At 33.2% G+C, this 72,089-nt stretch overlaps 1 long non-coding RNA gene across 1 annotated transcript in view; it reads left to right on the forward strand.

Moving 5' to 3' along the window:
• The window catches only part of LOC124896251, a 1,972-nt gene extending 1,096 nt beyond the window's left edge, over positions 1-876 (forward strand). Inside the window, exon 2 of the long non-coding RNA XR_007052658.1 lies at positions 147-876. This is a non-coding gene — a long non-coding RNA (uncharacterized LOC124896251). The remainder of the gene's footprint in view (positions 1-146) is intronic.
• Positions 877-72,089: the final 71,213 nt, after the last annotated feature.

Below are 72,089 nucleotides of genomic sequence, written 5' to 3' on the forward strand. Positions count from 1 at the left end.
TCTATTAATGGCACATTTTTCTGTTCTGGAAAAACATTAAAGTGGGCACAATTGGTACCTATCCATAATTCTCAACACTTATCAAAAAGAGAATTTGAAATTTAATTTGGCAATTTCATCACCAATTGCACAAGCCTGTTTTGCAGTATCTGGCAAGCATACCAGAGGCATTGAATTACAAAATCATGAATTCCTTCAGGGCATTCCTGTTTGCCCCAAAACAACTCCTTTTCGGAGTCCTATGACCAACTGGGAATTTGTCATTTCTGGAGTGTTGGATTCACAGGATCCCCCTGATGCAATATCTGGCAACATGACTACAGTATTATGTGTGTATTCAATATTGTGTATGAAATTTGCATGGATAGTGCATCCTCGCAATCATCTTCTTCTGGCATGCCATGCTTCAAATGAGTCAGTGCAACTCTATCAGCTCTCACGTTGGCTAAAGCATCAGCGGTACTTGTCTCAGAAAGAAGAAAATGTTTCTTCATGACTTAAAGTTCCTTGAATAACGTATATGCAAGGTCCCAAATCGTTGCTTGTTTGCTTATTTTTTGACAATAGAGTTGGTTATCATTGTGGCATTGATTGTACAAGTCTGTGCAAGAGTACCTAATGGCTGAAACGACGCAAAATGTTTGACTGATAGCGGAGCACCAGTATATGGAGTGGTGAAGGAGAATCACATGATATTCTTGAATTAACAATTCACTTATGATTAGCTTGAGATATACTTAGTTTTATAATTTGCTATCATTATACATGCATGTTTTCTGGATTACTTACGCTTCAGTTTAGTTCTGCTGCTAAAAAAATGTATTTGAAAGAGAACATCTTTTCCCCCCTTGAACTTATTCTCCCAACTCAGTTTAACTATTAAACTTAACTTTTGTTTATTTATCCCCTTAATAACTTTAAAGTGAATTTTTTTCCACCCTTAAAAAAATTATACCACACTCACTACGGAGAGTGAAGTACACATGCCCCACGTCATTGTCAAATCAGTGTCACATCAGTGTCATGTCATTTCTACGTAAGAAATTATAATTTTATTTTAAAAAGTAAACTCACACACATATTATTTTTATATATTTATTAAAAAAATAAAAAATATATATTTACTATTTATATTTTAATATATATATATATATATAGTAAAAAGAAAAAAGAAAATCTCTTTCTTCTTCACACCCCCACCCCACCCCATCCCTCCTTCTTCAGATCAGATTCCTCCCTCCCTCGCTCTTCTAGCCTCTTCCCTCCCCTCCCTCCCTCCCTCCCTCCCTCCCTCCCTCCTCCTCCTCCTTATTCTTCTCTTCACATAAAAGCACCCCTCTTTCTCTTTCTTTCACCATTGTTGCAAACTTTTCAATGAATTTTTTTCTTCATCAAATGAAAAATTAACTTGAGTAAATTCAACAATGGACTAAATATAAGTTATCTCGAGTATTGCCAACCAAATTATACATTAAAAAATTTATCTCGGGATTATTTGCTTTAATACCTCACACCAAACGACCCCTTAAAGGATAATTTAGTTTAATATTTTCTCCATAACACTTCTAACAATATAATCCAAAAAGTGAAGAAAATAAGAATTTATCGAAAAATATATCTATAAAAAAAATTAATAAAATTGAGTTACTAATGCAAACACGAAGAATAATATATTGTATCAATTTGATAATTAACTCTTAAAGAATATTATTAAAATACAATTTTGTCTGCAAGATTCACTTCCAAGCATCCAATCTCCGTAAATGCAACTCCTAACAGTAGCATATTTTCTTTTGTTAATTAATTTTCTAAAAAAAAAAAAAAATTAAGACTTAATTATGTCAATAAAGCTCAAGAAAAAGAGATTTCGACAATGTCAAAGAGATTCCGACGATATCATGCCTACAAATACCTTGATTAAAAAAGTTCATAAGGGAAATGAAAAATTCAATCTTCATTAATGGAGGTTAAAGAAGATGGGTTGGATGAGAAAGATGATTTTTTAAAAAGAAAAAAATAATTATTATGTGTATATAATGATGTGGCAATTTAAAATGAGTTAGCACAAATCATGAATTGACATTTTAATTCACGTCGAAGTGAATGCACTTCACGCATCAGATTTGATGCAAAAAGTTGTCAAAATGACACAGTTTATAGCTGATTTAGATTCTTAAAATGAATGTTATCCATTTTAAATATCAAAATAAAAATTTGTGCCAAATTAAGGGATCTAACAATGTGTTTGGTGAATAACCTATTAGTAAATGCACGTGCACTTGATCTAGTGTAATACTACCCAATTCCAATTTCTACTAGTTAGCATGGATTTAAAAAATAAAAAATAAAAAATTATTAATGTTTGTGTGACTACAAAATTAAAATATTATTGAATTATTATTAAATATAAAAACATGTCACTTATTTTGGGATTGATTAAATAAAGTAAGATAAATACTAATTTCTTTTTTCTTATATGATATCTTTTAAGAAAAAATAAAAAAATATTCTTTACTAATTCATAGAGTCATATGACTAATTCAATTGTTTACTTACTTAATGTAATTTGCTAGTTAAATTAGTTATAATTATCCTACGTGTCTGAACACTTATAGCACTTTTTAAAACATAATATATTTTCCAAAATTCATTGGGCGGAGGACAAAATCAATTGTAACATTCAATGTAATTTTCTAATAAATTATAAGGAAAGGGGTCAAAAATATCCTTGTATTATGGGAAAAGGTTCATTTATACCCTCCATTATACTTTGAACTCAAAGTATAACCAAAGTATAACAGAGGGTATAAATGAACCTTTTCCCATAGTACAGGGGTATTTTTAGTTAAAAGAAGGAAGAAAACTGGAACAATATAGATGAAAGAATTATTCAATCTTATTATGTACATAACAATGAACCTACACTGTATTTATACAGATAAAGGAGTCCTAATTGTATCCTAATTACTAGCCTAATAACAGGGGAGATCCCTGATTTAAGGATTGCAGATTTAAGGGGATCAGATTTATGATTTTGTGATAATCATTATCTGATTTTGTGATACCAAATAAGGTAACATCCAAACAAGGTAACATTTAAATAAAGTAACGTCAATACCCTCCCTCAAACTTATGTTCTGTATCACAAAACATGAGTTTGGACAAAAGATAATTGTGTCGACTTCTTGACACGGCCTTAGTGAACAAATCAGCTAATTGATCTTTAGAGGATATATATCTAAGATTAATGCTCCGATCTTCAACTAGTTCTCTGATGTAGTGACAATCTACGTCTATGTGCTTGGTATTTTCATGATGCACGGGGTTGGTTGCTATTCTGATTGCACTGGTGTTATCTCCATACAATATGGTTAATCCTTCCATTTTGATGCCAAGTTCTAATAATAGCCTCCATAGCCAAATAATTTCAGAGCACGCAGCTGACATACTTTTATACTCTGCTTTTGTGGATGACTTTGATGTTTGAGATTATTTCTTGCACTTCCAAGAGATCATACACGATCCAAGCATCATGCACCAGCCTGTAGTGGATCATCTTGAATCAAGGCATCCTGTCCAATCCGCATCAGCGTATCCTACTATGTCCAACGATGAAGATGATGGAAATAAAAGACTTCGATTCACTGTGCCTTTTATATATCAAATAACCCTAAGAAAAGCTGAGTAGTGAATCTTGTAGGGCTTCGTAACAAACTAGCTTAACACCTGTACTGCATAAGAGATATCAGGACGACTCATAGCAAGGTATATAAGTGATCCAACTAGGCGTCTATACAGATTTTGATCTCCAAAAAGCTCTCCTTCCTTTTTTTTTTATTTAGTATTCGTTTCCATTAGAGTATGAACCTTCTTATGATCAGTTAGATTAACTAACTTAACAAGATCTTCTGCATATTTTTGCTGACTCAATTTTATGCCTTCTACACCATAACTTACCTCCAAACCTAAAAAATATATTAGCTTTTCAAGGTCCTTTATCTTGAACGAGGAGTGTAATAGGTTTTTCAAATGAGAGATTCCAACCTCATCGTTCTTTGTAATAATCATGTCATCTACATAAATAAGGAGAATAGTAATACCTGAGCTAGACTGACGTAGGAATAAGGAATAATCTGAGCTACTCTGAGAAAACCCAACACTAAGGATTGTAGTTCAAAATTTTTCAAACCATGAGCGAGAAGCCTTCTTTAATCCATAAAGATATTTCTTAAGACAACACAACTGATTTGGACTAGAATGTTTGTAACCTGGTGGTAGATTCATGTAGATCACTTCTTGCAAATCTCCATGTAGGAACGCATTCTTGACATCTAGTTGGTGTAACTTCCAACTTCTTATTAATGCTAAAGCAAGCAATATACGTACTGTCGTCATCTTGGCTACTGGATCAAAGGTTTCTGCATAGTCGATTCCATACTCCTGCTTGTACCCTTGAGCTACCAACCTTGCCTTATATCGATCTAGAGATCCATCAGCTTTCATCTTGACTGAGTACACCCATCTACTTCCAGTAATTGTTGCGTTTGTTAGTCTATCCACCATATCCCATGTATCATTCTCCTCAAGGGCTGCTAGTTCTTCATTCATTGCATCTTCCCAACACTTCTGACCACTAGCTGTTATATAAGCCTTTGGTACAACTATAGAATTCAAGGTTGTTAGTAAGGCATATAATTGACCATATTCGCCTGTAGAATATCCATATCGGCTTGGAGGAGGAGCATGATGAGATGAGCGTCTAATAGGGTTAATGATATTTTGAGGAGCTGGAGTTTGATTATTACTATTTAAAGAAACATTATGACAGTCATCTTGGTGAAGTGAAGAATTAGTGTTCATCGAAGTAATATCATTATCAAAAAAAGGAACTAAGTCATAAGTAGTACCTGTTATAGCAGAAGACAAGTTTAGCGATGGACCAACGGCTAGGTTGTTATGGCAAGCAGAATCATGAGTCGTGAATTCTTTCAAAAAGGATATAGTAGACAATTGTGAGTCTTTACTAGTATAAGTAAAAGAATTTTCAAAGAAGATAACATGTCGAGATATTCTTAATAAGCAAAGAGATGAATCATAACACAAGTACCCTTTTTGGATATCATTGTACCCCAAAAAAGTACATTTAACAGCTTCTGAGGATAATTTATGGCGCTCATGGTCTGAAAGAAGAACGAAACATACACAACCAAATACTTTAAGGTGCGAATAGTCGGGCAATTTTTTAAAAAGGACAAAATAAGGGCAATTTTTCTTTGATAACAAACGATGATTGTCTATTTATAAGATAAATGGACATTTGGATTGCTTCAACCCAAAATGTTTTTGGAACATTTGATGTATCAAGAAGAGCTAAGGCAGTTTCAACAACATGTCTATTCTTACGTTCCACCACACCATTTTGTTCTGGTGTATAGGGGCAAGAACATTGGTGAATAATGCCTTTTTCTTGAAAAAAAACTTGTGAGGTTTGAGTTTACATACTCTCCTCCCAAATCTGAACGAAAAATCTTAATTTTTTTTTTTATCAAATTGAGTTTCGATAAGGTTATAAAACTTTTTGACAATGTTTGGTACCTCAGATTTGTGTTTCAAAAAGAAAACCCATGTATAACGAGATGCTTGATCGCTGAACAAGATAAAATACTTGTAACCCATATGAGATATAATTGGAGAAGGTACCCAAACATCACTATGAATTAAATCAAATGGAGTAGAATAAGTAGTATTGCTTAATTGAAAAGGGAGTTTATGACTCTTTGATTTTGCATAGCTCTCACAAGGTAATTTAGCGAGAAAAATTAGCGAGTCTTTACCCAACAAATTACAGGATTTCAACATGAAATTTAAACGCGAAGTATGTGGATGGCCTAAATAAAGATGCCATAAAGTCCATATTTTATTTGAAAACTCAATATCTTTATTTAAAGTTGAAAAAGAGCAATGATAAAATTTTGTGTCCAGAGATTGAAGAAGAAACAGCCTGCCAACCTTACGCTCCCTGGCCATCGTTTTCCCTGTCAACATGTTCTGACTAATACAACCATTAGGGGAAAAATAATCAAACAATTTTGTTCTACAAGTTGTCCAACGGATAAAAGATTTGTAGTAAGTTTTGGTACACAACGAACTTCTGAAAATGGTTTAATGGAACCCATACTTGATGCAGATAAAACATGGCCATTTGCAATAACAATTTCATGTGTGAAAGGTGTTTTAGATAGATTAGAAAAAAGTTTTTGGTTTCCTATCATGTGGTTAGATGCAGCAGAATCAATATACCATACCATTGAATTCGAAATCTTATTCTTACCGGGATATGTAGCGGTCAGAGCTGTAGAGATTGCATTAGGGAAAGAAGCCGCCAATGAATCTTGTATCATCTTATAAATGTCGTTGCGATCAAATAATTGTGGTGCATTTTGTGTTTCTGGAGTGTGTTGTGTACCTACATCCCTTGTCATCGCGTGAAAGGCTTTATAAGGAGTTGAGCGTTTTACTGAACCAGATTTCTTATGGCATTCCAGAATAATCTAACCATCCTTCTTACAATAGTTACAATAATTTCGCTTCTTGCAATGGGAAATGACATGCCCTGTTTCTTTGCAATGATAGAATTGAACTGGTTTGTTAGAGTTTCCTGAGGAAGAACTTCTATATGCAGCCATGGCAGTGTCCACAAAAAGGGAATTTCCCATAGAGTCTTGAGAATCTAACCGAGTTTCTTCTCAAAGTACTTTAGAAACCACCACATCTAAAGCTGGTAGTTTTTCTCTGTTGAGAATGTATGCACGTAAAGGCTCGAACTCAGACCTGAGTTTTATAAGGAATTGGACAGTCCTTGTCCTCTTCGTAGTAGTCATGAAGTCCTTTAGTCCAGCAGCACTAATTGAGGCAGCAAAATATTGATCTTGCTCTACCCATAATCTGAGTAGTCCCGAATAGAAGCACCGAACACTTTTCTCACCTTGTGTCGATTCTTCAAGTAGCCTTTCTAATTTAAATTCTCTAGCCAAATTTTGTTGGTTACCGAGAGTATGTAGATGACTCCATATTTCAGATGTTTTCTCAAAATATGTCAGTTCCATAGCTATATCAGTAGAAACGGAATTGACAAGCCATATTATGATTTTGCCGTTATTAGCTTCCCAAACTTCTTTTTCTTTGTCTTCTGTAGGTATAGCCTTTGAGTCATCTAGAATATCAAGGAGGCCTTTACCTCTAATGAAAGCCCTGAAATGGAATTTTCAGATTGGAAAGTTATGTCCATCGAATTTGGTTGACAAGATATCTCGTCAATCCATTCCGATTGAAGAAAAAAATGGAAGTCAGAGGGAATCAACAAACAAATCCAAAGATTACAAACAGAGTAACAGATGTGGATAAAGAATCCAAGCCCAAGATGAATCAAACTGATCTTTTGAAAAAAAAACTGAATATTCAGATCTCAGAGAGAGGAAAAAAAATAAGGCTCTTGATACCAAGTTAAAAGAAGGAAGAAAACTGGAACAATATAGATGAAAGAATTATTCAATCTTATTATGTACATAACAATGAACCTACACTGTATTTATACAGATAAGAAGTCCTAATTATCTCCTAATTACTAGCCTAATAACAGGGGAGATCCCAGATTTAAGAATTGCAGATTTATCTGATTTTGTGATACTAAATAAGGTAACATCCAAACAAGGTAACGTTTAAATAAGGTAACGTCAATATTTTTGACCATTTTCCCTACATTATAATAATTAGTTAGGCAACTAGCACTTATAGCATTTACAAAATTTAGTAATTTTTGATATTTAAATGCTTATACCATATATATTTATATCTATAATTTATAATCTATATCTATAATATCTTAAAAGTGTTCAAACCTTTAAAAAAGTGTTTTGAGCTTTTTGCCCTTCATTAAAAGTTCATGTTTTAGACAAAATCGTCTTTTCACTTTTTTTTTTTCAAATTATCATTTAATTATATTTGTGATACTGAATCCTAAACTATATGGAATTAAAACTTTAACAAATATAGTAAGACTTTTTCTAAACTTAGGAGTCCTAAAATATAGGGTAAGTATTACACTGAATCTTTTTAAATAAAAAAAAAAAAGTTTTACACTTCTTTTGCAAACTTTATGGGAAATAAATTTTTACATAAAATATGTTCGTATAGAATATAATTACTATTCAACTCCTTTCTAATCTTTTTAGGAAAAATGGAATAGAAAGTGTGATATTAATCCTTTTCCACCAAAAATATGTTCCAACTTCATGTAGTTATCACAAAAGCAGCTGATAGGACTATGCCAATGATGGTAAGAAATTTCATTATATTGACATAAAATTTTCATAACATAATATAGGCTATTATTTAGGTATTGTTCATATAAAAAATAATATTTATTTTTAAAAAATTAGAATGAAGTTGAGATAATATTTTTAAAAAACAGTCATACTATTAAAGTTATTGGACGCAGATGTTACCCCTATTTCATGGAAATAAAGAGATTGTTTCTAAAATATTTCAACGTAGATAAACTTGAATTGTATCTTAAAATTGTGTAGAAAACTTGAATTTAATTACTACGTTCATTTTTATTATTTAAACAGATATCGTAATAAGTATAACATTTGCATTCATTAAAATAAGGTATACGCGCGAGGCGCGTACACCTAAACTAGTATATATATGTGTGCGCGCTTTATGTTATGTTAAAAGGAAGGATTTACTTCAACTTAGTTAGCCTGCCTTATTATATCAAATATAACTTTTCCAACATAATTTATTACTAAAATTATTTAATAAATTTAGAGGGGATTAGAGTTTTAACCTATTGACATAGTTGGCTCAAGAATAAGGCCATTAAAGCATATACTTTAGCCACTAAGAGTTAACGAAAAAGTTTTTTTGTTAATATTATTACTAATCATTTCTCTGTGTTTATATAATTTATCGTTATGTATGCAATTTCACTATATAACCCGGAAAGAGTTGTTTGAAGTTGATAAAATGTTATCCATTTATTGCATTGTTATACATTGGTTTTTATTATAAAAATATTATTGATAGATAATAAGTTTTTAGTGGTCTAATTATATTCCTCGTTAAACTATCAAACAATGTTTTATTGTTGTTTAGGAACATCGGACACCATTTCTGTGTTTTAGGGTGATCTAGGGAAGAACTTCGCTTCCCTAAATTTTAATTAATCGAACATGGAATTTATTTTTCTACTTTCACTATAAAAAAGTCACTTTCTTCCTTTTAAAAACTTAGTTTTCCTCAATTTTAACTAAACCAATATGAAAAAATTTAGATGTATTTTCCTATACGCCAAACCACCCCTATAATTTACTTATTTCGAAGATATAAAGTTAGTCGTAAAATAGTAAAAGTTATTATAAATCTTAGTTAAATTTGCACCTTTTAGAACTTAGGGGAAAGCATGATCAGAGCATGGGAAGAAAAAGATTTGCATGGCAAGCTCTACCTAACTTCTACTTTATAAAATTGAAGGAAAGGTTTCTTTTAAGTCTTGAATAAAGGATTGGTGATATTGGCCAATTGAAAGGGTCAAACATCATTAGAAAACTTGATTAAGTTAATTGTGGACTTGATTAATATTTTTAAAACTTTCTAATCTTTTAAAAAATACAAATCAACCCAACTCACGCTCCTCTTCAATCCAAATCAACTACTCTCTCTCTCGAGACAGCTTCTCTCAACTCTCCCTAACCAACAGTTCTGCAAAAGTTCTCCTTTCAACTTCCGGCGACAAATAGTCGGGCGAGTTCCTCTTCGACTTTCAACCGCCAATTGATGTGAAACTTCTCCGGCGACAACAATTTCGAGTTCTTTGTCGTCCCATTTCCTTTTTCACAGGTTAAAAATTATGAAGAAACAGAGGAACTTGAGCCAACTACTCTTCTAGTATTGAAATGTGGGCCGAATAAAACCCTAATTTCTGTCATTTCTTCTTCTTGTTGTCGTACTATTGATTCGAATTTGTTGGTGACTTTTGGTCACAATTGATGTTCTTAGTATGTGTGTGTGTGATGTGTTGGTGTTGCTGGGTTGATTTGTTGTTTGTCTTGGTAAAAATGGCATTGTAACAGATGAAACATCTGATGTAACAGATGAAACATTTGATGCAACAGATGAAAATTTAATGCAACTATGAAAATCTGATGCAATAGGTGAATAATCTAACAGATCATTCATCTGTTGCGATGGACGACTCTTCTGTTTGGAAGAAATCTAAACAATATTGATCCAACAGATAACTGATTAGTGATCTGTTTTTATTCTTTTCAATGGTTTACACTTCATTTTGCAACAGATTAGTGACTATTTTTATTCTTTCCAATGATTTACCCATCTGTTGCAACAGGTCGATTTTATATTGCAACAGATAACGTACCTGGTGCAACAGATTAGTGATCTATTTTTATGGTTTCCAATAGATTACTCATCCGTTTCAACAGGTTAGTTATATGTTGCTACCGATAAACTATCTGGTGCAATAAATTAGTGATATATTTTTATTCTTTCCAACGGTTTACTCATCCGTTACAACAGGTCGATTATATGTTGCAACAGATAACATACCTGCTGCAATAGATTAGTGATCTATTTTTATGGTTTTCAATGAATTACTCATTCGTTGCAATAGATCGGTTATATGTTGCATCAGATAAAATACCAGGTGCAACATATTAGTGATCTGTTTTTATGGTTTCCACAGATTACTCATCCATTACAACAGGTCAGTTATATGTTGCAACAGATAACATACCTGGTGTAACAGATTAGTTGTCTATTGGAAATGTTATATTGCAGTTATGAATTAATCAATTATAATCTATGTTATGTTCCTATTAATTCAAGATAATATGGCTCCCAAAAGAAATGAAATCGAATTAAGTCCAAGTAAAGGAACAGGTGCAGCAGCTCGGCTACATCCACCACTCTATGAGCTTACTTTACGAGTGTTATCTCAATCAGGAGCAGAAAATAATGAACATGGGGAGGAGAAATCTTTCAAAAGAGATGATCCAAATGCTAATAGCCCTTCAGCCGAAGACTTGGTCAAAACCTTCAGCATTGATCGTTGTCCTATGAGAATGCAGTGCGATGGTGCCACAGATTTAACGGGTGATATCATGGTTAAGTCAGTCATGGGAAAATCTTTAGACGCCTTCAAAAAAATATTTCGAGAACAAAAATTAGATTCTTATTTTAGGGAAAACTGCTTTGGACAATATCTTGATTTGTCGGAGGACAACAATGCTCGTTTCCAAATGAAAATGGTATATGATCTTCTCAAGCGTAGGTTTATATATGAAAACAAAGATAAGATGGATGAGGTGTGGATAAATTACTGTGGCATACCTATTTGTTTTGGTTAGAAGGAGTTTGCCATAGTTACCGGACTAAAATACTATCCTTCTTCTCCTTCTCAAGTTATACCTACTCTGACTTAATAAAAGCACCACGCACACCCCAAAAAGGCAAAGAAAAGTTGAGTGATCATGATGACCTGGTGTCCATTGTTGGTGCAAGCTTCAAAAACAAAAATCTGATAGAAGCGTTGAAAGGTAAAGAACTTTCAAAGAAGCACAAGCAATCATTGTGCTTGGTTTGGATTGTACATAATGTTCTTTGGGCGAAAGACATTAACAACAACATAAGCCTCGGTTTAATAAATATCTTCGAGGATCTTGAGGCATTTAACAACTATCCTTGGGGTTATGAAAGCTTCAAAATGACTGTCGAATATTTGTTGACTTTGTTAACACCAAAAATAGTCAACTTATATGGCTTTTCATGGGCCTTCATGGTAAATATTTTTTTGTCATGATATGATTCATCATTTTTTTTATTCAATAATACTTTTGATTTGTTGGCGTTATGTTATAGGCTTGGGCATTTGAAGCCATTCCTTATTTGAGACAACAAGTGAACTACTAGGAAGAAGTTTTCTGTCCAAGAATTCTGAGATGGTTGTTGGCCAAAACCGATAAAAATGTTAAATTTCTTGATCTTTCCAATCTCCCAAGGAAGCAGTAAGTCCAATTCTAATCAAGTTTTTATTTTAATTAATGATTAAATAATTTCATCATCATTCTTAATATATGTACCAATTTATTTTATATTGTTCATCCGTGGCTTGTTCTGACCAACCGAGAGTTGAAGATGTCATTTTTTCTTACTTTACCGCCTGTGCAAACTTTATCAGACCCTAAGGTCATTGATGGAATAAAAATGAAATTGTTTGGAGCAATAGCCATCACAAGAAAAATAATTTTGGAGGGTGGGGCTAATTATGCTCCTCTTACAGTTTTTGAAACAACAAGCCATTATGATTATGATCATAATGGTTGTAATAGATTTTTCTCCAGATTTTGCCGCATCTAGCGAATGTTCTGCATGCAAATGTCAAGACTTCTAGGTGAAACACGATGGAGTGATTAATGCTATTAATGTACTAACTGCTTCTGTAAAGGAAATGACATCTAAGAGGGGTGTCATTCCATCAAAGAGGATTTCATATCCAGACACTCCACTAGAGATGAAGGCGGCTAAGAGGAGAAGGAAAGACACTTTTAAGGCATCATCAAGCATAAAAAAAGCAAGATTGCAACGCCTCTATCTTTTTCTTGCATCGATGTTCAGTGTGCAAGGGCCACAGGAGAGCAGCATGACCTGAAAAGGGTGAATATACATCATCTGTTCCAAAAAACAAACAGGTACATATCTTTTTCAACATGTTGCAACTGTTGTCTAACATGTTGCATTAGATTCGTTATCTATTTCAACAGATGAGTCTTATGTTGCAAAAGATGAGTCATCTGTTTGAAATTATCGTACTAATCTGATTTACCTAGTTGAATTTGTCCAAACAGATAATCTATCTGATGCAACATAAGACTCATCTGTTATAATAGATGGACAATCTGTTGTATATCTCTACTTAGCATTGACAATTCTGGCTTTCCAGGTGGATGTCACAGTAGAAGCTATTGTTGAAGAGCATAATATCATAGTTGATAATCCATCTACTGCTTTCAAAGAAGAAGAAAAAGTGGAGCCTGTCAGTTTAAGAGAATGGAAGAATTACCCATTTAAAGAGTTCAACATCTAGATCGAGGCTCCAAAAAACTAACTCAATTGATCAACGACTATTCAGAATGGATTGCCGATGGGCTGTTAAAGCATCATGCTGGCAGGTACATAAATCAATTTTATAGATATTGGTTTATACAATTCTTGTTGTAAGAACCTGACATTAACACATATAAATCATCATGTAGAAAACAAAATGATGAGCACTACAAAGTGAACGAATCGAGTCTTAGTTTTGATATGTTCAACTTTGTTGTTGCACATCCTAGAATGAAGAATTGGTTTTATTTGATGTCACTGCCCTAAACTTGCTGGAATGATGAGGTATAAATGTCATACATATTATTATTAATTAATACTTTATTTAATTACATCTGTGTATTAATTTTTTCATCACGTAATCTAAAATGTTTGATAATATGTGAAACACATCGATGTCATTTTTTACTACCTTCGAAAGAAGGACAAGTTACAAATAGAAGAATAATACAGAAACACGACAGGTAATTATTTGTACAAATTTTACATCAATAATGTCTACTATAGGTATTATCAACAACTGCCGAAAGTTTTCCGAAATGAGGAATGATTAATCAACATCATCAAAGGTTTTAGTATTTCGGCTGGCTTACCTTGGCATTTGATCGATGAAGTGTACATCACAATAAATTGTGGTGATGAATTCCATTGGGTGTTGGATGTCGTCGTTCTAAAAGAGAGGTGCATCCAAGTTTAGGACTTGATATCGCGAAGGAGACGTTTTGGGCCGTCGTCTGAGATACAAAAACTGGCCAAAATATTTTCTACTTACCTTAATATGAGTGGATATTTGGATCAAAAGGTTCGTACTGATTGGTCAACGATTGAAGCATACCAGAATAAAATGGCTAATCCATTTGATGTACAATATATTGAAGGAATTTCTCAACAAACCATTGGTAGCCTGTAAGTTTAAGTGTCATGATTTAGTTTTATTTCACAAATTTCACAACACTTGCATAAACTGCAAGATATGGATTATCTATTTTTTATAATGCAAGGATTGCAGTTCTTTTTTTGCCACCTACGTCGAGTATTTGAGCGATGGATTACAAGTTCTAAATGATGGACTTGATGTAGGATTACTCCGCAAAAGATATGATTTTCTTTTATGAAAATACGGGAAGCAAAAGCTTAGAAGCCGTACGCAACCGAAGTTAATGATCCAAGATGACCAAAGCCAAATTCCGTAGCACCAGATGAAGAACACCTTGTCCATATTGATTAGATCTTTATAGCTTAAGTCTTTCAATGTAATAACCTATCCTCCTTGGTTTAACTTATTGATTTATTTGTATAGTAGATCGTTTGTACCCATAATAATTTTTTTTACATTTCATTTATTTGTTGAGTTATTTCATGTATTTTTGAAGGCTTTGATTTATTTTATCCTGTCTATGAATATAATTTAATCCTTAGTTTTTAACATGTTAATTGAAATGGAGTACTAGATTCAAATATCACAACAGATAATACATCTGTTGTAACAGACGGTATATCTTATCAGACAGATTTAGACACATGTTGCAACATGAGATGCAACATATAGGTCATCTACTGGAAATTATATAACAGGTCTTCCTAATTTTTTGATTTTCTCAAACAGATTATCGATCAGTTGCAACAGATAGATTATATGTTGCAACAGATCATATATCTGTTGCGATAGACTGACTGGAAACATCTGTATAACACAACAGATGACCAACCTATTCCAACAGATAATCAATCTTTCATAATAGGTACTATATCTGTTACGACAGATATAAAATCTGTTGCATTATAAAAATTCAACTTGGCCAGACATAAAAATTATTGCCACTACATGTAAAGTGAACTGGCTTGAAATGAAAGTTTGTTATCGTGTTTGTCTCTGTCTTTGTAAATATTCCTTTTTATACACGAGCTTTAACCATTTAGTTAGTACCCCATATGCCCAGACCCATTGCATCTTTCCCACAATGGTGTCACACACCTGGTTATTTGTGTGCCGGTCAGCAAACACTTGATGTATGCAAGCTAGTACGGCCCGCACGCTACACCAGTTGTATTTCTTGGGAGATGGATGTTCTTATTTCGACCTTCAAAATCCTATGATTCCTTCGCCAAGACTTCAGCTGACAAATGATCCATTAGCTTACTCTGCGTCAACAACTTGGGCAACAACTTCAAGAATGGCTGCATGTGGGTTAAAAATGTCTTCTCGCTGAAGACAAGTAAGTTGTAGTCATAAACTTTAATCTTTCCCTCGTATAGTATTATCTCAACAGTGAGAAAATGTGTGACATCCACGTTCATAACTGCAAGAATTCTCTTTGCCTTGGTCCAGCTCTTGCCATGTGGATATGACCTTTTCTCTCTAACATATTTAATCACTTCTCCATCCCATTGGAACATAGAAACTAACTGATCAAATATCGAGCCACCAGAATCAGCTATCTTACAGAGTTTAGCATACCTGTCCTTGAAATTATTGTAGAAGTTGAGGTACATTATCCTATTGGCAGCATCATTAGCATCCAGGTACACTAATTACCTGCCCCTCATAAGGCAGAGAATTTCATCAACAAATTATGGTATAAGAAGACAATTTTTAAATAGGTTAGCAATTGTAAAGAATAAAAACACAGTGGAAAGAATTTGATGCAGAGGGTTCTCTGAATCAGTTCATAGATTACCTAGCCAACACAACTTATGCAACAGATGTGTATTATGTTACAACAGAATACCAAGTTATTGCAATAGATTACACATCTGCTGCATAGATTCTTCTTCATTGAGTAGATTGGAAGGTTAGGTTCGTAAAATTAAACTTACCTTGTCCTTGTACCACACGCACATATTTTTCATATTCGAGAAGTCTTTGGCGGCAAATGAATGCATGGTGTATTTTTTTTGAACCTTCATCTTGATGAATTCTTTCAGTTCCTTTTCTTCTCCTTGCCAGGCGCCGCGAATATGTCCACCTTCTTCGGCGGCCCCTGAACTTCAACAACTCTTAGAGCAGAGGGGGGTTACAATTTTTATTGATTTCAAAATGGAGAGAATTTATCTAATTTTTCTTCTTTTCCTCCTAACCTCCACTGTAGGAGTACATGGCTCTCTCACCTCATTGGATGGTATAACAGTCGTCCTAGATTTCAACTCCTCGATAGCTTTAACAATATCCTCTAGCTTTTTAAGAAGTTTATCTTCTCTATCCTTTCACACTTTACATTTGCAATAAGAACAAAAGGGTGAGGAGGGGTGAGAAGGACCACTGTAAGGGTGGGAGGGACCGGTGTAGGGGTGAGATGAAGGACCTGTGCAAGGGGTGTTTTCAAATATATTTATTTTTTGATGAGCACCAACATGCTCATAATTATGACTGGCAGCAGTAGCAGTAGGATAACTGCCACCATCACAAACAGCTCCACCAGCAACACCCCCAGAAGAAGCACCCGGATCAGTTGCAGTTTGAGGTTGGTCGTGAAGAACTTCAACATTAGGCTGACCTTGCCTAAATGCTCTTCTTATGGATGTTGCTCTAACCGATTCCTTCTTTATTAACTCTACCGTTGGGTCTTCTTTTGTATCAACAAGACCCAGAGTAAGAAAAAAAGTCATCCCTATCTCATCAATGGTAGGCACGATCTAAAGATGCACAACCTATAAAAAAAAACAGGAGGAATTTAAATCATATAATAATAATTTGCAGTCAGTTGGGTTACATGGGGTTTGGGTTATATAGATGTTAACACAACCAACTTATGCAACAGAAAATCTAGCTACCGCAACAGCTAATCTGTATGTTGAAACAGATTGATAATATGTTGCATTGGATTACCCATCTGTTGCATAATTTACAGTAGATGGGTAATATGTTGAGTAGGGTTCAGAGAACCAGAGCAACAGATGGTTAATCTGTTATGAAATATGGATCATCTGTCACAATAGATTACCAATCTATTGCAGCAGTTGCAGTTGACGAGTAATCTATTACAACAGACGACCCGTCTGTTATAACAGATGGAACATCTGTTTCAATATCTTTCTTTGAGGCAAATTATTTTAGTTGAAAGAAGACGTACTGCATCATCCAGAGAGTTAAAGAGATCAGCCTCATTAATATTTTTTTTTGCTGCTCTCTGCTATAGCCAACCACCTAAGGATCCTTGGATGAGAAACCTTATCCGGGTAATCCTTAAAATTCTTTCGGAGGGGAGGAATGACTTCACATGCCCAAGCCTAACAATTGTAAACAGGAAGCAAACAAAAAAAAGTCATAACTATATTCAATATAAATTAATGAATAAGTAAAAATAGTGATCAATTTTACCATGAAAGCCCAAAGAAAGCCGTATAATGTGGCCATCTTTGACTTTAGCTTTTTCAGTAAATATTTGACAGTCAAGTAGTAGCTATCGTATCCCTAGGAATAATCATTGAATTTCCCATAATCATCAGCAAGCGCCAACAAATTATGTTTATGACTTTCCTGACTTCTCTTTCCAATAAAACGGAATGGACAAATCAAACTAAGCACAATTTCTCCCTGTAGTGCTTTGGTATGACTATATTCTTGAGATCTGCCATCAAATCCTCCACTCGGTAGCTAGGTCCAACAATGCCCAACAACCCATCTTTTTTTACCTTGCATTTGTTGGACTCTTTGTGGAGTGTTTTCTTGATGAGATGTTTTTCTGGACGATCGCATCTCAAGCTCGTCACTATGGCAAATTTTTTCAATCCAAAATAAACTGGCATGCCATAGTAGTTGATCCAGACTTCATCCATATTTTTTCTGCCCTCCTTCAAACCTCCATCATCTCCCACATACTTAATCCTGCTCTTGAGGAGGCCATATACCATGATCATTGGGAAATAGAGAGAGCGGGCCCCAGATATCTCAAGAAAGTATGCAAAGCAGCTCTTCTTAAAAAGTCCATCTATGTTTTCCTTCTTCATAATACTCTTAAGTTCGTTAAAAGATTTCCCCAACTGACATTTAATTACAATATCACGAAATACTGCGTTAGGGTTACTCATCGGCATCACAACTCAAAACCCAATGATACTAATAATTTTGACAAAACCATGCTGGAATTTCGATGTTATTTCATGCTCCATTGGTGAGAAGGAATTATCACTTTCCTCACTTTATTTTGCCCTGACTGAGATTGTTCTAGAAGTTTATCTGAATCTATCTGTAGTCTAGCCTTTTTTGTTGGGTGGTCAGAAGTTGATCCACTTTTAGTTTCTTTTCTTTTGGGAAACATCTTTTTACTACAAACAATAGAAAAATAAAAATACATTGCATTTGATGTTTGCATAATTTTTTAAAAAAAGGTGAGACAAATTTCAATAAATTATTCTACACCACATAACAAAAAAAATACTTCAACGGACAACCCATCAGTTAAAACAGATGGGGAACCCAAATCCGTTTGAAGACCTATTTAATATCTCCCAACAGATATTTCACCTGTTGCAATAGATGGACAAATTTTAATAAATTATTCTATGCCATATTACAAAAAAAATACTCCAACGGATAACCCATCAGTTGGAATAGATGGGGAATATGTTTCAAGACCTATTTAATATCTCCCAATAGATTTTCCACCCGTTGCAAAGAATGGACCACCACCACCACAACCAATGCCACCACCAATGCCGGCAAGACCACCACCAATGTCACTAATACCAACACCAAGACCACCGACATCACCGCCAAAAATTACAAATACCACCACCACCACCAACAGTCACCAACAACACCACAAACACCATCCAATAATACCACGATAGTCAACAAAACACTGAGAGGAAAACTAGAATTTTCTCGAGTGCTTCCTATTTTTTTAGATTCAAAACATAAAATTTTTAACCCATTCTCGAAGATAATAAACTAAAAGTCTTCTTTTTCATCATTAACTAAAAAGCCCCATTTTTTTATAATAAAGAACAAATGTAGAACTCTTCTCGAACTCTGTTACTTGCGAAGACAGAGAAAATGATGGATACAAGCGGGAATGAAGTCGAAAAAACAACTATATGTGGTCGTAAATGGGAAAATAATCGACCTATTTTGAATGGTTGAGCAATATATTGAGTAGTTATTGTTTGTATTATTGAGAGAAAGAGGAGATCCTGAGAGAGAGAGAGAGAAGAGCGAGAACTTCAGATTTGAAATGAAAAGTTTTTCACGCAAATGGATGATTTGTATGGGTTGATTTGTAATTTTGAAAAAGAATGACAAGTTTTGAAATTGCTAATTTGGTCCGAATTGATCTTAATTAATTTTAAAAATAGTTTTGAAATTGCTAATTTGGTCCAAATTGATCTTAATTAATTTTAAAAATTTTAAAAGATATAGTTTTTAAAACATTGAGTTGATGAGAACTCATTTCAACTCAGAGTGATCGATCGACGACTCAGATTGAGATAAACGCAATACCAACGCCATGCAATTACAAAGAGTTGATTAGATTTGTAGTTGACCTTGTGAGCTCATTCATTCATCTCTAGTTCCACCTAAATCAACTTAGGTATTATCACTATCCTAACATTGAGTTGATGAGAACTCATTTCAACTCAAAGTGATCGATCGACGACTCGGGTCGGGATGAACGCAATAGCAACGCCATGCAATTGTAAAGACTTGATTAGATTTATAGTTGACCCTGTGAGCTCATTCATTTATCCTTAGTTCCACCTAAATCAACTTAGGTACTATAATTATCCTAACATTGAGTTGATGAAAAATCATTTCAGCTCAGAGTGATCGATCGATGACTCATGTCGGGATAAATGTAATACCAATGCCATGCAATTGCAAAGACTCAATTAGATCGGTAGTTGACCCTATGAGATTATTTATTCATCCCTATTTCCACCTAAATCAACTTAGTTACTATCATTATCCTAATATTGAGTTGATGAGAACTCATTTCAACTCAGAGTGATCGATCGATGACTCAGGTTGGGATAAATGCAATACCAATGCCATGCAATTGCAAAGAATCGATTGGATTTGTAGTTGACCCTGTGAGCTCATTCATTATCCCTAGTTTCATCTAAATCAACTTAGGTACTATCACTTTCCTGACATAGAGTTGATGAGAACTCATCAACTCAGAGTGATCGATCGACGACTTGGGTTGAGATAAATGCAATACCAACGCCATATAATTGGAAAGACTCAATTGAATTTGTAGTTGACCCTGTGAGCTCATTCATTCATCCCTAGTTCCACCTAAATCAACTTATTTACTATCACTATCCTAACATTAAGTTGATGAGAACTTATTTCAACTTAAAATGATCGATCGGCGACTCGGGTTGGGATAAACGCAGAACCAATGCCATGCAATTACAAAGACTCGATTGAATTTGTAGTTGACCCTGTGAGCTCATTCATTCATCCCTAGTTCCACCTAAATCAACTTAGTTACTATCACTATCCTAACATTGAGTTGATGAGAATTCATTTCAACTTAGAGTGATCGATCGATGACTCGGGTCGGGATGAACACAATACCAATGCCATGCAATTGCAAAGACTCGATTAGATTTATAGTTGACCCTGTGAGCTTATTCATTCATCCCTAGTTCCACCTAAATCAGTTGCAAGGAAATTTATTGCAACAAACAACTGATCTGTTGAAAATTTTCAAATAGATATTCATATCTGTTGCAACAGATGACATATCTAATTTAATTATCAAATAGATATTTGCATCTGTTATAACAGATGACTGAGCTGTTGGAAATTTTCAAACAGATATTTATATCTGTTGCAACAGATAACATATCTGATTTAATTATCAAATAGGCATTTGCATGTGTTGTGACAGATGACTGAGCTGTTGGAAATTTTTAAGTTTGATATTTATATCTATTATAACAGATGACATGTCTCATTTAATTAATTATCAAATGGATATTTTCATTTGTTGTCACAGATGACTGAGCTATTGGAATTTTTAAGCAGATGACTGATCTATTTAAATTTATAAACAGATATTTATATATGTTGCAACAGATGACATATCTGTTTGAAAATCTTTTTTTCTCTTTTATTTTTAAAGCAAGCTTCTGTCCGAGTAGATAAATCAAGTAGTACTTACTACTAAAGGCGGTAAAAAATATTTCTTGGATATCTCAAAAGTGAGTTCATTGAGCAGTCTTGTCTTATCTTTTCAATGTCACTAGTCTTAGTCTTCCTCATGCCTCTTAAATTATTAATAAAATTAATGAATATTGAAAAACCCCACGTCTACGTACACAATATATCTATAGAAATTATCTCATCTCTCTTTCTTCAGCTGCAGTTTATTTTATTCAACTCTCATCTTTTTTTTGTTTCCTCTTTAGGGTCATAATCTTTTTTATCTCTTTTATCTTCTCTTCTCATAAAGATCCTTTCGGATCTAAACCGATCCATATCTTTCCTCAACTGAAATTGCTATTTCGATCCCCTTTTTGACATTAAGGTATGGTTTATTATTGCTCTTTCATTCTCATCTTCTTCTTTGCAAGTTATTTACATCTGTTTTTTTATTTAATTACTATTTACCCATATCATATTTATTAAAAAATTTGAAGGAACTTTTAAGTGTTGAATAAAAAAACTGAGAATTTTTATTATAATATGCGAAAAAAGTCATCTGTTGGGAGAAGTTTAAAAGCCTTGTTGGAAGTATCATTTTTTTTGTATGTATTTTGTTTGTTTCCTTATTGTTGATGCATTTATTGATATTGTTGGTGGAGTTTGCGTTGTTGGATCTTGTGGTATGGTGTTGTTGATGGTTTTGGAACAAAGGATGTTGCTTCTTTGTTATTGATGATGTTATTGGAACAAATGTTGTTGTTTCTTTGTTGTTGATGTTTTTTATTTATAGTTTATGCTGTTGTTGATGTTGCAACAGATGGAGAAACTGTTGGAACAAATCAAACCACTAGAAAGGCTGGTTTGATATATTCCATCAGACTCCACATCTGTTACAACAAACTCCACATCTATTGCAACAGACTCCACATCTGTTGCAATATACTCCACATCTAATGCAACAGATGGATAATGTTCTTTCTGTGACATTAATTGTTTTCCTCTTCCTTATATATATAAGAAACTGACAGTTGATCAACTTTTGCCGGATTATCACAAGAGGCTGCAATAAAGATGGGTTTGGAGGAATAAGTTGCATGCAGATAGAACCACCTCATATATGGGAGGTATGTATTACTGATAATGTTATCGTGGAAACACACATAGAGTACACTGATTTTGTGAATGTTGTTTTTACTGATTAGTCATAGATCATTTAAACAAGATGTCTGCAATTTCACAGTTAAGTTTGGCAGGTCCGAACTGATAAGACTGAGGGACCATGAATATGGTTCTATTACGCTATTAAAATTTAATGTCGATTGCTCTTCATGTTTATTTGTCAAGCATTGTGAAGGGATCTAGTTTTGGTGTCATTGTAAAGAGATTCAATAGCGATTGGACTAACTTTAGAGCAAGAATATTCTGCGAGATACGCAGGCTGAGGAGGGCCTTGCTACTTCCAATTAAAGATTGGTCGGCTAGCAATGATGATGATGATGATGACGATGAAGACGATGATGATGATGATGATGATGATGATAATGATAATAATAATAATAATAATTAGATTATTATTTTTCTTTTAGTCTATTATATGTATTTTTCTTTGTTTTTGTTTAATAAAAAAATTATGTTTGATGTTTGACGTTTTAATCCATATATTCGTTGTAAAAAGGAATAATTTAGAATCCAGTAGCAGTAGCAAGGTTTATCTGTTGGGTTTGTGGCAGGGGCTAATGTGTTGTTCAAAACAGATTACTCATGTTGCAACAAATAAGAAGTCTGATGCAACAGATAAATAGTCTGTTTCAACAGATGACTAGTTTGTTACTTGGCTCTGACGTTTTAATTCGTATTCCCTCCGTCTCAAATTATCCATCCCAAATTGAGATGCCACATTGATTAAGAAAAATAATTAATAACATGTCTAGTTTACCATAACCCACTGATCAGTTGGTGGGATAGTAAACATGTTTAAAATAAACATTGTTTGCTATTCAATCGAAATTTCATAAGAGAAGAAAGCTTTTAACGTCGGTCGGAGTATAGTCCCCTATTAAATGATGTTTTCATTTTAAATTGAAGAAAAGTGATTAATGCAAAGGGTAAAACATGAATTTTTTTTAATCTTTTATTGATTAGTGAAAAGACAAGTAAAATGAGAAATTGAATTAGGAAATTTGGGATGGGTAATTGGATGTAAGGAATAATTTTGAATCTGGTAGTAATAGCAAGAGGTGAAACATATTGGTTATCTGTTGGGTTTGTGGTAGGGGCTAATTTGTGTTGTTCTAAATAGATTAATCATTCATTGCAACAGATAATTAGTCTAGTGCAATAGATAAACATCCTGATGCAACAGATAATATGTCTGATGCAACAGATAAATCTTCTGATGCAACAGATAAACAGTCTGATGCAACAAATAAATCTTCTGATACAACAGATTACTCATCTAATGCACAAGATAATTGATCTGTTTAAATTGTGGGCACGTATACTGGATTCATGATCGAGGTTCTATCCATTGTTGGAAAAACAGAAGTGTACCCAGATGACAAATATGAATAAAAATCATAATTTTACTTACCAAAGTCACCTATGAAGTAATGTCAAAGTGGAAAGTGATGTAGTAAACAAAATTTGACCTAAAAAATTGGTCAAATAGCAGCAGTAGCGTTGTACCACCACCACCAACAACAACAACAAATGATCGACAAGAAGAAGATGAAGATGCTAATGAAGTAGTAAATGATGATAATGAAGCAGAAGATGATGAATAAAGTAGCGGAAACAATGAACAACAAAAATCGCTAAGAGAGAGAAAACAATAATGGATGAGAAGAGAGAGAAAGATGTCTTTTTTTCCCTCTGTTTCCCGTTATTTTAGGTAAACATTGAGATCAAAATGTAAATTTAAAAACTTGTAGGTTATTTTCAAACCTTCCCAACTTTCTTAATCCATAATAAAGTAATTGTCACCTCCAACTAATAATTAAGACTGGTGTCACCTACACCTCATTTTAAAACTCTTTTGTCACCTGTGGTCCAAAGCCGCTATTTTTAAGTTTTAATTCGTATAAGTCATGATTTGATAGATTATAGTCAACAAATAATTGAGAGTATCTTTGCTGAATTTAAAAAATATTTAAAGCTGGTATGATATTAATATATATCTAAAAGTTAAATGCAAAATGAAGGAAGGAAATCGAGACACAAAGTATCGTCTTTAATTAAGCAATTTATAAATCTCTGTTAAATTTGCACCTTTTAGAACTTAGGGGAAAGCATGATCAGAGCGTAGGAAGAAAAAGATTTGCATGACAAGCTCTACCCAACTTCTACTTTTTAAGTTTTAAGTTCGTATGTCATGATTTAATAGTTTATAATCAACAAATAATTGAGAATATCTTTGCTGAATTTTAAAAAATATTAAAAGCTGGTATAATATTAATATAATTTATCTAAAAGTTAAATGCTAAATGAAGAAAGGAAATTGAGAGACAGTATCGTCTTTAATTAAGCAATTAAAAACCAAATAAGTTAGGGTCAATGATAGAGTTATACCATCAATTTACACCATATAATATTCATTAGAAAAATATTTTTGTGATGATTCAGCATTGAAATTCAAGAATTTTGACTAAACATAGAAGATCATATCATCCCCACCACAAAATTGAATGGAATAAAAGGACTGGTATAAAAGTAGGTCCATCTTTTTGACTTGTGATGCCTAGAAAAAATGTAGTTTAATTTCCCAAACAAAGTAATGGGCACAACGGAACAAATAAAGTTAAGTTGATTAATATTTCTTTATTCGAAGAATATAGAATAATGTTTTCGATTCCACTAAAATCCTGACGTCTTTACGTCTAAATTCTATTCTTCCAAGTTATATCACTTTCAAATAGTTAAATGAGAATAGCCCTTTAGGTCGACTGAGTTAGTTGGACAGGTGAGTAGTTATTTACATGAAAAAAGTTGGAATTAATTTTCCTTAACAACTTTTCAGCAAGAGCTTATCGCAACAACCTTATTTGTGTAGAAGTTAAATTATTCAGTGCTCATCCAAAGAATGCGGACTATGAATTTTTCTTACAGGTTCCAAAAAATAAAGAAAGAAAAGATCTCCTGGAATGCCTACATTTGGCCACATTTTATGCAAACCTTTGAATTCCACTATTGGTATTTAGTGAATGGCATATTTTGAATTGTCAACTTATTCTTTATTCTGCTTCCCATTCTTTGTCCGAATCTGTGCAACCGCTCATTGTATATATTTTTTCTTGAACTGTTCTTTCATTTAAAAAATAAATTTTAAGTTGTTTGATTGGTAAACAATAAAGTTTGTATTATAATTTAATTTGAAGGTCTTCAATTTTTTTTACCAAAAATTTTATACAATGACCGTCAACAATTTGCATGCAGTAACAAGTCTCTCTTTAGTTAATCGTACTCCCTGATAACGATATTAATAGGGGAAAGTTCTTTTACAAATGTAGTTACATATGCACAGTGCGTATGTTTTAGTAAATCACACTCCCTGATAACTATACTTATAGTGCAAAGTGCATTTACAAATATAGCTACATATGTGCCGTGCATATATAGTTGCTCTCGGGTTAGTAAAATATGTATTTAATGAACTTCAATAATATGTTCAAACAATTAGAGGAGGGTGCAAATAACTTGGGTAACTTAAATAGATCTATTATTAATCTAATGAATCTATTTTTATTTGTGCGTGGATATTTCTTAACTTTTCTAAACACTTAATAGAATATTTGATAAATATTTTATGACTAGAATAAATTACATACCTCACCTACCTACTTATTTTTACTGAAATAAATAAATTAAAAACAAAAATGTTTAGAGAAATTAAGAAATATCCATGCCCAAATAAAAATAGATCCATTAGACTTATAATAGATCTATTTTAGTTACCTAAGTTATCCGCACCCCCTACGATTGCTATCAGAGCCTACGTTATTTAAAAACAAAAAGAACAATGGTACGAATAGTTATTTATGAGTTATTTAACATAATATGCATGTTAGTTACGTTACATGATATAATATTTTAGATAGGCATAATGTCCTACTACGTTGATATATTGACTTTGGAATTTATTTGCCAAGTATTTATTTGCAGATGAATAATTTGGAAAAAATATTTAATAAATATTTTATGACTAGAATAAATTACATACCTCACCTACCTACTTACTCTTACAAATACCTACATACCAAACCTACAGATCAATCATGATAAATTACGTATATTTAGAATATTGAAAAATGGATATGAAAAATATACAATTAATAGAAAAACTAATGAAAACAAATCTAGAAAAATATATGAGAACTAAAGATATAAAATATATAGAATTCCTTAATGAAAATATACAAGAATTGTTAAGATTAAAATAAACAACCAGTAAATATTATGATAAAACATTTAATAAACCATAAATTACTAAAATTCAACTCCAAGTTATCCAAGTTATTCGTAGAAACCTAAGCATCAGATGAATAATATGACAAGCTATATATCTGGTGAAATTAAGATACTTGTTTTATATATCATAAAAGACTTAGAAATAGAAGACATAAAGAAAATAATATGGGAAAAAATATTTCATAAAGAATCGTTAAGTCTAGAATGGTTAGAAGATATGCATGATCTTAGCTTATATTATTCAGATAGTTATTACTCAGATAATAATAGTTATTATTCAGATGGATATTATACAGATTAAAAATGATAAAATATTGACAAGGATGTCTCTCACCGTATTAGGGCAGGTTGGTTGAAATGGCGGCTTGCCTCGGGAATCCTTTGCGATAAGAAGGTGTCTCTCAAGCTTAAAGACAAATTCTACAGAGTTGCAGTCCGGCCGGCAATGTTGTATAGCGCGGAGTGCTGGCCGGTTAAGAACTCTCACATCCAGAAGTTGAAGGTGGCGGAAATAAGGATGTTGCGTTGGATGTGCAGTATCATGAGGGATGACAGGGTTAGGAATGAGGCTATTTGGGACAAGGTGGGAGTGGCGTCGGTGGAGGATAAAATTCGGGAAGGGAGGTTGAGATGGTTTGGGCATGTAATGAGAAGGGGCACGGATGCTCTAGTTTGTAGGTATGAGAGGTTGGCCTTGGATGGTTTCAAGCGGGGTAGGGTAAGACCAAAGAAATACTGGACGGAAGTAATTAGACATGACATGGAGCAATTACGGCTCACTGAGGACATGACCCTTGATAGGAAGGTTTGGAGGAAGAGTATTAGGGTAGAGGGCTAAGGGATGTGGTTAAGTCATAGGCTGGAGTTAGGAGAGTTTCGTGTAGCTTGGTTGGTAGGGCTAGGGTTGGGGGAAGGGGATGTCTTTTGTTGGTTCATGTACTTATTTGAGGTTGTTGTATCGTTGTTATTTTATCATGTTATATACTTGCGATATTTGAACACGGTCTCGGTCCTTTTCTTGAGTCAGGGGTCTATCGAAAACAACCTCTCTACCTCTTCAGATGTAGTGGTATGGACTGCGTACATTTTACCCTCCCCAGCCCCCACTATGTAGGAATATATTGGGTTTGTTATTGTTGTTGTTATTGTTGTACAAATGATAGAATATATTAAAAGAGTTAGAGAAAAACAAAGTTGGCTATACAAAGAAATTAATTATAGAAACCAGCTTCGAAAAGGAAGAGAACAATTAAAAGAAAGATTAATTTGAATAAATAAAACCATGAAACAACTAGAATTAAAAGACAGTTTAGAATATGATTTAGACATAGAATTATTCATAGAAGAAAAAGACAGGATAATTAACGAAATAGATAACCTAAAATTTAATATCAGATATAGTACAATTAGAATAAATTATTACAAAGAAATTTGCAGTATTACAACTACTTTAGGATAAAATGATAAACTAGGAATATTTAAAATATTGGAGACAAGATATGGAAGAAATAAGATCAAAAGAATACTTATGAAAGAGAATTTAATTGAATATCTTAGAACAAAAGATATAGAATATTTAGAATACCTTCAAAATAATATACAAGAATTACAAAGACTAAGAGAAAAAAACTAAAGAATATTATAGTAAAACATTTAATCAAATATCATTTAATCACCCTCCAAGAGATGAACATCAATAAAACTGAAATAAATAAATTAAAAATAAAAATATTTAGAGAAATTAAGAAATATCCATGCACAAATAAAAATAGATCCATTAGACTTATAATAGATCTATTTAGTTACCCAAGTTATCCGCACCCCCTATAATTGGTATCAGAGCCTATGTTATTTAAAAACTAAAAGAACAATGGTACGAATAGTTATTTATGAGTTATTTAATATTTATGAGTTATTTAACATAATATGCATGTTAGTTACGTTACATGATATAATAATTGAGATGAATAATTTACAATTAAAATAAGTAATATCTGAAAAACGAAAAGAATTAAAAATAAGAAGAGAAAGACTACAATATAATGTGATTGTAGGAGTATGTCAAAAATCAATAAATGCACAACAGAAAGAAATATCACATTTAGAATCCTTAATAGATAGTGTAGAATACATATATCAACATGATCTATACACTATCAAATAAATAAAATGAACAAAGAAGAATTTATAATAGACGAAAAATATATGAAAATCATGAAGGATTAAAAAAAATAGTATTCTCTAATTTAGGAAGAAGATATAAGAAAATAGGTGAACATTTATACTTAATGTTAGAAAAAAAAAAGAATTAAAATTAGAAGATAAGTTGGCAGTCATGGTAAGAATAGAAAAAGAAAACGAAGAAATAGACAGAAAAAAGAAAAGAGATAAAATAAAACAACAAACCATAGAAGAAATACGAAAAATAGAAGAAACTAAAAATAGTAGGATTGCTGAATTAGAAAAAGAACTACAAATGCTAAAAGATTTATATGAAAAAAGTAAGAAACAAAAAGAAGAAAAAGATAAAGAACAAAAATTATTAATTGAGATAAATCAATTTAAAGAAAAATTAGAAGGAGAAAATAAAGAATTAGAAACCAGTGAATTAGAAATAAATACAATAGATGCTGAAGAAACAGATAATTATGATTCGGAAGAGAGTGAAACATATACAGAAATTCTAGAAAACATAGGAAAGTTAGAAATTAATGAAGAATAAGAAGTAATTAATAAAGAAAATCTAGAACTAATAAATACAGAAGTAAATAATCTAGATAAAGATATAATATCTAGTACATTAGAAATAAGAAAACCAACTTATAATTACAAAAGTAAGTTTAAAAGATATAATCCAAAGGATGAATATAATAAATGAACACCAAAACAAATAATTAATTACAACTTTTTAGATTTATACTATGTAATAGATGCAAATAAAAAAATACAACTATGGGTAGGATACATGTCAAAACAATTATTAGATAATAAGATAGGTAGAAAAAAATACACCAGAATGTACAGAAAAGACATTAATAGGAACAGTAAAATTTTGGTTTTTAAACCTAGCCGAAGAAGGTAAAAAAGTATTAAGATCTGATAATAAAACAGAAAGAACATCAACAACTACTAAAATATCACCAACAGAAATATTGAAAAAATATGAAATAGCTATAAGAGATGAATTTAGCAGTATGACAACAGAAGAAGCAGAACAAAATAAAGAAAAAGATATAAATAGAAATTTAGTGTTAAAACTAACAATATGTAATATGTGCTATATAGATGAATATACGTGCGCATTTAAAGAATATTATTATAAAGGAATATATAATATAGAAGAAAGTAAAAGAATTAGAAGATTATATTTTAGTAAATTACCTGAACCATTTAGTTCAAAAATAATAAAGAGTTGGGATAAAGCAAAAATAGTAGATACCCTAGGAGCAAGAATAAAATTTTTTATAACAATGGTATAGAAATCTATGTGAAAATTATAGAGAAGAAATAAAAATGAAAAAAAAAACATTAATAAGAAATTTAGCATGTTGCAAAGATAAAATAACACCTCAATTTGGATGTGAAGAAAGATATTATAAGAAAAAAAAAAGACATAAGAAATATAAGAAATACAAGAAATCAAAATATAAGTATAAGAAACCAAGAAAAAGATATTATGTAAAAAATTATAAACATAAAAGACCATATAGGAAAAAGAAATCTATAAAAGAATGTACCTGTTACAATTGTGGAAAATTAGGACATTTAGTTAGAGATTGTAAATTACCTAAAAACCCAAAAAAGAAATAAATATTAGAAATAAAAATAGAAAATACAAAATATATGCAGATAGATTATATAGATTATGAATTAGAAAGTGAAGATAGTATATATGAAATTTCGGAGAATGAAACGGATAATGAAATAGATAGTGAATTAGATGAATCAAAAGACTGAAGAAGATATAAAAATGAATCAAATAACTGAAGAAGATATAAAAATAATAACAAAGGAAGAATATTTAATTGAAGAAGGAACAGATCAAAAAATAATATTTGATAATAATATATTTAACAAAATAAAAGGAAAAGAGTTAGACCTAAGTTTAGAAAAAATATTTAAAATACCAACAATAAAAAATATATTTAATAGAAAAAAAGAAGAATACTACGTAGTAAGCCAAAAGGAACATGTAATAGACCGCAGATATGCAAAAGGAAGAGCTAGTATACCACTAGTAACAAAAAGAATAATTAATAAAGAAATAAACGATATAAAAAGTAAAGACCCAATAAAATATGTACACCTGGGAGGAACAGAGATATTACTAAAAGCATATTTTAGAGAAGGAATAGATACACCAGTAGAATTATATTTAGCAGATGATAGAATTATAAAAGCTATAGAAAAAAGTATAATAACTGTCATAAAAAGAAATTTAATATACCAAAAATTTAAATTTATAATAAGTGCAAATTATTCAGTAACAATAACATATAAAAATATAGATAAATCATTAGTGTTATATTGGAAAATATAAGGAATAAAACTAACCCCAGGAAGTAAAATGTTTACAGCAAGATGTAAAAATCTATATGTATTAACAACAAAACATAAAATAACAGGAAAAAATAAAATTAATAAAATACAACTAGAAAGTCCTTTTGAACAATTCTTAAAAACAATTGATAATAATGATTATAGTTACAAAGATATAGACATAGAAGAATATTTAGAAATAATAAATGATAGAATAAGTACATAAAAAAGAATAGCTCATGAAAACCAGAATCATCAAGCTCATAAAAAATAACAAGTTATGAAACAACTTCAACAGTTAATTTAACTCAATATTACATAACAGGAACAATTAATGAAAAAGAATATTTAATACTCTTAAATACAGGACAAGATGAAAATTATATAGCAAATATCTAGTAAAAAGTGAAGAAATAAAATCTAACAGTAATATATGCCCAGATCTACCAAGGAGTCTAATAAACATTAAAGATACAACTGAAAAGGAAATAATAATAGGAGTTAGAAAAATAAAAATAGAATTTGAAATAAAGGAAGATATGCAAAATGCAGACATAATATTAGGAATAAAATGGTTAGAACAAGTAAAACCATACAATTTAGAACATACAGAATTATCTATAACTTATAATAAAAAAAGATTATTCATAAAAAGAACTTTAACATGATATGAAAATATATATACTTATAAAAATAATAGTAGAATGATATTATAATAGGTACTATACACCTATGATAGATACACGAGCAGAAGCAAACTTATGTAGATACAATTGTTTACCAGAAGGTAAATGGGAGAAGCTAAAAATACCAATAGTAGTCAAAGGATTTAATAATGAAGGAAGTTTAATTACATATAAAGCTAAAAATGTAAAAATATAGATATGAGATAAAATAATAATAATAGAAGAAATCTATAATTATGAACTAACATCAAAAGATATGCTTTTAGGAATGCCATTTTTAGATAAATTATACCCACATATAATAACTAAAATAGATTGGTGGTTTACAATACCATGTAAACAAAAAGTAAGAGCAAAAAGAGTTATTAATAAAATTAGAAAGAAAACTGATTGGATAAAGGAAGTGAAAAAATTACACAAAAGTTAGAAAATATTAAAAATAAAGAAGACACAGTAGAACTAGTTGTATTTTCGATAAATAAAAAAGAAACAACTATATTTTCAATAGATAAGACAGAAATAATAAAGAAAAAATTAAGACAATTATACAGTGAAGATCCATTAAAAGGATGGAAAAAACATAAAACTACTATAGAAATTGAATTAATAGATAAAAATAACATAATAACTCAAAAACCATTAACATATAATTTTGACGATTTAAAAGAATTTAAAATACATATAGATGAATTATTAGAAAAACAATATATACAAAGAAGCAATAGTAAACACAATAGTTCAGCGTTTATAGTAAATAAACATAGTGAGCAAAAAAGAGGAAAAATTAGAATGGATATTGACTATAGAAATTTAAATGAAAAAACCATGACATACAATTATCCAATACCAAATAAGATATTAAAAATAAGACAAATACAAGGATATAACTACTTTAGTAAATTTGACTGTAAATCAGGATTTTACCACTTAAAGTTAGATGAAAATTCTAAGGAATTAACCGCATTTACGATACCACAAGGATTTTATGAATGGAACGTATTACCATTTGGATATAAAAATGCACCAGGTAGATACCAACACTTTATGGATAGTTATTTTAAATAATTACCTAATTATATAGTATACATAGATGATATACTACTATATACAAAAACTAAAGAGGAACATTTAAAATTATTAGAACAATTTACAAATATAATAGAAAAATCGGAAATAAGTTTAAGTGAAAAGAAAGCCGAAATTATGAAAAACCAGATAGAGTTTTTAGGAATACAAATAGATAAAAGTGGAGTAAAAATGCAACAACATGTTGTACAAAAAATAATAAATTCAAAAGAAGATTAGATATAAAAAAGAAATTACAATCATTTTTAGGATTAGTAAACCAAGTAAGAGAATATGTACCAAAATTAGCAGAAAACCTAAAACCATTATAGAAAAAATTTAAAAAGGATATAGAATATAATTACAACGAAGAATATAAAAAACAAGTTCAGAAAATAAAAATACTTTGTAAAGAGTTATCAAAATTATAATTTTCAGACGAAAATAAAAAATTTATATATATAGTAGAAGCAGATGCTAGTGAATATAGTTGTGGAGGAGTACTTAAATATAGATATGAAGACTAAAAATTAGAACATCATTGTAGATACTACTCAGGTATGTTTATTGAAACAGAAATAAAGTGGGAAATAAATAGAAAAGAATTATGTTCATTATATAAATGTTTATTAGCGTTTGAGCCATATATTGTATATAACAAGTTTATTGTACGAACAGATAATACACAGGTACGTTGGTGGTTAACAAAGAAAATACAAAATTCAGTTACAACGAAAGAGATTCGGAGACTAGTATTGAATATATTAAATTTTACATTTACAATTGAAGTAATTAGTACTAACAAAAATGTTATTGCAGATCACATATCAAGACAAAGCTACACAGACTGATATAATAGAAGATAATGCTTTAGAAAAAATACTCAAAACCCTAACTACGCTTTCAATGAAAGTGGACAGTATGGGTAATGAAATAGAAAAGCTAAAGACTAATGAAGTTAAACTGAAGTCTAAAGCTATGAATCAGCTAACTCAGCAATGTGCAGAGCTATGTCGACCGGAAGATATCAAAATTCCAAAGCTAAAAGGAGACGTTGGGACACTTCATAAAACCCATAATTTTTATCAATCTACAATTGCAGGTACAAGCAAAGGAGTTAGTGGAAAAAGATATCAGAATATGAACATGAATAAGATATTTGTAAAATCATTTATACCAAAAACACAAAAAGACCCCTTGTTCATACCCCCACAAATTACCACACATCGAGAAAGTTTGAACCAAGATAAAAAAGCCTATAACCATATAACCCGAGCATACATAGAAAATATCCACAAAATACAGACTTATCTAAACCTTAACCCCAGAGCTACAAATATCCCAGAACCAAACACAAACTATACAACCCAAAAATTGCAAGGTCACAACAAGTTAATCGCATTACCAAAAACCAACCAAAGCTTAGTTAAAACTTATTTCAGTTATGGATTATTAAATACCATATATACCCAAGATGGAGATGAACTAACAGCTATACCAGAATTACATAGAGTATTCGCCATTTATAAAAGAATAACCAAAGGGAATTTATTTTTTATAAGGTTTTATACTGCACCAACAGAGATATTATATGACGAGATCAAACCAGTTATACAAATTGTAAAAATAGGATTAACCAGAGATATGATTATACCGAAAGATATTATTCAGCAGCCAGAGATACCTAAAATCGAGATACCTGATTTTTATGCAAATAAACGACTTATTGGAATATCTATAATTGTTCAAGAATTAGAAAATAATTATATCAGTGGAAACCCAATCTAGAGCTATTATTCAAGAGATCATCAAATGATTTATTCAAATTCAAGAGAACTACGACAAACAGATATGGAAGATGCTAGACAATTGATTCTGACATTACTCAACCCAGAGAAACAACCAACTGCAAGAGTAATTAGGAAGAGATTTATATCAGAAGAATTATTAACAAGATATTGCAAGATAATTGGACACAAATATCCAGACCATCAATGTTCAAGATGTAATGGAGAAGATAAGAAGTTCAACTAGAATAAAAGAAGATAAGAATGCTAGCTGGAAGATAGAAAAAAGATAAGAAGCAACAGAGTAATGAAGGAATAAAGACAAAAGACAAGATAATAAAAGATAGAACGTGACATGTATAGTCTTGAAATTTTGTTACGTAAATTTTTTGTTTTTGACTTTTTGGCTAAAGTTCCATTATTGGTTTTTTGGTTTTTAGTCTTAAGATTTTTTTCTTTTGTAAAGATAGGACCTAGTTTTTACCTTATTATACTAGTCTAGTTTAGTCTAGTCCTTTTCTACTTTTGAAAAGGAAGACTTTTTTTGTAAAAAGTAGGAATAGTATATCTTACATGTAAAACATGAAAGTAGGAATAGTTCTTTTCCTCTTATAAATATGTAAGCCATCCGGCTAAGTTAAAGGCAAGACTTTCATGTGTTGAAAGAAAGCCTTCTCCCTTGTAAACAAAAAACTTTTGAATATTTAATAAAAAATAGATATATTTCTAAGGAAAAAGATATGGATGAACAAAGCCTTGAATTGTCAAATCTACTAGAACAGGTATATCCATTTATGATTATGACTAGCTAAATTCATAAATTCCTAACAATCATAATATGATAAAATAAGTTCATGTTAGTTACTATATAGTAGAATTATTTGAAGAATAATATGTTACAAAGTTTATTAGCAAAGAGGAAAAAAGGAGAAAAATTCCTAAGAACTATGCCATCCTAAAGGTGAAACCGGCGAGGCAAGAAAGCTGTGATAGGGGAGTAGCCAGAGTAGAGGCACTGTTTAAGAAAAAAGTATCCTGATCACTATGCTAATAGTGACAGAGTAACATAATTATTTAAGAATAATCTAGTATATAGTGATCTAAGATGATCATATTTCGTTATGTATATGATTGAAAGGAATATTTTGAAAAAGTATCATATGAAAAGGAATGACTACCTACTTATCCAATGAAATGGTAGATAAATTTAAAATACTTATTTTGTATGTACTTAAGGATATAGAAATTGTAGATATAAGAAAAATCATATTGGAAAAAACATTTGATAAATATTTTATGACTAGAATAAATTACATACCTCACCTACCTACTTACTCTTACAAATACCTACATACCAAACCTACACATCAATCATGATATATTACGTATATTTAGAATATTGAAAAATGGATACGAAAAATATACAATTACTAGAAAAACTAATGAAAAAAAATCTAGAAAAATATATGAGAACTAAAGATATAAAATATGTAGAGTTCCTTAATGAAAATATACAAGAATTATTAAGATTAAAACAAACAACCAGTAAATATTATGATAAAGCATTTAATAAACCATAAATTCCTAAAATCCAATCCAAGTTATTCAAGTTATTCGTAGAAACCTACGCATCATATGAATAATATGACAAGCTATATATCTGATGAAATTAAGATACTTGTTTTATATATCATAAAAGACTTAGAAATAGAAGACATAAAGAAAATAATATGGGAAAAATATTTCATGATGAATCATTAAGTCTAGAATGGTTAGAAGATATGGATGATCTTAGTTTATATTATTTAGATAGTTATTACTCAGATAATAATAGTAATTATTCAGATGGATATTATACAGATTAAAAATGTTAGAATATATTAAAAGAGTTAGAGAAAACCAAAGTTGGCTATACGAAGAAATTAATTATAGAAACCAGCTTAGAAAAGGAAGAGAACAATTAAAAGAAAGATTAATTTGATTAAATAAAACCATGAAACAACTAGAATTAAAAGATAGTTTAGAATATGATTTAGACATAGAATTATTCACAGAATAAAAAGATAGGATAATTAACGAAATAGATAACCTTGAATTTAATATCAGATATAATACAATTAGAATAAATTATTACAAAGAAATTTGCAGTATTACAACTACTTTAGGATAAAATGATAAACTATGAATATTTAAAATATTGAAGACAAGATATGGAAGAAAGAAGATCAACAGAAATACTTATGAAAGAGAATTTAATTGAATATTTTAGAACAAAAGATATAGAATATTTAAAATATTAATATACAAGAATTACAAAGACTAAGAGAAAAAACTTAATAATATTATAGTAAAGCATTTAATCAAATACCATTTAATCACCCCCCAAGATATGAACATCAATAAAACTAAAATAAATAAATTAAAAATAAAAATATTTAGAGAAGTTAAGAAATATCCATGCACAAATAAAAATAGATCCATTAGACTAATAATAGATCTATTTAAGTTACCCAAGTTATCTGCACCCCCTCCAATTGGTACAACTATGAACTTCAACAAATGAGTTATAACTAACTCAACACATACTCTATATAAAGCACCATATCAAGCATTGTAAAGTGAGATCATTAATTCAATATCATATATTCCTCTCTGCTTTCTTCCTTTAATTCTCAAGTTTCATGGTTTACTTCCATCTTGATTACCTTCACGACATCAGAGCTTTGATCGTTGAACTCAAATTCTGAGAATTTTGAGTTATTGTTGTTGCTAGTACTTGCAAAAATTCAACCCTGAGAATGGATTTGGTTGTTGTTTCTGCTTTACTAATTGAGTTGATTTATGAAAAATCAATATTCGAATTTCATAGTTGATACTCTGCATTAGCTTTCGTAAAATAGAGGTTTTTTCCGATTAAATATATAAGAACTCTTTCTCTTCTTTTTCTTTTTCTTCTTCCGTTTCGTATTTAAGAAATTCTGTAGTGTGTATTCAAGATGATGAGTGAACAAAGAAATAGGGAGAACATGCAGTGTGGACAGTCTTCTATTTTATTTGCTCAAGATGGTGTCAATTCTTGATTTCCAATATAAGGTCAAGGTATTGACTATAATCATCCTCTTTTCTTGAGCCTTACAGATGTTAGTGGCCTTAGCATAATATCTTTTCAATTGGTTGGTACTGAAAATCATGCATTGTGGAGTCGTTCAATTAAACTTGCATTACTTGGTCGAAATAAGATGGGAATGATTGATGGAACATGTAGGAAAGATGTATTCACAGAAGAGTTATAGATTCAATGGGAGAGGGTTAATGCAATTTTCCACTCTTGGCTAATAAACTTAGTTTCTAAGAGTTTGTTGAGTGGAATTGTATTTTCCTCTAATGCGTGTACTTTGTAGGATGATTTGAAAGAGAGATTTGGTCATATAAATGGCTCAAGAACTTATAACTTACATCAAGAAATCACCACTTTGCAACAAGGAATAATATCTGTCTCTGCATATTATACCAGATTAATGAATCTGTGGGATGAGTTTGAGGCTTTTGTCCCTCCACCTGCGTGTGATTGTAAAAAGTTGAGAGGATTTGTTGCATATTCCTGAATTCAAGTACAATCTATTATCTATGAGCAAGATAACCAAGGACTTCGATTGCTCAATCACATTTCCCCCCCACTTTTGTGTATTCTAGGAGATTTACAGTGGAAAGGTATAGGAAATTGGTAAAGAGGAAGGAGGTCTCTGCTTACTGCTAAAACATCTTTCAAGAACAAATAACTACCAAGTGTCTTTATCAGTGAAAGCTATATAATTAAGAGCTAAGAAGGAGGATATAGAGATTTGTCATAGAATATTAGGACACTCTTCTTCAGTAGTTCTTAATAAACTGTTTCATATGAACTAGGAATATGTATGTACAGTTTCTAAATGCAGTATTTGTCCTTATGCAAAGAAAACAAGATTAGTTTTTCCTTCCAGTTATGTTAAGACTCTATCAAGTTTTTAGCTGATTCATCTTAAACTTTGGGGTCCATGTAATACTGCTACTTTTAATGTGAACAAATATTTTCTTACAATGGTGGATGATTATTCAAGAATGAATTGGCTATTTTTACTTAAGCATAAATCAGAAGTGTATGTGTCTGTCATGTTATTCCTCTAATATACTAACACATAGTTTGAAAAACTTTCAAAGTAATGAGAACAGACAATGATACTGAGTTTGTCAACTCAGTTTGTTCTAGTATGTGTAAAGAAATGGGAATTATTCACCAAAGATCTTGTCCATATACCCCACAGCAAAATGGAGTGGCTCAGAGAAAACATAGAAGTATCTTGGAAGTAACTAGAACATTAAGATTTCAGGATAAAATACCATTAAAGTTTTGGGGTCACTATGTTCTGACTATTGTTAACCCGATCAATAGAATGCTTAGTAGTGTAGTGTTAAATCAGATTCCTTATGAAAGGTTATATGGTGTAAAACCTATGTTTACTCATTTGAGAGTACTTGGTTGTTTGTGCTTTGCAAAGGTTTTGAGTGAACATAACATATTCATGCCTAGATCAAGATAAGTTGTACATATGGGGTACTCAGACACTCATAAAGTCTATGTGTTATATGATCTTATCATTAGGTCATTATTTATCAATAGAGATGTATTGTTTAGAGAAAATGTATTTCTCTTTGCCAAAATAGGTACCACAATTAACAATGGTGTATGTTGATCCTTTCTTCAACTATGATGGTTTGATGTAGGACAATGCATCTAGTTGTCCAATAGATAGTACAGGTGTTGTTCCTGCTACACATTTTCCTGAATAGATTAAAAAATACAACCTCTTACAACTGTAGTTTAAAGCATTACTTATCATGTTGAAGTCCCTGAACCAGATGTAGCTAAGCTAAATGATCTGGCTGAGCATGATTTATATGAACAAGTTATGGTTCCTGAAGTATCTACTGACAATGGAAATATGATGTAGATAAGGTTTTCTAGGGAGAGACATGCACCTAAATGGATGAAAGATTTTGTTTCACTGAACATTAGTGATAATGTTTAGTATCCTACGAGCAACCACATAATTATACTCACCTGTAAACAACCTATCAAGCTTATATAATGGAAACATCAACCTTGATGGATCCTACTACTTACTCAGAGGCTATGAAAGAGAAGAGATAGGTAGATGTCATAAAAGCAAAAATCTATGCCCTTAAAGAAAATAAAACTTAAAAGATTACATACCTTCCTGCTGGTAAGAAGCTAATTGGATATAGGTGGATATACAAGATAAAGTATAAATCCACAGGTGAAGTTGAGAGGTTCAAGGCAAGATTGGTTGCAAAAGGAAATAGTAAAAAATAAGGTATAGATTATAAGGAAACTTTTTCTCCAGTGGTAAAAATGGTGAATATCAGAACAACCTAGCTATTGCTTGCTCAAAGAACTGACATGTTCATCAAATGAATGTATTTAATTCCTTCTTATATGGAGATTTAAAGTATGAGATCTACATGACTCTGCCTTAAGGATTTTTAAGTCAAGGGGAGAAGGTGTGCAGACTTGTCAAATCCTTGTATGGATTGAAACAAGATCCAAGGCAATAGAATCATAAACTGATAGAAACTCTTATTGATTTGAAGTTTCAACAGAGCCAACATAACTACTCTTTGTTTATCAGAAAGTCTAGTGAAGGAATAACTATTATACTGGTATATGTAGATGACATTCTCATTACTGGGAGCAGTTTAAGACTGATTCAAAATACAAAAGAGGCACTGCAGCAACCTTTCAAAATGAAGGATTTAGGAGAGTTGAATTACTTTTTTGGGGATTGAGTTTACTAGGTTTAAGTACGGGATCCTTATGCATCAGAGGAAACACATACTGTAATTGATATCTGAGGTTGGTTTATGTGAAGCAAAGCCAGCAAACATTCCTATTGATACCAATGTCAAGCTAAATTCTATACAATATGATGAACACTTGAAGAAAAATCAAAATACTCTTGATGATCCTTGAGTAGATAAGACAATGTATAAGAAATTGGTGGGAAAGCTTTTGTATCTGAATATGACAAGACCAGACATCTCATATAATACTCAAACTCTAAGTCAATTTCTTCAACAACCAAAAATGCCTCACTTGGTTGTAGTATTAAGGGTAATTAGGTACCTAAAAAAGCAACCAGGTTAAGGATTGTTGTTAGCTAGTAACTCAAATAAGAAGATTACTGCCAATTGTGATGTTGACTGAGCAGCAAGTCGTCTTACAAGGAAATCGATTATAGGTTATATGATCTAACTAAGAGATTCATTGATCTCATGGAATCTAAGAAATAGACTACAGTGTCAAAGAGCTCAACTGAGGAATAGAAACCTAGCTAGTACAGTTTCTGAACTGATTTGGCTGATTGGTGTCTTAAAGGAAGTAGATAGCAAGATATAATTACCAGTATAGATATATAGTGATAGTAAAGAAGCTATCCAAATTATTGTTAATCCATTTTACCATGAAAGAACAAAACATATTGAGATACACTACCACTTTATCTAAGAAAGACTACAACAAGTGTTGATTAATGTGAATTATATACCTACACAGGAGCAGCTTGCAAATGTATTAACTAAAGGCTTATCTAGATATCTGCATGTGTATCCCTTGTCCAAGCTTGGAGCTCTAAACATATTTATATGTAATGCCCCGAAAATGGGCCCTGAGAAGTCACACGATGCTCAAGATAACGAGTAGCCTTAAGCTAATCCTGTAAGCTATCTATTGAATCTGAAACTCATAATAGAAAAATATAGATATGTAATCAAGCTAAAATTCAAAATTCTATATGAGTTAACTGAAACTATCTGAATATAATATTTGAAAATACTAAACTCAAGAGTCTGATCAATCAATACTGAATATCCAAATCATAATCTAGCAGTCTGAAAAGCCTTTACTACTAATACTAGAGAGTCACTGGGACAAACCTCCAGCTGACTCAAACTATCTGAAAATACTGAATCATATGTACTAATAAACTAAAAAACTGAATGACTAAGTCCCCGAACTATGAGGACTTACCAACTGTCGAGATGTAGATGGAGATGCTCGAAATCACTCATGTTGCTTAAACTGAGCACCTAAACCTATATTATGAGACAATGTAGCACATAGATGTATATGTGGATTAGTACCTCTGGATTGTATTGTGTATATGGGGGTGAATGTATAAATAAATCAATATCTCAATATCATTATAAATTTGTAAAAGAATGCATGCTAAATGTAAATGACTCACATAAGCTGGAATATCTGAAAACTGAAAATCATAATCATGAATAGCAAAACATGTTGCATAAATCTTGTAAGTCATAAAAATTACTTTCTAAAAGCTATACTTGTACTCTATCTTTAAATCATGCTGTCTAAGTGTAGAAAGGACTCACTTTTATCTCTGAAATTTGAAATCTAGTAGCTAATGACTTATATAAAACAATGTCTGAATAAAAATTGTGAGCCTTTACACTTATTTCCTAAAATCTATTCTGTAGTCTTTTCTATTAGGGAGGTTCTTCTAATTGACATACACTATATGAGCTATCATAGTGTCCAACATCTAGTTCCCTTATAGGAAAATCTCACATTGGGGAGAGGTGTCATATTCTTGCCAAGGAGTATAACCTAATCTAAGTGATCACATCTGTATCTGTCATCCATATAGAAATAGGAATAATATGATAATCTGTACCTACATTATCTCATTGTTCCGGGGCATGTAAACATACCTAACTCGTGCTAAATACTACTCCCTTTAATCTGTATGCTTATTCTATAGGAAATCAACTTTTAAAAACTAATATAAGGGTTTACAATGAAAACCTCCTGTAAATCTGTTTACTATAAACTTAGCTAAATCTGTAAAGTGGATTCCACATCTAAGCTAAGATCAAAAGATCAAATCTTTGTTCAATATCTGAATATAACAAATCACAGGATGCTTAAAAGAATAATATTCTTGAAATAACAACATTCAAATTAGGGCTAAAATCCCATGCATCTATTTCAAATCAAATCATCATAAAATTCATGCTAAATAGTGAAAATATTGACAATTCAATTCTAAATCTGGAAATTTCTGCACATGAATGAAAATATGAAAGTAGTCATGCAATTCAACATTCAAATCACTTGAAATTTTATAATCTTGCAAATAACAATATTGGGTATGAAACCTAATTCAAAACTCATGTAAAATTATCTTCAAAAACTAATTTTGGGTACAAGAATGAAAGGATTATCCTTGTTGAAAAGCCCCACATACCTTAATTGATAATTAGATGAAGAAACTTGAATTTCGAGTCTCTATTTGTGCTCTTGAAGATAGATTCTTGAAGTTCTTGAAATAAAATTTTTTAATTTTGAGCTATTTTAAAAAAAATGGTGAAATTTGGATTTTTTGGGGATGAAGGTTTGATGTTCTAGGGTTTATTTGAGCGAAAGTTGATAAAATATGCATATAATGGTTAGAATAGGATTAATTTTATGTTTTATACGATTTGGAGGCTTGGAAAAAAGACCAAATTGCCCTTTTAAAATTTTACTTAGAATTGGAAATCCCGATTTGGCACACCACCACAACGCGGGGCTATCACGGTGGCTCACTGGATAAGGGACCATTGCTATTTTGGGCTGCGGCGTGACCCGACATCATCGCATTGTGCCACTGAAAAAGGATGAACGAGAACTGTAGTTTCACCATGACTCATCGTAATCACGGTGCTCCACTAAAAATTGGACCATTGCAATTTTGTCCTTCACCGCGATGCAGTTCCTATCGAATGACCCTACTGTTTTCACTAAAATAGCCATAACTTCTCAACCGAGTATTGAATTAAGGAAAAATTGGTATCATTAGAAAACTGAGGCTATAACTTCACTAAAATAGCCATAACTTCTCTACTGTTTTCACTAGAGCTTGAAAATTCTACATGTATCAAGATTTATTTATTTTTGAAGTTGACCTTGACATTCTAGGAGTTAAATTGAGCTAAAAAAAGTATGGGGTATTACATTATACCTCCTAGCTTTAAGGGGAGTACTAAGATACTCAACTAACAACTGTAGTTAGTTAGTAGTTAGAGACTTAAAAGTGAGTCACAAGTAGTTGAGTTAGTTATACCTAACTCAACACATACTCTATATAAAGCAACATGTTACGCATTGTAAAGATTGGCCATTAATTCAATATCACTGCTATGATTTTTTCTCTCAGTTTTCTTCATTTAATTCTCAAGTTTCAGGGTTTACTTCCATCTTGATTACCTTCAAAGTATGAAGTTCAAACCAACTATAAACAACAAATGAAGCTCAACCTATTTCTGGAAAATAGTAAACCAAATGTTAAGAAAGAGATGAACAAAGAAATATTCAAGCCCACCGAATTCATGGTGTGTGCTTAAGGAAATTATTTCCCTCAAGTAACCAAGGTTGTGAAATTTATCCTCTAGTATAAATGTATCACTTCATCAAAATAATGATACCTCAAATTTTACCGAACAACGAACTCGCTTAACGTTAGCAAATCATACTCTAGTTTTTCAAGAAGAAGAGTATTTCTATCTTCAAAATTTAGTTTTAATATCTGAGTAAAAATCAGACAATTATACCTAAACGGTATTGCTTCAGAAAAGAAACAATAGTTCGTGAAGAGCTGCACTTTTTTAGAGCTTTAGGTCCACATATAGACCCATGTGCGTCCATAGATAGTGATGTGCGGCCGCATATTATCTTTTTCCTAAAAATAAAATATAATGACCATCATCTTAGTTTTTAGAATTTTTTTTGTTTTGATTATTTTGCCCTTCCATGTGGTTATTTTATCTTATTTATTAGTTGCAGGAATGGTTGGCACTATTCCCGATGCATTTGGAAGTGTTTTAATTGAAATTGTAGTTTTAAATATCCTTAATAGGGGTTAGTTGACTTTGGTCAGCTTTTTGTGATTTGAGCCTCGAATGATGATTCTGACAGTTCCATTAGATCCAAAATATCGATTTTGGATTAGTAGCATGATTAGTTTGGATTTAGAGCCCTTGTTCCGCATTTTGACCCTTATTTTGAAACTAGTTAAATTTGCCAAAGGAGGACCCAAGGGTTAATTTATTGAAAATGATTCAAAATCTGGCGTTGTCATTGAGTCCAAAACATCAAAATTAGCCTTGCATCATTTGTAGTTTATTTTTGTGGGTTCTTGAATGAATCCTGAGGATTCATTTGGAGAGTTTTGAACCAATTATATTGTTGATGATGGAATTTTTGGTGCAACTACTAATCATTCTTCTTATTTGGGGACCCCTGGTTGCGTTTACGGAGAAGAAAATTATTTGGCATCATGAATACGATGGTGGGACTAAGTTTGTGAAGGGTAGCTTCTTTGTTAATTTCGATTATGGTGTCCTAACTGCATTCCCCAAAGGTTAAGTGCATTTGGTTTGGATCGGCCTTTATCACGTTCGCGGTGGATTTATCACGAACACGAAAATTAGGCCGGCCTTCGCATTCGTGACCACTAGATCGCTTTTTTCTACGGGTAATTTCCTATCTGGACAAATTTAAGTTCCCTTCTAAATCAAACTCTATTTCCACCATATTTCACCTTAGAGAGCTTGTTTTGAAATGATTTCAAAGGGTTTTCCAGCATTTCTTCCATGGATAAGTTCCTAAACCCTTATGATCGATATCAGTTTCCACTAATTTCATCTTCAGAATAACTTTCAATCCTTGATTTTAAGTGTGATTTTGGCAAATTTTACTTGGTAAAGTGTAAAATAGGTTTTCTTCGACTCTAGGTATGATTTCTGCTCAATTTCACGTAGGGTTTCATCTTTATATTCTCCTGATATGAAAAATGTTATAATGTTATTCTTTATAAAATCCTAATTTTACCCTTTTGTTTTCAAAAATGATTTTCAAAGTGAATTTTGGATCCAGAATAAATATAGTCGATATGAATATCAATAGACTCCTTTTGACTTGTAGATTTCATTTTTGACTAGATTGGACACATTCAGTTTTGATTTGAGGGAGTCGATCTTCTAGTTAGGGCTTTATGAAACACCCCAAGTCTTGGACTCTCATAAAATTTCTTTGGTTTTGGACTTATGGACTTGGTACGGCTCAAGGGTACCACTCGTACCCTTGGATACAGGTTAGAGGTTATCTTGAGGGTTCACTCATATGGTAGGCAGTATGTTTGGTTTGAGTTTTGCCCAAGATATGAATCATCAAGGTACGAGTCATATAGAAAGATACGAGGGGTGTAAGGCTAAGTCGTATGGTGCTTGAATGATTGGCCTTGTGAAACTATCCAAGATACGATAGGTGGGTACGGTTTGGTACATTACTCGTACCCTAAGGTATAATTTATGTTGGTGCGACGTATAGGAACTAGTGTGTAGGGTCTTGGCAAGGTCTTGGGTATGATTTGGGGTACCACTCATACCCTAGGATATGGATGGCATGGGTGAGTCGTACCCTACATCGTGGCTTGTTTTAATTTTAAGTCAAGGGTAGTCCGGACATTTCCTACTTAAAAACCCTTATGTCCTCATTTTATATAACCCTTGGTGGCCTTCTATAACACTTTTTAAGGGATTAAAACACTTTAAATACTCTCTCAAACTCACTCTTAAAGATTGGAGGCTAGGGTTTCTCAAGTGTTCTTCAAAGGGCTCAAAGGTTAAGATTACTTCCATGAATTTTCATGTATAAGGCATGTACTCCTTCCCTCATTGTTAGTTCCAACTAAAGGAATCTGTATTGTGTTTTAAACATTGATTTATGAATCATAAATAGTGGAGTTTGGAATAAATATTGAGGGTTATGATGCATATGGTTAGGTATTGGTTTAAACTGTGTTTTTACATGTTTTTGGTAATGGTTTGCACATGTGGGTGCTTGTCGTTCATGGTTTATAAAATGGGTCATAAGTAACCCTAATTATAATGGTTTATGCTTTGGTTTTGGTCTTGGTAAAGGTATGCCCTCAACATATTCGATATAATGTCTAAAAAGATGTTTTTACTTTAATGTTTAACTTTCATTAGAATACTTGCATGGTATGGTTTGGTAATGGAATCCTAAATTGATTTGGATGGTTTTGCATAGTTTAAATAATATAAATGCTTTTAAATGTTTGGCATGGTCCAAAATGGTTTGGAATGGTTTATAGGGTAAGTTCTTGGTGGTCATGGTTGGTCTATTTAAAAACCTAGCAGGGTACATGGTAGTCCCCCAAGTGAATGCATTAATGAATTTTTTTACATAATAATTATGGTTTAATTGGTAATATTTGTGGGGTACACGGGAATCCCCTAAGTGGTTTAATATAGGAAATTAAAGGGTACATCAGAATCCCTTAATCCATAAATGGATGGCTATGGACAATACTTGCAAGTTAAAGTCGGTATGACGATACCACTACTAATAGCGTTGGTTAATAAATGTATAATAGTTTGGTTGTTTGTTAATGGTTTTAATTGGGTTTAAAGGGGGATGTGTAGCAAAGCCATAGAAGGTAGAGGTCTCGGAGGGACCGAAATTGGAAACTCATGTTTGTTGATGTGAAGTTTAGTCTTAATGACCGTGTGCATGATGTCTCACTGTATATTGGGGGATGTACTAGTCATCCCAAGTTTTCTTCCTGGTCGTACGACTTCATGCATTGGGGCCCTTTCAGTAGGGAGAGCTGAACCCATAAAGCCTATGGATTATTTAGGACAGCAAAACTACACAGCCTAGGTAAAGGTTTTAATGAATGAAAACACGGTTCTCTTTTCCGGCATGGTTATATAAATATGTATGGTTGTATGCATTATGGATGATTTTACTTGGTTTTAAAAATGGCATTATTTTATCCTTATCCTGAGTAAATGCTAGCGTTTACCTACTAACCCATCTTTGGATGGCTGTATACCCACGCTATGCAGGAACCGGCTGTTTTACTTATCATGCTTAGCATTTAGATACTCAAGTCAGCCGTTAGATTGGAGTGGTAAGCTTTCATCTTTTTGGAAGGCTCTATTTTCTTGGATGTTATTTCGTACTTTGGATTACTTATGGATTTTGGTTGTGTATATGGTTGGGGGCATGACCTAATCGGATTTTACTATTCTTTGGTTGGTCTAGAGTCTTTGAATGGACAACTATGGACTTGGGTATGATATGGATTGATTATGTTATATATATTAGGTACATTGGATTATTGTCATGGTTTGGTTTATGGTTTTCGTATTGGTTTGGTTGGATATTATGCGGTTGGACTTGGTTAGGTTTGTCTCGATTATAAACTTATAACGAAGTCCCCACATGGTTAAATATGCTATCTTATTATATGTTTAGAGTTCGGCCAACTCAAGATGTGCATTTAGTGGTTGGGTGCGGTGTCGGGGGTGGTTCTCAATCCTTATTGGGCTTGGGATTGCCCATTACAATAAGGCCCTAGTTCGGGTCATGTCAAGTTGGTATCAGAGCTTTAGGTTCGGTGTCTTAGGGTGTCCACAAAGCCGTATCGAGTAGAGTCTTGCTAATAGGTATGTTCTGCACCATACTTATAATCAGAAGGCTAAGAGGCATTCAAGAATGTTTCACTTTCTTGGTAGTTCTACTTTTAGGCTATGCAGTTAAGGTATTGAACTTTTCTCTGAATCTTTTTTGGTTCATTTTTCAGATTACGTCCGTTCAGCAATCTAAAGTTCATGGAAACTTACTTGTCCCATTCGAGGACAACATGGATGGATCTAATCCAACTCATGGGGCATAAACCCATTCAAGGGTCACAACTTTTGGTTTTCCCCATGGAGTCCCACTAGTCTCTACTGACCCTATTTCAGAAGATGGAATCATTCTCAGTTATCTCAAGGAGATATTACCAATGTCGAGTTTTGTCATCCTAATAATCTATTAACCTAGATGGTTACAACTCTGTCACACACGTCTGGTCCTATTGGTATGAGGAGGAATGAGGCAAAGTCGGGGAAATAGATAAGAAAAAGGGTGTCAGTTTTCTAAACAAAGGTGAGGCCTACGGTATGGTGGTAAGTGGTCTAAGAAAAAGAGTTGGGTGGTCCCTAACTCCTATTCTATGGGTTATGCTCCCTACCCAAATCCATTGGGAGGCAAGTATTTTTTTAGATTAGTAATATTTCTGGGGCACCTTGTGTCCAATTGCGGGTCAATGAGGCCCAATCCGTATCATCCTATCCTCTTTGTATATTTTATGGTCAGCTGTACTATGGTTGTTGCGAGGAAGGGAGGAACCGATTGGGAAAATTAGAATTTGGTTGCTACTTCTTTAGCTCTTACGCTGAGGGATGCTGTTTCTATTTTTGATATTGGTATGTTGAAAACTCATTTCTGTGTGGTGTGTATGGTTTACTTGGTTCGGGGTCCCCTCTTTTTTGAAGTACCATTTGTGGTTATGTATTTTGGTTATGGCCCCAAGGTTCTTTTGAACACTTTTCTTTTTCTATTTCTACCTCTGTAGGTGGCTATGCCATTGCCGAAAGTGTCTATCAGGGTGTGTGGTATATGTTGCTAATAAAAGAGTGTTGGTGGATTTGTTGACTCGGATGCGGTGGATTTTGATGTCATTTGGGGGGGGGGGGGTATTGTAATACCCTGAATTTTTCCCTAGCTAATTTCGTCCCAAGAATGCCTAGTATTAGATTCTAAATTGAATGATGATTATTCTATGAGGAATTTTCAAGATTTTCACTTTTTGTCATGTGGGAAATTCAATAAGCTTTCCATCGATATAAATTGATATAAAATTTACCTAAATATGATAACTGGGTAAGAAGTTATGACTATTTCAAGTTCCCATCGTAAAACAATGCCATATTGGTCAGTGGCGCGCCACGCTACAAGTTAAAATGGTAATTGTCCTTTTCCAGTGTCTCAACGCGATTTCCTCCGCGTCGCGCCAAAGTTCCAGGTCACAAAAGAAGGGGCAACGCGATGGCTCCATGTTGCGCCATCCCTCAATTTCTCAATTGTCAAAATCCAGTGACACGACACGATAGCGCCGCGTCGCGCCAGGGTCCAATTCGGGAAATTTTACTGAAATTAAATGACGCATCCGGGGTTAAAAGGGTCAACTTCCCACCCCCATTTAAGCTATTTAACACGTGATTCATCCACTTTTCATCCAAAATACACTAGTTTCTCTCAAAAAACTCTCAAGAACAACCTAGGGCTTTTCATAGAAGATTCAATTTCAAGAAAGTTTCACCGTCAATCTTCACGAAATCACGAACTAAGGTATGTGTTTTGTTCATTAAAGGATTCCTTCAATCATGAAGCTCAAGAACCTTGTTTTATCTATAAATCATGGTATTTATGCTGTGGGTTATTTGTAATCATGTTGTTGATGTTGATTGATTTCAAAGTTGGAATCTTTGTGTGTTTATCATGATATTATGTTAACATGGAAGATAAAATCCATGAATTTAGTTTCTTATGATGTGTAATTAGATGAATTCACTTATGCCCTAAGTTGTGCATGTAAGGTGGTTGATAAAATGCTTGAAATAGTAGAAATCATGCTTTATAGCTCAAGACATAAACTAAATGTGACATGCTTGTCATCCTCCTATGTTTAAATGGTTTCCATCCTATCGTTGTGAAATGTGTATGTTGTCGGAATGCCCATGATATTTGAACATGAGATTATGATATGATTATCATCATTCTCGTCCATGTAAGATAGTATGATAACCCTGTACTTTATAAGATCCTCAACTTATTAAATTATGTATTGTTGATGTGGGTCTTGTACTAGATAAAGTCATACTTCGTCAGTTTTCTTCTATCGAGTCCTGGGGGTACTTGTACCTAAAAAATATAGCTGTGTGCCTAGAATCAGTGTCATGTTTCAAGATACTCTCAGTCAAGCCATGTTTAGTAGAATTCAATCAGTCTCAAGACTCAGGAAAAAACTCAGTAATCTCAGTCAATTATCAAATCTTAGTAATATTTTGTCAGTCAATGGAATTCAGCTAATTCAGTTCAGTTCAGTAACCTATGTTCAGAGTCTAATTAGATGGGAGTAGGAATTAGCACCGAGTGAACCCAAGGATGGGGACACACATTGTCAGATAAGGGTGCGACTCTTTGAAGTCATCCTTGCATTCCAGAACTATGTAGCCAGCATAGGTTGAGACATCAACACTGTCCGGTGAGGGTTGATGAGGTGGATAAGCACTGTTAGATAAGGGCCCCACCATTCTCTTTTGGGGACACTATCAAATGAGGTTCACCCACAGCTTGTCCTTACCAGTGGCGCGGTATTGACACCCTTCTAATTGAGGTTACAAATTGGATCCCAACTCAGCCATAATGGTGTATTAGGGGCATGTCGGTTAAATAACTACCTCCCACAGTTTCAGTATCAGTCTCAGTAAAAGAACTCAGATAGTTCTTCAGATTTAAGGACTGTCAGATACAATCAACTAGATACAGTGTGGAACTCAGATAGTTTCATCAGATTTAGGACTGTCAGCTACAGTCACCCATGTTATCAGTTATACCAATTATCAGTATGTCATGTTATCAGTATTCAGTTATCAGTAATCATATTATCACGGTATTAGTGTCTGTTATTATGCTCATGTATGTATTCTCATGCACATGATAGTCAGTCAGTTATTATTATTGTTCATGCATATAAACCCCATACATTTAGCCTACCTCACATGCATACCAATACATTTAGTCATACTGACGCATTCGCGCTATGGTGTCTTATACCATAGGTTCAGAGACACAAGCTCTAGAGCAATAGTAGATTCCAGACATCAGCAGTCAGAGCTAGAAGTGATTCCTTATCCTTCAAGGACATGATTATTTCTTTATTATCTCATTAATTAGTTTATTAGTTGGAGTTAGTTGGGTACATGTCCTATCAACTTCTTATTCATTCAGACAATCATGTTTAGAGGCTCTCTAGACAGTTATATTTCAGACTTCAGTATTTTCAATTTTGTTTTGGGTATTATATTACCCCACACAGATGTTATATTATTCAGATTATGTCTAATATTGAACCTTATGGCCTTTCAGTTTATGTTTCCATATTATTCAGTATTTTATGCAGTATATAGGTACAAATATCAGTCATGGGTTAGCTTTTGGTCATTCGAGCTCATAGCATCGTGTAGCATTTCGTCTATGAGATTCAGGGTGTTACAAACTTGGTATCAGAGCCTAAGGTTCAATAGAGTCCTAGGAAGTCTGAAAGCCATATCTAGAAGAGTCTTGTACATGAGTGTGTTGTGCACCATATTTATGTGCAGGAGGCTATAGGATGTTTTAGGAAACAGTTTCCCTTCTTTCAGTATTCATGTCGTGCTAGTGAGTATAATCTCAAGTCAATCTCTCAGTCTAATCCACTTCTTCTCTTTATTTCAGAACATGCCTCCCAAGAGAAGAACCCTGCTTATCTAAGAAGATCCCTTGGATGAACATATATCTCATGTGGAGTTCAGGTTCGCATTCACTACTCTTGCTCAGTCAGTTGCTGCTCTGAATGAATGACTAGCTGTCGTTCTGGCCAACCCAGTAGTGGCCAACCCAGTAGCCAATTCAGCTGCAGCCAAAATTTGGGACTTCACCGGTACTATTCCTGAGCAACACAGAACCCAGATAAATTGAACACTAGACACCCCACTATTTAAACCCACGACTCGTGACATATCCTGACTTGTCATAGTAAGCCACTCGTACTCAGAGCAAAATCAAGCCTCAAACTCACTAGTTTGGGAATGAATCAAGCTAATGAGTCATCAGGAGACCCTACAACTCGGGGGGTCCAGTTGTAACCAAGGCAGTGAGCCTAAAGCTCAAGAAATTTTCAAGGGCCAGAATCTGAGTTGTTTCAGATTGTATGTGCTTCTAGAATGAGTAACATAAGAATTTATAGGTGGGAGACCATGCAAGAATAACATATTTTAGGAGTATGTCCAAGCCTATTACTATAACTACACTTAGGTCGAGCATAGCATATGTAACGAGTGTGTTCAATCCTTTTACAATAACTACACCTAGGTCTAGATCCTCCAAAATGCCCCCATATTCTTCATGAACTATGATATTGGATTTCTGATCTCCTCATTAAGGGTTCATACTTTATAATAGGACTTAACCGAGCAAAATTTTTTTGAAATATGCTACTAAAATCTAGGAAAAAGTGTTCAGTCGTCAGAATCTAAAAATAAAGTGATCGATCACTAGAAAATTAGATTTGACTATCGGAACTTGATTAAATCAAGAAATGACTATACGTCAACCTCGAATTGAAAAGGAAACCTTACTATAAAGAAAACCTACCAGAAAAAGTGGTCAAAAACTGCCTCACACACCGGTGTATGGATCTGATGCATTCTCTAGAGAACTATTTTTGTGGGGCATGAGGGTCCCTGTTGCACCTAATTTTGGTGATCTTTATTAAGATTTTATCACTAGTAAAAATCTAAACTTGGTGGTAAATTTATTTTCTAATAAAGGAAAAATACTGATGAATAAGGTTAGATTAGCAAAAAAACTACACAATGATGGTTATTTTGCTGGAATGATGCATAATGATATTTTTCTCACCAACGTGCTTCTAATATCATGTGATAAATATAAGAGAAGAATATTATTGAATAGTTGTATCTAAATTATTACATTGAGACCCTATTTTTAAATACTATATTAGACTCCTTTCCAACAAGGACAATGACATTACAATCCTTTTCTAAGTATGATTTAATATACTATTGCTATTCCTACAAGCTGTATTCTAGTATTTTTATGTACTAGCTAAATTACTTTATGTGTAATCATAGTATCTGGTGCTTTTAGCCTATTGCCTAGAGTGTCATCATCTATCATTTTTTGGTTGATATTATTGAGTATTGGCCTTGTTTTGGTGTAAAGTTAACAAGTCTAGTTGATAATAACTAATAATAAATAATATGTTGAAGGATCTTTCTTCAGAAGATGAATCATGACATGAGAACCCTGCATGGTTATTATAGTGGATTATGGTTTGCAGCAAGTGGAGGGTCTTTGTTGCATAGACTTTCATGTGAGGGGTAGTTGCAGCCAGTTGGAGTGAATAAGTTACTAACTACGTATTAATTTGATAAGCTTTTATGAAATGTATTTCATGTAGCAAGGTTGTAGCCCTGAACCCACCTATTCGTTTCTTCAACACTTTTGTTCCTAGAGGATTCATTATATTGGTATCAACCGATATCATAGCAAGGATTTACTGTGTCATAATTTATAGTGAAAGCAACCAAAATGCAGATGAGGCAACCATAGAAATCGGGAGTGATTCTTCAATGAAATAAAGTTGAGAAAAAGACAAATTGGATATCAATTATGGAACTTATGTACCCAAGGGTGTGACCTAGTTGTCAATGAAGTGGTTGATAACTATGAGGTTTTAGATTCAAGTCCTAGAAAAGAAAACCAAAACTAGATGATTTCTTCCCATCTATCCTAACCTTGGTGGACACCCCCATTATTTAAAATGAAAAACATTTTGGGACATATTTGTGAGATCCACAAAAGTCATGAAGAAAGGGAAGGATACATTGAGAATGACTGTCTGTGTACCAAAGAATAGTGTTCTACGGTCAGATACAACTTACCAACCATCAGTAAGCTTGTATTTAAACGTCGAATTTCTAAATTGCTCTAACCTTAATTCCTATTTTTACAAGGTAGACTAAAAATGATTGACTAATGATTTTCAACTTTGTTTCAAAATCAAATGTAGTTATTATCCAATATGGAGATACCATTGAGAGGAATCAAGTTTACCATCATGGCTAAATGTATATTGATGCCTTTGTGAGTAAAATAAAGCCATCGGTTGTTGGATGGTTGGGGGATAAGCTGGAGGATGACTTAACTAACCTCAAACAACTAAAGCAGACAAAGAGCATCCTGGATTATCAAATCTTCATTTAATCAAATAGACAAGGTATGTTACAAGAAAGCTTGTTGCGGTTATTGAAGCCTGAGTTGTGTTGATAAAACAAAGATGATGAATAATTTCGATTCAATAAACTTGTACTTGAATGGACATTTTTAATCTCCATCTAATATTTAATAAACTTATCTGTTAGATTATTCATATATAAACTTTGCAAATCCAAAGTTTAGATGCTCCTAATGCATGTTTTAGATGTATGGATGAATAAACATAAACATCAAAAAGTCTTTATATTACCTTAATCATTTTATTCTATTTTTTTAATCTCAAAGTTTGGGGGCAGGGAATTACAAGGTGCAAAATTGAAGCCTCGCTAGTTGGCGAGATAAAAGTTTAATAGTCAACTAACTAAACTACTAAGATATCACTCAAATAAGGATTTGCGGAGTTTTGTCAACAAATAGCTGAAGAACATGAACTGTTATCATCCGAAAAAGAACACCAATTCATCTGGATTATGCAGCTTACGGGATTCAAATTTAGAGCATATTCGAGCAACATTGCGTCTTGCCCAAAATCGCACGAATCAACAGAGGAAGAGAATGAGCAGAAGTCATATTAACAAATTCAAGCCATTGAAGAAATCACAGAGGTGGAGCTAGATTATTAGCTATGAGTTTAGACTAATTCTTTAACTTTTTCTTAGACACTAAATTTGTATTTGGAAATTCATTAAATATCTAGTTTCTAACACACTAAACAAGAGTTATAGATTCGGTGGCAAGTTCAGAAACTACAAATGTTAAAATGTCACGACCCGAGCCGAGGCCCTAGTAGCGACGGGCATCCAGAACCACGAAGGCCTGAGAGACCCCTTAGTAGACTTTCATAGGAATAATCCATACATAGATCAAGGTGTGGAAGATAATATGAAATTAATAAAATATGAAAATCAAATTATGTTAATAATGTTATGACAATACAATAACCAAATCTCATTTATGAAGAATCTACTAAATACTAATTGCGTAAGCCGGGACAAGGCCCCCGACTGGACCATAAACTAAAATAAATTTACATATTAATAAAAGCTCTCTGAAAGATGGATTGCTCACCAACTCTGTCATTATCCCAAATGTTCTTCTGATGTGATAGAACAAACAGAGCAATCCAAAAATAACACATATTTCATGTAAAATAATTAAGCATATTCTGAAACCAATTTAGCATAATATATATATGAAACCACATGGGCATAATTTAAAATGAAAAATATGAAAAATTTTGTAAACATAAAAAAAATCTTTATTTTACTTCTGGACTAGATGGCATCCTGACCTCATCACCCACGAGCTATATGTGCCCGCCCTTAACTCCGCGGTCAAGCCTCCAATCAAAGTTTGCCGCAAGGATTGGAATACTGTGTATCACTTGATGTTATACAGTACTTACCATCTTTTGGGATTGCATACAATAGTTGTTCCTTTTTTGGGAGAACCTATCATAAATACCCATATCGGTAAAACACGATTTCGGGCCACGAGTTATATGAACTCGTGCCTTCTCAATTTTTCATCTATCCCTCTTTGAGCCCAGTTTTAGACTTTTAAAACCTTGCTTGGTGCTAATAACATTATTTTCTTTCGTATTAAAGAATTTCATAATATGTATCATCATACCTTCACTTTAGCCTACCTCATCTCACGAGGAAAGAACCTATCTAAAAAAGTATTCTGAAACACTTGCCAAATTATAAGAGCTGCATTCTCACCCATACCATTCTTCCACATGGTGACCTAATCATAACATACATCCTTCAGGCCATAGGATGCCAGCTGTACTCTCTCATCTTCAGTAACATGAATGATTCAAGTAATCTTTCTCACCTCATCAATAAAGAGTTAAGGACCCTCATCCAACTTTGACCCATAGAACTCAGGTGGATTCATCCTCATAAGGTCCCAAATTCGTGCTACAGCAAGGTTACTATTTTGATGAAGTAGGATTGATTCATATTGGTTTTCCTAAACATTGTCATTCATAGCTTGGTCTAATGCTTGAAAGGCAACCCAAAATTCAACATGAGATACATTCTCATTCAGTGGGTGTGTGTGCAAGAATGGTTGATTACTGTTTCTGTGTGCATCGACTAGGCTCAGAGGCATATTCTGTCACATAAAAGCATAAGCTAAAGTAGATAGAGACAACTGTAAGCACGATATATCATGAAAGAAATGATTATTCCTAACTCGTTCCATAGCCTCTTATTCCTAAATATGGCGCACTTCACATTTATGGTCAAGACTCTCCATAAAGCAAATTTTGTGACTTCCTAGGACCCTTTAAAACCTTAGGCTATGATACAAAGTTTGCATCACCTGAGATCACCCCCTAGATGCCATGGTACTTAGGACTACGAATAGCCCCAATCTAACCTATGTTATATTTTCAACTTAGAACTCACATGAAAAGTGAACTAGCATATGTAGGAACTGAAGGTAATCACTTTCATATCTTAATATAAGTCTTTAACTTTAGAAATATTAAACCAACTCTTTGAACTTTGGATATACATACTTCGAAAAGCCTTTACTACTAACTAGAGAGCCACTAGGACAGACCCTAACGGACTCAATTTTTAAATAAAAATCAAAGATATAAAATAACTTTCAACACTGAACATCAGTCTGTTAAGTTGGGTCCTCAGACTGTGAGGACTCACTAAAAGTTGGGATGCAGATCATGTTGCCTGTTGTCAACTGTGCTATTGGAAAAATGTATTCAAACCTATATTATAAGACAATGTAGCACCTAGACATATATGTGGGTCACTACTGCAGGAATGTATTGAGTATGTGGGGGTGAATCCATAAGTAAAACAAGAACTGAATATATATGTACACTTTCAAATGATGCATGCTAAGCATAAATGGCTCACCTTGGACTTGACTAAAGCTAAAGACTGCAAAATCATAAAGGATAATGAAACATATGAAATAACTTAGTGACACATAACACTTAGTTTCTGAAATCTTTAAATTTATACTTTCTTATGGGAGATTCTTATAACCGGCATAAACCATGTGAGCTATCATGGAGTCCAATGTCTTACCATTATTGGGGAGAGCTATTCTGCCCTTGCTATCGGAATAGAACCTTAACTTAAGTGATCAGTATACTTCATCTATACTGAGAAAAACCATAACCTACAGTGGCTCATAGTTTCTAGAAATTTAGGATATCCTCATCCGTATCCCATTCTCGGTGCTAAATACTACTCCCATAATACATATATACTTAAGAAATCCACATTAAAATTTCATAATGGTTTATAGACTAAATCCAGTTATGTGTCTCTTTACTTAAATCATAATCAAGATGAACAACTTTTGGATTTCATGTCTTATCTTAAGATCAAAAGATTAGGCTTTCTTGAATCATGCTATAGTGCATATGAATGGAACTTCAAGTCTTAAACTTTTTTTGTGAACTTAATGCTTCTTCTTAAATCTTAAACTCTTACTTTCCTTACTAACACATAACAAAATATCAGTCTTAATACCCATATAAAATTTTTCATCAGAATCCAATTCAAAGTAATGAAACTTAAATCACAATATCAATCTTAAAGTACAAAACATGAATAGATGTAAACTTTATGTATCCTTAGCATTCAAATCACAAGATACAAGTATACTTCAATATATAAGAATTTTATGAATGAACCCTAATATAAAATAGGTAAATTCAATCTTAAAACCATATTTTTTTGGCACAAGGATGGAAGAATTAACCTTGCTCAAAAACCCCACATGCCTGGAATTGCTTAACTTATGAAGAGAACTTGAACTTTGAGAATTGAGCGAAGACTTGTTGAGAGAAATCCCAATCTTTTGTTCTTGAAGATAGGAGGAGAAAAATTTTTGTTAATGGACTGAAGAATAAAGGAAAATAATGCCTCTATGGGGTTATTGATCATGGGTTGGGAGTTATAAGTAGGGAAACGACCAAGAAGCCCCTTAACTGAACTTACAAAAATTTACCGCGAATCATCACGAGTCAATCTTATGACTCATTAGCTGAGGATACAAGTTGGACTCATGACTCGTAAACTTGGCAGTGACAAGAACGTATACACTATTCAACATATGAGTCTAAACTTATGACTCATAACATCTCAATACGACTTGTAGCCCCCCACTCGTAACTTGGACAAAAACTAGCAAACCTGGGCTACTGACCTTACTACTTCTCTTCATACGACCCTTAACTTCAAATGACGAATCCTAGGATCAAGTCATAACTTTAATAGAACTCAAATAACCGCATGCTACCATGGCTATGACTCTGATCTTAAAACTCGTAAGATGTCTATACAACTTGAGGTAATAGTTTGTAAGTTTACAGTGATCTTGAAATGTTGGGTATTACACTATATACATGGTAAGGATGGTTCAAACCTTAGTTCAAAAAAGCAGGGTGTTACATTATATCCCCTTTGGGATCATTCATCCTCGAATGATGGGTAAGAATTTATTGAGGCTATAGAATTATGTAATAATGGACGTAACCATAACTTAGGAATTTTTACTCAATGAAACATACATAGGAATTCAATAAGAGCTTGATGACATCACTAAGTGAATCGCGTAAGAACAAAGCGTAAGATAATGAGAATTAACATAAAGATGACCTTACACATGAGTTATATGGATCATAATCCTCACAACATAAGGCATGATTTTATTTAGTGATCATAGGTCCTAATTGATGTTGATAAATGACATGAAATAAGATTTTACAGGACATAGGAATAGAGGTATCCTCTACCTTAGATGATATGACTAATAGACCTTAAATTTAGTGACACTGCTCGACTAAGCTCTATACAATGAATTACACACTTCATCATTTCTAACTTACAATTTCCCCACAATACACCTAACTACAAGAGTCTGAGTTCCACTATATAGTATTTCCATATTAAATCCTATTATGGAGTTACAAGGTGCTAGCTTAAGCTATGGACCCTATACTCTACATCCCTTTAAGGATATCACTTCACCTTATTACTATAATCAAACAACCTCAGGTCTTAAAACAAGAAATAATAACCACATGGCACATTGGTTTGTGTTTTTAACAATCATAACATTTAGGCCTATTTTACTACACCCACTTTATGGATCTCCCCATTAAAACCAGCAACTTCATTAACTCTCACCAAATTTTTTTCCATATATTCCCCCTTTTAAACTATTTTATATAAAAGAGGTTCACCTCCTTCTTCCTTCTTCAACTATAACCTTAGCTCTAGTTGTCACACCATAATTTTTACAATCAAGAACATCTACTCCCTTATTTAAAACATTACTAAACTTTCATAACCACCATCATACTAACGTAAGGAAGGTCATGAAGGGAGTAAAGCACAATCACCAAGAATGGAAGTAACACTATTCAATTGTAAATTATATTAGTTGTTTACTCACGGCAGGGCCCGAGATGTAAGAAATGATACAATAGGAATAGAGTGTATCATATATAAAATTTCTAGATCTTAAATAGAGAGTTATTCGAGAATAAACACAACACAACATGTGTGGTTAGGACAGTCCATAGTGAGAAACATGAGCTCATATATCATGAGTTGTATAACATAAAGCCGAGATTCATATATTTAAGGAATATGACAAGGATTGCTACTTAAAGCTATTGCTTCTCATTTTTAGAGCTGAGGTAGTCATGAGTTTGCATAAACTTTATCACTGTTGCTAATATCGACATAAAATAAAGCTGTAATATATAGTAAGAATAGTTCCTTAGAACTAGGCATGATATAAGACATGGATTTATGGATCATGAACATCATAACATAGAACTTGAATATTTGAAATATTGGATTGTTGAGACATTGTTGCTTCTAGTTTGGAGGTCAAAACATGGACATAAGTTGCATAGAGAAATCAAACCTTAGGCATAGGGATGACTTGAATACATAAGACATTTGTAGAATGTCGTCATAAATTGAAGTAGAAGGAATTTACGAGAATGGGAATAGATTTATCATGACTCTACCCTGAAACATGCTACCATGAGAAAATTCTAGAACTAACTTATTCCATCATCTTCTCCTTAGATAAAAGTCACAATCCCAGACTTTCAGAAATATCCTCTTATCAAATCATTAACCACAACTCTCAACAGAATTGGGGGTATCACTATACACTTGATCAGTCTCTCCCTGATAAATAATATAGGGAAAAGTACTAACTTCTTTATAAGACATTTCTTCCAAGGGTACTACTCTCAAATTTCTTTAGCCTCCAAGCTTGAAGTCTAACCTTACTGCCTATCAACCATAGTTGGGAATAAAGAGTGAACCTTTTGAGAGAACGTAGAAGTTAGAAGGCTTAAAAATTTGTTATAGAAAGATTGGATGGTCTATAGGACATAAAATGATCAAAATAACCTAAAACACTTTTAAAATAAAATCCCATCACTGAAAGAAGAGAGGTCCACGATGAGAATTCTAAGGAAACCCTCCAGCTTTGCAATGCAAATCCCAATGTGAAGCCACAACTTTCCAACATATAACCCCGCACGGAGATAGGGAAGTAAGACTTCATGGCTCCCTTATAGAGTGAAGCTAGTTCAAACTCACCCCTATGCGATGCACAACCTTTTTTCCATGCCCAAACTTTTACCAATGCATTAGCATCTATCTTAGGACATTCTATATTCAATCTAGGGACCATGTAAGATCATTTTAAGCTTGATTTTTACTCCCCAAACACCTAAGGTGCTACAATTTTATTGCATAAACACTAGTCCTCGCATATATCATAATTATCCATTCAAAATTCTCATAATTTATCAAACTAGGATTCTTCACTCATTATGTCAAGCATATTAATTCATTCCTACAAAACACGCATTATTATTTTTAATTTATCATCCTTATCACCACGATTAATGTCTAAAGTTTAAGATTAGTGCTTAGGACCAATAATGTACAACTGATGAAACATGCCACATACTATACTAGTCCATCAAATTGGGAAATCAATCTAGATTCATTATCTCACTTAACTAGGCCAACAAGCACATATTCTTCACAACCCCATTTTCTTCTCCATAAAGTTTACTACATGTCTTCTCACACATTATACTAGTTTACCAACACTAGCAACAAAGAGAGAGATGGGGGATAAAATCACACAATAACGATAGTCTGTAATAATCTTATAATATAACCCATTATGATCTTACTAACATATTCTACTATCTCACAACATATCTACTTCCTATGCATGCATCACAACTACTTTCAAAATTTTATAAATACCAGTGAGTCTTTACTTATAACTGATTGGCTAATCTAGCTCTTTCAATTCAAATACTATAAATGATTTCTACAACCACTATAACTATCCATTCTGAGCTCCTTCTCTATTTTAAATAAATAATTATCATAGCCAATCACTTTCTCTATGGACTACTGTACACTCTACAAATCTTGCTACAACATTAGCCAATCACCATAAAAGGGAATATCATATTCTACTTAAAGGTTATATAACTACAACTACCTTCTTCACTCAAAAGTTACCTTCACTCCAACTTTTAAACTTATGGCTTCATATCGCCAACTCTGGGATCATCTTACTACTCATAGATTATAACACCTTAACTTATACTACTACTCAAGTGGAAATACTATTCTAACATTCTGCTAATATGTCTACTCTTAAGCTTGACATCCGCAAGAATGATCCTGAAAGGGACTTAATACATTTTATACCTCAGGATCAAATGCATGATTGATATAGATAGGGGTATAAACTTGAATCAACACACTGTGAAGCACTAATGGACTCTTCTCAAGTTCCTATTTTATAACTTTATGGATAGCCCAATCAGAAAGGACCACACAACTAGGAATCTATACTTTTTGAACTTGTATAGCCTCAACAATAAGGCATGACCAATAAAAGTAGAATAAGTAAGGAATTTTGAAAACTTTTGTATGGACGATGCTATAGCACAAACTAGAGTATGAAATAATGGAAAACATTTCCTAAATGCTGTAATGCCTCAAGTATGCACCTCGGATGTCACACGGTGATCATAATTTTGAAGGACCATAAGCTAACCCATGACTAGTACCTGCTGCAATATCTAAATAATAATATTAAGGAAATACAGAAAATGGGCTGATATTGCCAAAAGGTTCACATCTGAACATCAAATACTAATAATGAAAAATTGAAATCTGAACGTCTGTCTGAAATAATCTACTTTGAAAAGCCTCTAACTAAAATGTCTAAAAATAGAGTTAATGGGACAAGTCCCCAACTAATTCTGACAACTATTAATATACTTAAAATGCTGAAATAACAACTCTATCCTCAAACTATGAGGACTCATCACTAAATCTATTATTAATGATCTGGGATGCTAGGTACGGTCAGGAGCCCGTGCATCTAATGATATAAGACATCATAGTGCAAAAGAAAGGTATGCATCAGTACTTTGAATATACTGGTTTGCTAAGTAAGGTAGGATGGTATGCATGGGTTCATATGCATAAACAATAACTGACTGACTGACATGAATATAACTGACTAAGAATATATGTATATCGACACTATTGTAAATACTGAATATGCAATGGTATGCTTATAACTATTCATGTTGTAACTGAGATTCATGTTAACATTGGGTACTGAATTCTAATAATTGAATGATTGATATCTGAGTTTACTGATACTAAATTACTGTATACTAAGTGACTATTTCTGGCACTATTGATTTTGTAGAACTGAACTGAGCTCTATATTGAGTTGGGTAACTGTGTCCGACAGTCCTAATTCTAAAACTGAACTGAGGTTTTATACTAATTCTAAAACTGAAACTATAGGACTGTTCATCTAACCGACATACCCCGAGTATGACTGAGTTGGGGTCCAACTTGTGACCCTAGTTGTAAGGGTATTATCACATTGCCAATAGATACTAAAATAGCTATGAGTTAACCCTCTCTGATAGGAAGCTCTTTCATCAACTCTCACTGGTAGGAAAACTCATACGAGATGTATCAACCCTAGACTGGCAGGAAGATATCTCAACCTACGCTGGCTATATAGTTTTGTAACATAGGGTTTGCTTCTAAGGGTCAAACCCTTTACTAACACGAATACCCCCATCCCTGGGTTCACTCAGTGCTGAATCGTACTCACAACTGAATGGAAACTGAACTGATTTCGAAACTGTTCTAGGCTAGACTGAACTATTACTGATTATATTAACCAACTAAACTGGACTGGGTTCACTGAGTACTATAACTGATTGAATGTTCTGAGTTCTATTTACTGACTGGATATACTGAGTTCTATACTGATTGAATGCCACTGTACGCGACACTACTGAGACTATTCTGAAGTTACTAAAATTCTAGATAAACAGCTAGATTGTCGGGTATTAGATACCCCGAGGACTCAATAACATGAAAATTAAAGCATAGCATGTTCTTGAAAAGCATTATAATGTTCATAATTCATTAATAGAGACATTTTATCAAACACTTATAAGATATAAGCTTGTACATCTGCTAGAATGTCATGATTTCCTCATTTAATCCATATGAGCTATTTAACAAACACTTGGGAACATAATCTATGCACATAATACTAATTAATATGTAGGTATTATGATTTCCAATCCCAACTTATAAATTCAAGGGATTTAACGTGAATTCGCATAATACTACACACATGTCAAATAAATTTACATGAATCTTGTAATAAGTCATGAATTAGAAACCCAATTAAAATCATAATCATGAATACATTCAAGCCCAACATGGAATTCATGATTTCAATAAACTTGAAATTTTTAAAGAGGTTGTTGAACTCGAATGGTGGAAAGAAACCCTTCGATGAACACCTAACATACCTTGGTGCTTCAATTACTGAAGATTGATGGTGAATTTCTTAAATCCTGATTTTGACTTTGATAGGTTAGGGTTTGTTCATGAGATAATTTGAGAAAAAGTGAGGGTATTTTTCTTATTGAGGACTGAATTTCGTGTTTTTGGGGATGATTAAGTGTGGAAAAATTACCCAAATACCCCCTAGATACAGGCTTTTAATGAATGAAATCATGCCTTGCGATGCATAGACCGACGCGCCGCATCGATGAAAACAATCCGATGAGCAACATGTCGCATAGAGTTCACATTGGTTCACTGGAATTGCATTAAAAGTTGGGGGAAAATTATCTATCGACGTGATGTGCGATGCGATGTATCTAGATCACATTGACCCACTATTTTGGTCACCTGAACATGGTTCAAACGAGGTTCAAAAATTCCTAAACTCACCTGAAGTGACCTAATGACATTCCTGATCATGATTTAACCAAAAAATCAATATTTTGAGGTCATAAGGGTTGTGAAATAGTATCACCAACGTATGAAGGCTAAAGTACTTCTAAGTTTAAACACTTAGCTAAAATTTCTAAGTCTGGGACCTCTTTTCAATCTTTAACGGATTGAGTTATGCTTAGAATTTTTTTAGTCTTACAATATCTCCCCTTTGGGAATATTCATCTTTGAATGAGACTGGCTAAGCTGAGAAACACTACTAGACTGAGCTTACACACTGAACTTTCATATCTGATGCATGGTATACCTGACTGAAACTACTAATAAATTGAGTTTTCAAACTGAACATGCATATCTGATGCATGAGTACATGGTTGAACTGGTTCATGAATGCATGACTATCATAAAGATGATATGCAATAGTAATGAATACCAAATTATAACTATAATTAAACATGGAACTGAGAAAATCTAAGAAAGACTATTACCTTAAGCTGAGTCTGAGTTTATGGAAAAGAGGTGAGGATACTTGGTCTGCATATCTACTTCTTCCCAAGTAGCTCCGTCAATGGACTAATTCTGCCAAAGAACTTTAACTAGCAGAATTTTTTTTCCTCAGTCTACGCACCTGATGATTGAGGATTTCTACTTTGATCTCTTCATAAGAGAGACTATTCTGAGTATCTATACTCTCTATAAGGACTACAACTGTTGGGTAACCTATGCACTTCTTAAGAAAGGAGACATGAAAAACTAGATATACTGAAGCTAAGTCTGAAGGCAATTCAAGCTCATAGGCTTTCTTTACAAAATGGCTGAGAATTTTGTAAGGACTGACATATTAGGGAATGAGTTTCCCCTTCTTTCCAAACCTCTTCATTCCCTTCATAGGAGAGATTTTCAAATACACATAATCACCAATATCAAACTTGAGATCCTTCCTTCGTACATCTGCATACGATTTCTGTCGGCTTTGAGCTATCTTAACCTTTCCTAGATCAATTGAAATTTTTCTAAGGCATCAAATACCAAGTCAGGACCTACAACTGCGGCCTCACCCACATCAAACCGACCAATGGGAGATCTACATCTCCTTCTATAGAGCGCCTCAAATGTAGCCATCTGCATGCTTTAATGATGGATATTATTATATGCAAACTCAATCTAGGGGAAATGGTCATCCCAACTACCCTTAAAGTCAATAACACACCCTTAACATATCTTCAAAAGTCTGAATGGTCCTCTATGCTTGACCATCTATCTGAGGGCCGAAGGCTATACTTAGGTGAAATTGGGTACCAAGACCTTTTTGGAAAGCTTTCCAAAAATGAGAGGTAAACTGGGTACCTCTATTTGAGATAATGGATACTGGAACTTTGTGTAACCTGACTAACTTTCAAACATAGAGTTTGGCGTAGTCCTTGGTTGAATAAGAGGTATAACTAGTAAAAAGTGTGCTGATTTGGTCATCCTATCTACAATGACCCAAATTGAATCATACTGGCAATGAGTACGAGGGAAACCCATCACAAAATCCATGTTTACTTCCTCCCACTTCTATTTAGGAATACTGAACTCCTGCATAGATTTACTAGGCTTCTGATGTTTGATCTTAACCTGTTGACATGTCAACCACATAGTTACAAACTCTGTAACTACATTGGCCTGGCCCGGATGATACAGGATGCTCATGTCGTATTTTTTCAATAACTCTAACCACCTTATCTGACGTAGGTTTAGATCTTTCTAAGATAACATATACTGCATGCTCTTATGGTCTATAAACATATCTATATGTACCCCTGTAACGCCCAGAGTATACCCTGGGTGTCACACGGTGCATATAGTCTCAAGGGACCATAGTACACCCTGGGTGTCACACGGTGCTTATAGTCTAATGGGACCACAGGCTAACCCATGAGATGGTACCTGTCATAAGCAATGAATAATAATATTATAATTACAAAAAACATCTAATACTGCCTTAAGGTTTTATCACTGAATCAATACTGAAGTATGAATCTATTGAAAAATTGACTGAATCGGATTAAATACCAATAAACTGACATGTCAGCTGAATATCTGAATACTGGATTATTGACTCTAATATCTGAAAAGCCTTTAAAATTGACTGACTGAATATGAGTTGATGGGACAGGCCCCCAACTAACTCTGCTAACTACTAAAATAGAGATATGTATTAAAATAATCTGTCCTTAAATGTTGAGGACTCACCACTGCTACTGTACTACTGATAGCCTGAGGAGTGATGTCTAAGCACGATCCAGGAATAGAGCATTAGCTCCTATGATATAATACATCATAGCACAAAAAAAAGCTATGTGATCATTACCTTGAATGTATAGGTATGCTAAATAAGGTAGGCTGGTATACATGGTTGCATGAACAGAACTAATAATTAACTGAATATGCATGTAAAACATGGAGTACAAAGTGGAGAACATAGAATCTATAGATACTAAAAATATTGAGAATCTATAAACTTAAATACTAATAAATTTTGATATCTGTATGCATTGGTAAAGAATCTCTAAGACTTCATAACTGAACTGAGACTGTAACTAAGACTAAATCTATGACTGTGGGAGATATCATCGAACTGACATTCCCTAATTTGAGCCAATCGGAGTACAACCTGTAACCCCAGTTGAAAGGGTGTTAATACCATGCCACGGGTAGTAATGATGGCCGTATGGATCCACCAAACTGATATAATGTCCAAAGGACTAAATGTACCAAGCCTGAAATAACGGGTGACCCCTGCAAGATAGTTAAGCCTAATTTGACGGGTGACTTCTTATACCCTACGCTGGCTATATTGTTTTGGAGTATAGGGACTACTACTAATGACTCTGCCTATATAACGGGTAAGCCTCCATCCCTACTCTCGCTCGATGCTAAATATTACTCCCAACTGAAAAACACTAAAATACTAGACTATTTTGAGTTTATCTGACTGGAAACTGACTGTTCTGATAACGCTCATAGTATACTCTGAAGACTATTCTATAATATACTAATACTAGACTAAGTAAATAGCTATGTATTTCGGGTACAATACCCCTAGGACTCAAAAAAAATAATAGTAAAATGACAATAAAGCTTGAAGGACAAAATATGAAGGCTTTTATTTAAATCAATCACTCTTGTAGGCATTTATCAAACACTTGTAGTTCAGGGTTTAAAACAATCATAGGAATGCCATGGAATTTATAAAAATAGAATGAATTCAACATAATAGTAATAAATTATGGTATTACTAAATAAATAATAATATAAAAACATGGAGAATTGAATGATATCATAAATTTCATGGTAACATGGTATAAAATCAATAGTACATGGAGGTTGATGGGTGAAATTATAACTTAAAAATAAAATAGCTTGAAAAGATTATAACTTGGTAATTAAAATAGGATATTTGGACTCCATGGATGAAAGAAATCCATGGATGGACATCTAACATACCCGGGATAGTGAATTTCCTAAAGTTCTAGGTGAGTTCTTGAGGATTGGGCTTGCAATTGGAGAGAGAGAGTTCTTGATTTGGGAGATAAAGTTTCTTTATTTGGGTGAGAATAATTAAAACAGTGAGTTCTAAAATATTTTTAGGGCTTAAAAGCACACCTGGACGGATTAAAATAAGGGGAAAAGACTGTTTTAGCCTTGGGATAAACTTTTAATTTTTGTTGAATTTTTCCAAAATTGGCTCATGGAGCGATGCGGTGCTATCGAGTCATGTCACTAGAAATTGACAACTGGGAACTGGGCTGAAGGTGCGACGCAAAGAAATCATGGTGCCCCTTTGATTCTGATTTTCACCATTGGGGTGACACTCCATGATCATGCTGCCTCACTGAATATGGACAATTATGAATTAGGCCTACGGCGCGATGCTCTTCTATCATGAAGCAACACTGTAAATTGACAATTTCTATTTACACTGACCCCGCAATGCACTAAGGGTCAAAATGACAGTGTTTAACAACTGAAACTTAAAATCGCCATACCTTCTTATCCGGTTATCAGATTTAGGCAAATTTTATATTGGTAGAAAGCTAATTGAATTCTCTATGCAATGGCAGGCTGTAAACTGAAAATGATGAGTGTTTCAAAATATTAATTTATGAATACTCATGCACTAGGACTTAGATTATGCTGGAGAAAATACAAGGTATTGCAATATCTCCCCCCTTGGGTCATTCATCCTCGAATGAGACTTGTTAAGCTAAGGGAAAACTGATGGAATGGGTTTACACACTGAACACACATATCTAATGGATGGAATGCATGAATGAACTTATTTGTATATGCACTATAGACATGAACATGATGTGCAACTGAAACTGAGCATGATAGAGAGAAATCAAAAAAAGATTATTACCTTATATTGAATCTGGATTCGCGGAGAAAATTACCTTATATTTGGATTATTACCTTATATCTGCCTTTGCTTCACAAGATGCTCCGTCAACAGACTAATTTCACCGAAGAACTTTGACCAATGGAACTTCTTTGTTCCTTAGTCTACGAACTTGATGCTCAATAATTTTGACTGGAACTTCCTCAAAAGAAAGACTGTTCTGAATATCTGCATTTTCTAAGAGAACAACTACAACTAGATCACTAATATACTTTTTCAACAACGACACATAGAACACTGGGTGTACTGAGGTTAAATCTAAAGGCAACTCAAGCTCATAAGCTACTTTTCTGAAATGACTGAGAATTATTAAGGGATTGACATACCTGGGACTGATTTTTCCTTTCTTGCCAAATCTCTTCACTTCCTTCATGGGAGAGATTTTCAAGTACACAAGGTCACCGACCTCAAACTTGATATCCTTTCTCCTCACGTCTGCATATGATTTTTATCAGCTCTGGGTAGACCTAAGACTTTCTCTGATCAACTAAACCTTCTCTAAGGCATCAAACACTAAGTCAGGACCTACTACTGCGGCCTTACCTACTTCAAACCAACCAATTGTAGATATATATCTCCTACAATAGAGAGCCTATAAGAAGCCATATGAACACTAGAATGATAACTATTATTGTATGCAAATTCAATCAAAGGAAATTGGTCATCCCAACTATATTTAAAATTAACTGCGTATGCTCTCAGCATATCCTCAAGAGTCTGAATGGTCCTTTCTACTTGACCGTCTTTCTGAGAGTGAAAGGCTATACTGAGATGTACTTGGGTACCAAGACCCTTTTGGAATGCTTTCCAGAAATAAGAGGTAAACTAGGTACCTTCATCTAAGATGATAGATATGGGGACACTGTGCAACCTAACCAACTCTCCGAGATCTAGTTTGGCATATTCCTCAGCTGAATAAGAGGTATGGACTGGCAAGAAATAAGCTAATTTGGTCATCCTATATATGATAACACAAATAGAATTATGCTGATGATGAGTACGAGGCAAAACCATCATAAAGTCCATGTTTAGTTCCTCCCACTTCCAACTGGGAACATTGAACTCCATCTTGGACCCACTATACTTCTAGTGCTCAATCTTAACTTGCTGATAGGTAGAGCACTTAGCGGTAAATCATGATACATCTTAGTGTCCCTCAAATGAATAGATTAATGCACACCATGCGCTTCTGAAAGAATTCATTGCCTCAAGTCATCTACACAAGGCATACATAATCTACCCTAACAGCGCAACACACCATCTCCTCCTAGTGGAGGAAACTCTGAGTAATTTTTTAAACTTAACTAGACTAGGATCTCTATCCTACTTTTCCTTCAAGTCAAAAACTAGAGATAATTTTGAGCTACTCTGCACCCACACACTTCCTGAGCTAACTGCTTCTAAACATCCTCAACATGAGCTACACTACCCATGGACAATCTACTGAGAACATCAACCACTACATTAGCCTTACCCAACTGATATAGAACACTCATTTCATAATCTTTTAATAAATCTAACCACCTTATCTGACGCAGATTCACATCTTTTTGAGAGAACACATACTGAAGGGTTTTATGATCTGTGAACACAACCACATGTACCCCATACAAGTAATGCGTTTAAATATGTAAGGCAAATACTATAGCTGCTAACTCAAGATCATGAGTAGAGTAATTCTTCTTATGGGGTTTAAGCTATCTGGAGGCATAGGCTATGACCTTACCTTTGTGTACAAGGACATAACCCAAACCTACTCTAGATGCATCACAGTACACAATAAAACTATCTAAGCCATCTAGTAAAGTCAAGACTGGGGATGAGGTGAGTCAAGTATTCAACTCTGAAAACTCTTCTCGCATGAATCTGACCACTAAAACTTAACTTTCTTCTGAGTCAATTTGGACATGGGGGTTGAAATAGAAGAAATCCTTCAACAAACTGATGGTAATAGCAAGATAAACCCAAGAAACTCCTGATATCTAATAAAGAGATTGGTCTAGTCCCATTTCTCACCGCCTTGGTCTTTTGAGGATTAACTCTAATTTCATCCCCAAAAATAATATAGAAAAGAAAAGCTATTGATCTTATCCAGAATTCACACATACTAAATTTACCGAATAATAGGTGAGCTCTAAGAGTCTGAAGTACTATTCTGAGGTGGTCTGCATGATTGTTTTTGCTATAGGACTAAACAAGAATGTCATCAATGAAGACATGATGAAATTGCCTAAGTACTACTTAAACACTCAGTTAATCAAGTCCATGAAGGCTGCTGGGGCATTTGTAAGACCAAAGAACATGACTAGAAATTTGAAGTAACCATACAGGGTTCGGAAAGCTATTTTTGGAATGTCACGTTCTTTGACCTTGAGCTGATGATAGCTTGATCTGAGGTCTATCTTAGAAAAGTAGCCAGCACCCTAAAGTTTTTCAAATAAGTCATCAAT

Source organism: Capsicum annuum, chromosome 1 (assembly GCF_002878395.1).
Source record: "Capsicum annuum cultivar UCD-10X-F1 chromosome 1, UCD10Xv1.1, whole genome shotgun sequence".
In the NCBI taxonomy this organism is placed as follows: domain Eukaryota; kingdom Viridiplantae; phylum Streptophyta; class Magnoliopsida; order Solanales; family Solanaceae; genus Capsicum; species Capsicum annuum.